Consider the following 72089-nt stretch of genomic DNA (forward strand, 5'->3'; position numbering starts at 1 on the left):
CAGTCTTCAGCAACACCTATAAAGAGAAGAAAGAACAGGTTAGCATTACGGTCTTCAGTGACAGCTCTTCACTTACCTGGTCCATCGGCTGTCACCAACGCCTCGCGCTGCATTCCGGAATCTGAAAGACAAAGGCTTACCTACTCTTCGTGCGCTCCGGAGGTCTTCACACTGCATTCCGGCATCTGAAAGACAAAAGCTTACCAACTCTTCGCACGCTCCGGAGGCCTTCGGCGCTGCATCCTGCATCTGAAAGACACAACAAGGTGCGTTTAAAGACATTGGGGAACTTTAATACTCACGTGCCATTACTCCTTTCCACATCTAACCCAGTGGGTATTCCGGCACCCTACAGCTGCCCCGAACATGTACCTGCAAAATAAAAAGACAGTTAGAGCGCATCGTGAAGCAGGCAACAAGCGCTTACTTACGTGCTTCCAGGCGCTTCTATTCATCACACGGGCTCCATCTTCAACTCACTTCAGCCCGCCATCCGCCATCGCCGGAACCCTGCAAAACAAGAGACATCATTACTAAAGACTTTAAAGACATTAGAATTACTCGAAACTTACCGTTCGTGCAGTAAACGACGGACAGCAGTCCTCTGAAGTCAAGAGGCCTGCTCCCCTTATCCAGTGAAGAAACTGGTTACAGCACCCTGCCTCGAGGCAGATGGAGAGCACGGCGTTCACTTACCTAAGGTGAGAGCGTTAACCTTTGGGGTTCTACAGGAGAAGAGAAAGGGAAGAAGAGAGAGACATTCAATAACCCAGTTCATTAATCCCACATTTTCTATCTGCAGACATCTTACCCTTCGAGCCAGACATACAGTGCACAGAGGTCCAGCCCAAAGAGCCAGCCGTGTGTTACACATCACCTTTGAAGATACGGTATACGCCCAGTCAAGACTGGCGCCTCTACGGGAATCAGGTGAGCGTTACAGTGGCATGACGTAAGCATTCAGCATAAGGCATGTTGAACCATAAACGATGAAAATCTCCATTTCTCACCCCTACAGGATCACAAACAGAAACTGAGGACACACGCACTGCGACCCCTGCTCCCCCATCTACCAAAAAGCCCAGGAGAGATGCCACAGGGGACACCGCCACCACCTCAAGGGGAACCGGGAGGAGTGTCCATCAGCAGAGGGACAAAGGCAGCAGGAGCACAAGTTCCACGCAGCCTGAGGCCATGCCTGCTGCCATCGTAGCACCCGTGGCAGTGTGTCCCTCTGCATGTGAAATGAGCATGGAGGGCAAGCACTCTGCTGCCACCAGTTCAACTGGTGAGGCAGCAGCCACTGCACCACCTTCGGACGAGGATGAAGCACTCAACATTGTGGATCGAAGCCACACCCTCAGCCCAACACGCTCCATTGAGGCAAGCCCAAGGTTGTCATCAGGGTCGGGTAGCCATGGAGCATCAGCCACCCACACCCTGGAAGGGGCATGGAGCCCCCAGGTGTCCTCACCTGATGCCAGTGGCATGGATCAAGGCACTGCAGTCATCCCACCAGCCCATAGCACGCAGCATGACCTTGCGTCCATCAGCCAGAGGCAGGCAGAGATCACTGGGCTGGTAGGGCAGCATGTGGCTGAGTCAGCCCGTCTGAGGGAGGACCTCAGTATGTTTGCAAGGCAGACAAGGAGGCATGCACGAACAGGATTTGCAATAAGATGGCCCAACTCAGGCAGGCCATGATCCGTATAGCGGAAGCGATTGAGCGCCGATGCCCACCCACAACACAGGATGAACTGGGCACCTCCTCCTCTGGGAGTTCATGGCAAACAAGCCCCCTGCGCTGCTCTCTGCGCAACCTGAGGCGCACCACATTCCAACCACCCAATGGCGGAGGAGGCACTGCGAATTAGGGCCAGCAAGGACTAGGTGGCACATGTGGAGAAGGACACGGACACACCATGAGGCTCACATGGGGGTGTTGTGGGGGGAGTGGGGTAAGGGTGTTTTTGGGAGTGTTGTGGGGGAGGGAGGTAAGGGTGTTTTTGGGAGTGTTGTGGAGGGAGGGGGTTAAGGGTGTTTTTGGGAGTGTTGTGGGGGAGGGGTTTTAGGCACAAACCTGTGCAGTTCCCTTAGGGACCCTTAGGGACCACTACAAAATATTTAAGACTACAGATGTTGGCAGTAAACCCACTTGGTAGCAGTCTGCACCACCCAGATTTACCTGGTAGCAGTGGCTGAGCAGTCACACTTCCCTCAAGAAGAGTTAGGCAGTATGCAAAGTATACACAATAGGCACTCAGATACAATAATACAAGCAAACACTGACCAGAGCTTTGGTATCAAAGTATATAATTATTTATTTAAAAACACACAGTTGAAACACTCCAGCACTCTTATTGTAAAATATTCTAAACACAATTACTATTGTAATATATACACCCCTTTTTCCTTATCAGATAAGTCACAGTAAAACACCACTTATTTTCATACAGAGGTGAGCGCTTAACTAGATTGCACTCCAATAAGTTTGTGAGAAAGGGATGGAAAAAGAAAGAATATGGAAAGGTACACTGTTAGCAAGGCAGAAAAGCAAAAGTCACTGGTGAGCCAAAGTCCAAAGGCTGGGCCCACTCTTAGAGAGAGCAGAGCACAAATGCGCCCAAGATCACACAGTTACACTAGGCGTAGAAAGTCTTGCAGAGGGTTCAAAAAGAGTTTAGAGAGGCTTTAGGAAAGTTTAGGCAGGGTGTCCCAGACTAACCCAGGTTCGAAAGCCGGGGGCTAAATCTACCCTATACAGTCGGTAGCAAGGGAAGCCTGGCGGGATACGGTACCTTAAGTGGGAAGGATCCTCCAGCGGTGGCAGTTGTTCCTGGTAGTGGGTGCAAGTTGCGTCTTCGTCCAGGGGAAGAGAAGATCTCAAATTGGAGGAAAGATGAAGGTCGTTGCACTACCAGGGAAGAAACCAGCCGCGGAGTTTTCCGGTTAAAGGTGGTACCTTTGTTTCGCGGTCGTGGTAAAACGTGGTATCCGGTTGCCGGGGTGCTTGGCACGGGCAAGGCGGCCACGAGGTACGTCAGGAAAGCGAAAAGACGGTAAAACTGGTTATCCCCACCAGTCAAAGGAAGAAAACTCTCCGGCGGGAGATCTCCTCTGTCGTTGGGAAAAGTGGTGAGGCAGTCCAGGAGGGCTCCACCAGTGGTGGTGTCGTGGCAGGTCGGCTCAGCTTCTCCCTCATCGGATTCTTAGGTCCTGTGGCGACTTCTGAAGTTCCCATCCCCAAAGCCCTGCTTTTATGCAGCAAACCCCCATTCACTCAGCCTAGCTGTCACTCAAACGTGCTAAGTGGTGAGCCGGCCGGCTCACCACTTGGGCCAATCAGGATGGAGTGCGACTTGAGTTACCTAGGCAACTCAGTCCAGGGTGCCTAAATTCCCCTCCACCCCTCCTAAGTACCCCAGAAAGAGTGGCACCACTTTGGAGGGCTTCTGTGGAGAAGCCTGCCAAAAAGTGGAGCAAAGGGCTCGACTTGGGTTGGAGTCACAGAAGAGAACACAAATGCCATTTTAGAATCAAGTTTTGGCAAAAAATACCAACCGGAGAATTAATATTAATTAAATAAACCGGCGGTATGTTCGAGGCTACCGTAAATTTAATAAATATAGTAGCCTAAAACAATGGGAAATCCCATAGGAAAATATTTGCGGTTGAATATAAAAAGTAGTATCCACTGCCACCAGCCAAAACTCGATCAGGGGGGACGGAGACGTGCCCCCTCGACTAACAGACCCCGGGGCAATTGAATTGCCCCAGCCAGTACGTCCACAATATGATGGTCTGTACTGGTTCTGTTCAGAATTTAAGACTAGTAAAGTCAATGGTGACTTTACATGCCCTGGGAGACAGTAGTCAGTCCCAGGTTATGGAGTCTATACTGGGGGGTCACTATGACACCCCTGTGTCACTGCACTGAGGGTGCTGTGTAACATACATCACAAAAACACATAAAGCCCTATGGAGTAAAAGACCCCATAGCCCATCAAACACATCTAGATTCAAAGAAATACACTCAAATCATGCCCAAGAGTGAGGGTAAAAGAGTCTCACTCTTGGCAGGAGAAAAAAATAAACCCCAAAAATCCAGCAAAGCTTCTGGGGGACTCACTAGGTTAGGAAATTCAGCCTAAACAGAGAATTCTCCCTAACACTCACCCCTCCAGACTAAGGGACAGGAGGATTTAATCCACTCCTGGATGAATCTCATACCTCTAGTTGATGATATACATCCTAGAGAGTCCATCAGCATTTTGATGGTGACACCCTGACCTGTGCTCAATGGTGAAATCAAACCCTTGCAGGCAGATTGACCATCTCAATAGTTTTGGATTTTCCCCCTTCGTTTGCATTAACCATCTCAAGGGTTGGTGGTCAGTCTGAATGACAAAAGTAGAACCATACAAGTATGGCCTAAACTTCTTCAGTGCCCACACAATAGCAAAGCATTCTCTTTCTATTGTTGCCCACCTTGTCTCAGGATCCTTCAGTTTACGGCTGATGAAGCAAATTGGGTGCTCCCTACCCTTCTCATCCAGTTGGCTTAGAACTGCACCTATCCCTACATTAGAAGCATCAGTTTGTACAATGAAAGTTTGGTGGTAGTCAGGAGCTCTCAATACTGGAGCTTGGCAAAGAGCTTTCTTCAGTTTTTCAAAGGCCTGATTGCACTCCTCATTCCATTTGAATTTTGGAGAGGAGATTACATTCAGTGGAGAAGCTATGGTCCCATAGTTCTCAATGAAATTCCTGTAGTACCCAGCGAGGCCTAGGAAGGCTCTCACTTGGGTTTGAGTAGTAGGTGTTGTCCAATTTTGCACAGCTTCAATCTTGCTGAGAAAAGGCCTTATTTCTCCACCTCCTACCTCATGCCCAAGGTAGACCACCTTACTTTGACCTATCTGGCATTTACTTGCCCTGATAGTCAAATTGGCCTGTCCAAGAGCCTGCAAAACATTTCCTAGGTGGTTCACATGATCCTCCCAGGAGTGTCTGAAGACTGCAATGTCATCCAAGTATGCCATGCAGAAGTCCTCCATCCCAGCTAGAACTTGGTTCACCATCCTTTGGAATGTAGCAGGTGCACTTTTTAATCCAAAAGGCATGACCTTAAACTGATACAAGCCAACTGGGGAGGAAAATGCAGTTTTCTCCTTGGCATGGTCTGTCAAGGCTGTTTGCCAATAGCCTGACGCAAGGTCAAATGTGCTGAGGTACTTGGCTGCACCAAGTTTATCCACCAACTCATCTGTCCTTGGTAAAGGGTGGACATGAGTCTTGGTGACTGCATTAAGAGCTCTATAGTCCACACAGAATCTCAAGTCTTTGGACCTTGCCTTTGGTACTAACACAACTGGGCTAGACCATGGACTAGTAGAGGGTTCTATTACCGCGAGATCAACCATCTTCTTGACCTCCCCCTTGATATAGGTTCTCACATTTTCTGACATTCGGTATCCTCTGCTTTTGACTGGCAGACAGTCACCAGTGAGTATCTCGCGCTGTCCCCAAGGGGTCAAGCCTGGTGAGAGTGAGAACAGGGAGGCAAACAGATTTGCACTCCTCTTGTTGCTCAGGTGTCAGATCTAAAGAGAGATTGACTCCTTCAATTTTTTCATCTAAAGGTACACCTCTGAGGAGATCAGGGAGAGACTCACTCTCTTCTTCCTCTGCTGCTGAAGCTAGAAGCAAGGCTCCTACTTCAGGTCTGGAGATGTACGCTTTCAGTCGGTTGGTGTGGAAGACTCTAGGAGCTTCCCTGGGTCTGCCCAGATCTACCAGATAGTTGACCTCTCCAAGTTTTCCCACAACTTTGAAGGGTCCCATCCATTTGTCTTGCAAGGCCCTCTGCCTTGTTGGGAGCATAATGAGAACTAGCTGAGTGAACTCAACCATGTTAGCCTTTTGATCATGCCAATGCTTGACCAAAGCTTGTCCAGCTTTCAGGTTATCACTAGCTTCTGCCATCATGTGTGACATTCTCCTTCGGAGACCTATCACATAGTCAGTCACTCTGACTGGCTTGAGGGGAGGAGCACCTTCCAACCCCTCCTTAATCAGGGCCAATGGACCTCTGACCGGATGGCTATAGAGAAGTTCAAAGGGAGAATAACCTACTCCCTCTTGAGGGACTTCTCTATAAGCAAAGAGAATGCATGGCAGTAGAAGGTCCCACTTTCTTTTCAGAGGTTCCTCTAAAACACCTATCATGCTCTTCATGGTTCTGTTAAATCTTTCTACCAGCCGATTGGTTTGGGGGTGGTAGGTGGTAGAGAACTTGTAAGTAACTCCACAGGTTTTCCACATGGCTTTCATGTAGTGGGACATAAAGTTTGACCCCCTGTCGGATATTACTTCCTTAGGAAACCCAACCCTGGTAAAAATACCAAGGAGGGCCTTAGCCACAGCCGGAGCTGTAACAGTTCTCATAGGAATTGCATCAGGGTATCTAGTAGCATGGTCTACTACAACAAGGATAAACCTGTTGCCTGAGGAGGTAGGGGGATCAAGGGGACCAACAATGTCAATCCCTACCCTCTCAAATGGGACTCCCACAACTGGGAGAGGCACTAAGGGTGCCACATTCTTGGCGCCAACCTTACCAGAAGTTTGGCAGGTATGGCAGCTCTTGCATAACTTATCTACTTCTGCTCCCATTTTTGGCCAATAGAAGTAGAGGGAGAGCCTTTCCTTGGTCTTCTTGAAGCACAAGTGACCAGCTAAAGGAATCTCGTGGGCTAAGTGCAAGAACTGTTGTCTGTTTTCTTGAGGCACTATAAGGCGTTTGTAGTCTCCAGGTTCAGACTCGGTTGGTTCACTGTAGAAGAGGCCATCTTCCCAGTGCAACCTATACTTCCCAGGCTCTTGCCCATCAGCCTGAGCAGCTGCCTGTTGGCGGAGACCCTCCAGAGTTGGACATTCTCTTTGTCCCTTATGGAAAGCTGCCCTGCTGGGTCCACCTTCTGCCAGTAAAGACTGCAGCTCAGGATGGTCCTCAGGGTCTAGATCTCCAATAAGTTCTTGGCCTCCCACTAGCTCTTCTTCAGAGTCTAGTTCAACCATACAGGGTTGTACCTCCCTCTCAGCCTCAGCTGGAGGTGAAGTTACAGGTGTAACTGTTGGAAGCACTGGAGTGCTTGCTGCTGACTTTTTCCTAGAAGTCTTGGGTTGCCCCTTTGCTCCTGATCTGGTAGTTACTGCAGTGAGTTGCTCCAGTGGTAAAGGAGTGATCTCTGTCCTCATCTCCTGAGATAACCCTTGCAGGGTTTTCTCTCTTGCAGGTTTTGTGAGCTCCTGTAACCTTTTACTAGGTGGTCTGGGGGTATGTGACACAACTGCAAGAGCTTTTAGGTCATTACCCAACAGAACCCTACCTGGCACTTCACATTGTACACTAACAGGTATTTTTACAGCCATGTCATTACACTGGATGAGAACTGGTAACTGGGGACACATCTGCACAGGCCCTCCAGCTAACTTGGTTAGGCATTTGGGTGCCTTAGCAACATCCTCTGCCTTGAAAAATGATTCATCCACCACAGTTATGCTGGCCCCAGTGTCTCTAATGGCAGGAGTCTCCTGACCATTTACCTGGACACTGTCTTTATAATACTCTTTAATATTATCTGGGATAGAATTATACACATCTAAATTATGTTGTTCCCACAACCCCAGAGAGACTAAAGAAACACTGGCTGAGACTCCAATGGGTTCATCAGCCAGCAGTAGAAAGTTTCCACTTGCCATGGGGACTTCCTCTTCTGGAGCGAAGGCTAAGGAGGCAGTTGGATCCCTGAAGGTTTACCCTTGCATCTGGGATCTCCTTTCACATGGTCAGTAGAGCCACAAACAAAGCATTTACCAAATGCCTTCTGGAATGGAGGCTTGTTCTGACCTCCCTCTGGTTTGGCACCAGAGGAGACACTATTCTGCTGTGGTTTCCCTGGTGGCTTACCCTTCTGGTTTTGTTTGGGGCCCTCTTTGGAATTTGCAGTATTAGAATTCTCTTTGGAGTCCTTTTTAGGCTGTTTCCCCTCATCCTTTTTCTGAGTTACCCCAGAATCCTTGTGAGTGGCCGTGTTGGCAACCCACAAGTCAGCAGCCTTAGCTAGCTTTCGGAAATCTAATTCCTTTGAATCAGCCAAGTGCTGTCTGAGCTCAGGAGAGCAGGCATCATAAGTTGACTCCAACATAAAAAGATTCTTCATACCTTCATAAGTGTTCACTTTCTAACCCTTAATCCATCCCTCTAAGTTTTTCAACCCTTCACTCACCCAGGTAGCCCAAGGGGTACCATCATGCTTTTTGAGGGTTCTAAACCTCTTAAAATACTGGGAAGGGGTCTTCCCAAACCTAGCTATCAGAGCTAGTTTCACACATTCATACTCTTTCCTATCCTCCTCCCCCAACTCCATTACCACATCAGTTGCAACAGGGGGGAGCCTAGAGAACAACCAGGTGAGTAAGTCATTTCCTGTGATGTTCTGGAGCCCATGATTATATTCAAACAGAGACAACCAATCCAACACATCCAACTTAGGCTCATACATACCAACCAATTCTTTAGGCATCCGGGGTCTTTTAGGACTGGAACTTCTAGAGGAGCCAGAGAGAGAAGCATTTTCGACAGATAATTTCTTCATTTCTAGCTCATGCTTGAGCTCCATTTGCCTTAGCCTTAGTTCTTGATTCATTTCCTAATGTCTCTGTTCGGCCAGAGTATTCAGTCTCTTGAACTCTAGTTCAAGTTTCATTTTCTCTAATTCGAGATATTGAGGACTTAGTGTGGGACTTGGCAAAGGCCCAGTAGGTACAGCAGGTAGAGCAGACAGAGGACTAGGGGGGACAGTCACAGCAGCCTCACCCTCCTCTTCTGACTCTTCCTCAAGATATCAACATTTTGATCAATATCAATTTCTATACTGTTATCTACATTTTCTGGCATGGTAGGTTCCTCAGACCCATCATCCAGACTTTGGTTAGCTAACAACCTTTCTATTAATTCCATTTTCTTGCCTTTAGTCAGGAGGTTCTTATGCTTACATAATACTCTTAAACAATCAGCAGTTTTTGTAGCAAGGGACTCTTGACAATAAGTTTCCATCGTTGACATGTTAGAAAGATTACTTTATCAGTGCTAAGCTTTGTGGTTAGTTGTACTAAGGTATCCTAAAGCACTCTAAAGTGTATACTCAATACAAATCCCACCGCTGTACACCAGTGTTAGGCAGAAACCTGTGCAGTTCCCTTAGGGACCACTGCAAAAGATTTAAGACTACAGGTCTTGGCAGTAAACCCACTTGGTAGCAGTCTGCACCACCCAGATTTACCTGGTAGCTGTGGCTGAGCAGTCAGACTTCCCTCAAGAAGAGTTAGGCAGTATGCAAAGTATACACAATAGGCACTCAGATACAATAATACAAGCAAACACTGACCAGAGCTTTGGTATCAAATTATAAATTATTTATTTAAAAACACACATTTGAAACACTCCAGCACTCTTATTGTAAAACATTCTAAACACAGTTACTATTGTAATATATACACCCCTTTTTCCTTATCAGATAAGTCACAGTAAAACACCACTTATTTTCATACAGAGGTGAGCGCTTAACTAGATTGCACTCCAATAAGTTTGGGGCGAAGGGAGGGAAAAAGACAGAATATGGAAAGGTACACCACTCTAAGATTCAGGAACACTGTTAGCAAGGCAGAAAAGCAAAAGTCACTGGTGAGCCAAAGTCCAAAGGCTGGGCCCACTCTTAGAGAGAGCAGAGCACAAATGCGCCCAAGATCACACAGTTACACTAGGCGTAGAAAGTCTTGCAGAGGGTTCAAAGAGAGTTTAGAGAGGCTTTAGGAAAGTTTAGCCAGGGTGTCCCAGACTAACCCAGGTTCGAAAGCCGGGAGCTACATCTACCCCGTACAGTCGGTAGCAAGGGAAGCCTGGCGGGACACGGTACCTTAAGTGGGAAGGATCCTCCAGCGGTGGCAGTTGTGCTTGGTAGTGGGTGCAAGTTGCGTCGTCGTCCAGGGGAAGAGAAGATCTCGAATTGGAGGAAAGATGAAGCTCGTTGCACTACCAGGGAAGAAACCAGCCGCAGAGTTTTCCGGTTAAAGGTGGTACCTTTGTTTCGCGGTCGTGGTAAAACGTGGTATCTGGTTGCCGGGGTGCTTGGCACGGGCAAGGCGGCCACGAGGTACGTCGGGAAAGCAAAAAGATGGTGAAACTGGTTATCCCCACCAGTCAAAGGAAGAAGACCAGCAGGGCGCCACCGGTGGTGGTGTCGTGGCAGGTCGCCTCAGCTTCTCCCTCGTCGGATTCTTAGGTCCTGCGGCGACTTCTGAAGTTCCCATCCCCAAAGCCCTGCTTTTATTTAGCAAACCCCCATTCACTCAGCCTAGCTGTCACTCAAACATGCTAAGTGGTGAGCCGGCCGGCTCACCACTTGGGCCAATCAGGATGTAGTGCGACTTGAGTTGCCTAGGCAACTCAGTCCAGGGTGCCTAAATTCCCCTCCACCCCTCCTAAGTACCCCAGACAGAGTGGCACCACTTTGGAGGGCTTCTGTGGAGAAGCCGCCAAAAAGTGGAACAAAGGGCTCGACTTGGATTGGAGTCACAGAAGAGAACACAAACGCCATTTTAGAATCAAGTTTTGGCAAAAAATACCAACCAGAGAATTAATATTAATTAAATAAACCGGCGGTATGTTCGAGGCTACCGTAAATAATTAAATAAAGATAGTAGCCTAAAACAATGGGAAATCCCATAGGAAAATATTTGCGGTTGAATATAAAAAGTAGTATCCACTGCCACCAGCCAAAACTTGATCAGGGGGGACGGAGACGTGCCCCCTCGACTAACAGACCCCGGGGCAATTGAATTGCCCCAGCCAGTACATCCACAATATGATGGTTTGTACTGGTTCTGTTCAGAATTTAAGACTAGTAAAGTCAATGGTGACTTTACATGCCCTGGGAGACAGTAGTCAGTCCCAGGGTATGGAGTCTATACTGGGGGGTCACTATGACACCCCTGTGTCACTGCACTGAGGGTGCTGTGTAACACACATCACAAAAACACATGAAGCCCTATGGAGTAAAAGACCCCATAGCCCATTAAACACATCTAGATTCGGAGAAACACATTCAAATCATGCCCAAGAGTGAGGGTAAAAGAGTCTCACTCTTGGCAGGAGAAAAAAATAAACCCCAAAAATCCAGCAAAGCTGCTGGGGGACTCACTAGGTTAGGAAATTCAGCCTAAACAGAGAATTCTCCCTAACAGGGGGTAAGGGTGTTTTTGGGAGTGTTGTGGGGGGAGGGGGGGTAGGGTCATTTGCACAGTTGGGGCCATGCACCTTTTGTTTGATTTTTGTTCACAATACACTGTTGAAAAGTTGAAACACAGGCTTACTCTTCATCATTTTGTATGTGTACTGTATTGGGGAGATGGTTCTTTGTGGGACTCACCACATGCATCAGGGCATAAATACCCATCTGCATCCATAATAGTTTTACCTCGGATCTCATGGAATCTAATACATCAGATGCTGACGCACATCGTGTCCCTCCTGGACATTGCCTCTTGCATGTCCTGGCGGGACATTTCAACCATCCTCATCACCGTCCACATCATCCTCATCTGGCGCTTGCATGTCAGGTGGCATAGGCACATTCTGTCTGATGCACTTTTTGTGCTGCATCACACATGCCATGGTTCTCTTCGGCACTCTGTCATGGCCGTACAGGAGAGCCTCACCCGGCAGGCTTAGGCACCAGAGCTGTGTGTTGGAGAGGCCGAATGCCTGCTCCGTCACGACGCAGGTACGGGTATTTGCAATATTGTTGTCCTCTTCCTGCTGTTTCTGTGGGTTCATACATAGGTTAGGTGGTACCTCTTCAGGGATGGCCGGCTTTGCCTGCATGGGGTGAAGAATGGGTACCTGTTACCGGCCACCTCTGCTGTGGCCTGTACGTGTCACACATATCTTCTTTGCATTGTGATTGTCACAACTGACAGCATGCATGCAGACGATCTGCGTGACTGCAATGTACAAGGCTGAGCTAGACCATGCAAGTCGACATGGCCGAAACATGCCTCCGACAGTAATGGAAATGTGCCGGGGAGGCCAAGTCTCAGGTGTCCTTGGGCCCAGGCAATTTTCGTACCGCTATGGCAGTGTACTGCCATTCCTACATCCATGTTTCTATGCTGTGAAGCATCACTTCAGTGGTGCTATGGGTTTGTGGTCAGATGCTATGGCTAGGGGTGATGCCTTTGCATGCATTCTAGGGCACATTGCGGTATTGATGTTGTGCTGACCAAATTCTGTATTACTGTCCTGACGGCATGTTGATGATTTGTGTATTATGTGGTGTGGCATGATGTGAAATGTGGGTGTGGATGGACATGTAATGTTTCAAATGTTGGATTGTATTCAATGTTGTGCAGCTTCACATTTCATGTGGGGTCTTCTCAAATACATTGTGGCATCCCCCAATGTGCATTGACGTACATCTGTATGACCATTTGTCCCACGCACGACAGACAACTCACAGTTGGTGTATCGTTCTCTCCCCCCCCAATCACACCGCCCTGTGCATGCCCTGCTAGTCACCAAGTTCCCACGATTGTTGGCCAGCTTGTCGCTCCATGTTGCTTGGTATGGTGGAGTTCTGCAGGACCATTGAATCATGGGTTGATCCGGAATGTCTAGCGCAACAATGTGTGATTCTCTTATTTGCGTCACATGCCATTCGGACAATGATTGAGTGAAATTATTTTCTGTTTTGGTGGACTACTTCATTGTGATGTGGGACCACCAATTACACATGGGTACAGTTGATGGCCCTGATGCTACTTGGGATGGTTGCAAGTGAATAGATGCCAAATTTGGTGTTTGCTATCTCCTGGGCAGTCCGTGGTAGGAATATGTGTTCATGTTCAAGCTTCAGGAGGGCATTCGTGTACCTGGTTCGGTGTGCATGGGAATACTGGTTGTGAGATGCTATGCATCTGCCACACAGTATGCTGCTACGAACCTGTGGCCAGGAATTGCAGTTCTGATGTCTATGAGGCTCACGCTGTCGTCATGTATCTTATCCACGATGCTGGTGATGGTATCCTGGTGCAGACAGTATGGGGTATGTATGTGCTCAGGTGTTTGGTGAAATGGACTGGCTTGGATCCTGGAAATTGGTGGCTGGCTATGTGGTATTACTGGGTGCCCTGGTTGTGCTTGCTGCGTCTGTCTTGCCCTCCTCCTACTCCTACTCCTCCTCCTCCTGCGTCTCCTCTGTGCTGCCTGTTGTTGGTGCCGCCGCACTGCAATCATGTCCTCCAGCCCATGTAATGCTGGCAGTATTTGAACCATTTTTGTGTGGGAAGGGGTGTGGGGAGGGGTGTGGTCTGCTCTTTTGTGCTGTAAGTCTCCATCGCCTCCACCTGTGCTGGATGTGTCCACCTGTGGCAGGTGGGAACACTGCTCAGGTCTCTTAACGGGTTGTTTGCGATGCTGGTATTAGTGCCATGCCGTTAAGGGGTTTTTGGGTCTTTCCCATGCCGCTATTGCCATGTCCGCATGGCTTGCGATGGCATGCTATTAGCGCCATGCCGCTAATACCAACCTGGGGGTCGCGCGCACAAGGACTTGCTGCTATTAGTGCCACCGTACTTACCGTTTGCGCTAATAGAGGCAAGTCCGGGTCGTAATTAGGTGTGGGATTTAGCGGTACCGGTAATCTCTTACCGTTATTCCCTTACCGCACAATGTGTAATGAGGCCCAATGTACGTTAACAACATTGAACATGTAACATGAACTACTTTTTTCTTTTAGATCACCACTTTAGTTTGTTCCAGTTCCTTACCACTCTTCTTATTTTCTCATTCACTCCCCACCTCTGAGCCCCCTTAAGCTACCTCTCTAAAGAATTCTGCTCAAACGGAAAAAGAATATTCTAAATTACTACTCCGAGACTACTAAATATATGAGACTCCTACATTTTTCTCTTTATTTCCACTTGTTCCCTGCACTGGTCGAGACAATGCTATGCAGCGCCCTCTTCTACCCCGCTTCGGAGCTAGGATCCCGTATTCCTCTTTATCCCTTTTTCCACAACAACCTAATGGCCATATAAAGGATAGATAAGAAAAAGCCTCACAGTTTCACTCACACAGGCCCTAAACCCAACTTCCAGTTTTCATCTTCCCACTATTTTTCGTCACCCTTGCCTGTTACACCCTTATTTCTTAATTTTGTCCCTCTCCCATGAGAATCTCGCAACCAGTACTCACCTGTTCCGCTGGGTGGTCTGAGAGCCACCGTTCATGGTCTATCCATAATCGGGTCCGCACCCCAACCAAGCCGTGACCCACCTCGGCGAGCAGTTAGTTGGGTATTTGCAAAGATGACGGGGCCCTTGGAACCTTTCGTTTTTGTGCGCACACTGGTCAACCGCAGAGGCACTGCTTTTGCTGGGGGCGTCCCGGATCACGCCGCATGTCACGGGGGCCTCGGCACATCTATCTCCATCACGTTGCGGTGGACACCAAATGTAAAGGCCCACTCCCCGTCTTACACATGCATATTCATAAAATATATTTCACACCCCAGTGGGGAATGAGACTAGGAGGACAGGTTGTAAGAATGAGTAAGTTTATGTAAAATTGGCATCCAGAGAACTCTGCTGCCGCGAGAGCGCTCTGGCAAGCAGTACAATTACAGAACGTTTTATAGAAAAACATTGTCATAGATGACGCAACTAACATAGGGTACTACAATAACGCAGGATTGGCTGAACAGCATGGATACTTATATGAAGATATGCGCTGCTTCTGCTGGATTGGTTCCCCAGATGGCGGGAAGGTGAGCATCACAGAGTCCAGCTGCATGTGTCCAGGAAGGGTGAGGACGTGGTGAGATAGAGTTGACACTAACTAAGCTGGCATGAGGAACTACCAGTAGACATACAATAAACAATGATCATTATTATACCTTTGAATAAATCTAAAAAACCTATAAATTGCATGCATGTCCCTATGTCATCTATCATTGGGACTTTTACGGGGTCCAAGTTGTGGTGGGCTTGTTCTCTGTGATAACCTGGGTTACTGGGTGGTTCTTAGCGCATCAAGGCAATTGGGGAGTTATAGTGACATGTGTTGGTTTTAGGACACAATGTACTGAGACAGAGGTCTGGGTTTATTGGGGGCACTGTGGAGTGGGCTGCACAGCAGGGTCACACTTCTTGTACATCAAGAGAATACTTTAGGAGGGCACAGGGTTACATTGGCAGTAATTTTCCAATAGCGAGGCCATGGGGGCAGGGGCAGGTTTGTGGAGATGGATGAGCTACAAGGCGAGGTCCGAGCCGGTTCACACTCAGGGCAGTGATCTCAGAGGAAGGGTGAGATGATACATTGCGGTGTTTGTTTCAATTATCCCTGGCGCATCTGTGAGAAAGGGAGTTGTGAAGCTTTCAGACAGGGAAGAAAAGGTGGGGGCCATGAGTGCGCTGTGTGCGGCGCTGCAGAGGGGAAAGAAGCCTTTTTGTACTATCGGAGTGAGTCCTACTCCAAAGATGGAGTTGAGGGCACACAAAATGGACGCAAAGTGTGTCCCACAATAACCCCACCTATGCTAATGTTTGCATAAGGGCAATGGAGACGTCACTCACTATTATGCGAGCAAGTGGTCCATAATGTGCAGAATGCGTGAGAGGGTCCCAAACGACCCCTCACTCCCACACAATATTCAGCTCTGACCTGTCCTGTAGTGGGAGCTGGTGCCAGGGTGCGTGGCATCTTGCCTTGCAACACAGCATCATGTTATTTGGGCTATCTTAGCAACCTTCATAGGTTTTTAGTGGATGGATGCCACGCAGGCCAAAGACTCATTTTATGCCATAACCTATTCCTTTAAAAAAGCACTAGAATGATCTATAAAGGGCATGTAAAGTGCCAGTTCTGGTTTAGATAAAGCCACTGACTTAGGGATGTTTACTACAAAGCCCTGTGTAGTTAATAACTTCATTGGAGTTGGGAACATACTACTGGTGTAATACAAATGTCTTATCCAGGGATGCCTTCAGTCACTCTATTAGCATTAGGCATTTCCTTCACTGAAGTCCTGCTAAAAACCAGCAATGGCATGCATTTGCTTGTGTATACGTATTGGGCATTTGCCAGGCACTTCTATTAAATGTCCAGGTACTTGCACCATTTTGCAGCTGCCACCATCAGTGGGTACCTAAGACCATAATGGCGGTGCTTGGCAAATGCCTTTTCCATACCTACATTAAAGCCGAAAACGGTTTTCGTTGCCAACGCTTGTTTTAAAATAGGGATGCAACTGCATTTTTGGTACCCACCACCAGCTGAATAATGAGTTGTAGACAAGTTTTAATAGATGCCACCATAAGCCATCTGGGTGACCCACAAAAAAATAAAGCAGAGCCTCGAGATTCACAACAGCACTTGTTCCGCTATCCATGTAAATCCAGTGAATACCCTGGTGCCGAGGTATGATTGCAGCCCATACACTGCTGCAAAGGGACACACTCGTGTTCCATCATTGAGGGTTCAAGTGGAATAGGATAGGATTGGTTGGCCAAACTCCATAAAACATCTGCACTTAAAGCGCAGGTAAGAGTATTATAAAAGATCTTGCTAAATGTCCATCGCTTGGAGGATTTTATACTCTGAACTGCTTTTCTTTTTCTTAATTTTCTTCTGTTTTCTTTACTTCTTTTCTCTTGTTTTATACAGTGATGATATATGTAATTTAATACATACTGCTATTTTACTGTTGTGAAAGACGAGTTCTTTGACTAAAACACAATAAATAAATTAAAAAAGCAAAGCCCCCAAGTGTCCCCTGTCCCCCCCAGATTTTATGGGTCTCCTATGCCCCTGCAGAGGATTTTGAAGCAGAATTTTGCCGGACTAAAGGGAAGACCTGTTTCGTGTTGGCCACATATTTTGGCTTTCAATCCTCAAGAATCATTCATCTTTTTCTTGCAGTGATGGGTGTGATTACTTTGGTGGATGACAAAGACCATATTGTGGCCCACAGAATAAGAGGCAGATATATACCTTGTTGTCCTGTGCTTCAAAGGTAAATTTTTTTTAACTATTGATGATACTTATCAAAACCTGCTAAATGTCTGAACAGAATGAGGACCATCTTAATTAGAGAGTATTTGAAGCCACTAACCTGCTCATGCTATACAGTAATGTCTGTATATGGTTAATTGGGCGATGGGGTTGGAGGCAAAGCTCATGTGCTAACATGGGAAGCAACCAAGACACAAGGGTGCAAAGAGGAATCGGAAATAGCAGCTTGCCCATGTTCATCACACAGGAGCGTGGTGGTGTGGGCAAAGCTGTAGTGGGGGTTGCTTTCACAGGGGAGGTATCACGAGGGGTGTCGCAGAGGTGCAAACAGGCTTAGTACAGGCAACAGTGATGACAGGTGGAAAGGGCAACCAAGGGAGGAGAATAGGGTGGACTGGGCATTGTAGAAATTAGGCCAAATTTGTGGAGAAGCAAGATAGTGCAGGGGTAGAAGTCATAGAAGGTGCCATGAGTTCTTCCTCAGGGCGATACAAGGGATGCCAAAAGATGTGACCCCTGCCAGCAACCTAGTGACGGATCAACTTCCGGGGTACCAGAAGTCCAGGGTGAATATCGGTTTCTAAACCATAAATCATCCCCACACCTCTACTACACCAGAAGGGATCCAAGCAGATTGGGATAACAAGCAAATTATAAACCTCCTTGTCCAATTTCGCTAACATGGATGGAACGGCAGACTTATCTCCGAAAGGCAGTGGATCATTGTTTAGTTGAAACACAGCGAAAATGTACTTATTACCCAATGATAAAAAGGGACTCTCCAGTCAAGGCTGTATCAAAAATATCAACTTTATTTATATCACAACAGATAGATCTAGCAACACTTCGAAATACAACCCACCCAGTAAAGGAATGCAGAGGACAAACAATTTCAAAGAAGGAAAAGGGATGCACTCTGGATGCTGAAATGAAGGTAGTTGGTATGGTTAATAACCACAACAGTTAAGGTTTACTTGGCTTCAGCACGATGGGTCTTAATATGGCAATATGGGCCTACTGGGAGGGACCAGGAGGGGCAGTACCACAATGTACCTTTGGCTGTAGATGTTTTCAGTGCTCGACAGAGTCAAGTCGTCTTCAGGGCGCTTTGCAGCTTCTGTGACAGAGTTCAAGAGTTCAAGACAGGAGTCAGCTGCGGGTATCAGGCGGCAAGGTGGTGCAGTGAGCAAAGCTGGATGAATGGCAGCAAGCTTGCCTACACAGTGGCTCAGGGTCACAAATCATTGTGTCAGTGCTGATCAGCTGTTCCTAAGCCTGTCGAGACATCTCAGATGTCTTTAAGCGATGGCGGCTTGACAAGGGTCAGCATTGCTGTTGGTTGCAGATTGAGAAACTCGACTGGCTCGAAAATGTCCTTTAAGGCAGACATTGGTAGATGCTCGTTGAGGCACCTGTCCCAGCTTCTTCAATGGGCTCGTGTCTTTCTTTAAGGTAGATGGCTCAAAGCTGAGGAGTGTGTTGCAGGCAGCTACCTTGTCCTTGGTTGTACATTCAAAGACCTTCTGGCACTGCCTACCTAGCTGTGTGCTGACTGGATACTGGTTCTGGAGCAGGTGGCGCGTCCTCTGAGTTCTGGATCTCCCTCTGTTCCCTGGGAGAGGTTTAGGGGAGGGATCTTGCTTCCCTCTTTAGACATCCTGGCCTTCCTTCACTGGTGGAAGATGTAAGGCAGAGTGTACCTTCAGCGAGGGTCCAAGGTTGAGTTCCTCTTTGTTACTTCTGGTGAAGTTGACAGATGATCTGCCAAAAGAGGGTATCAGTCTCCTTTTAAAGTAAAGTGGGCCACAGCGATTGGTTTAGGCTAAAAACTAATCCTGGGATCCTTACCAACAATCTCCTGTATGCATGAGGTCATACTGAGAGTGCTTTGCAACCAGGAAACTTAAAGGGCTGAAAACAAGTCCCATCTATCTTCCTGTCTGTTGTTGATCAAAGAGTCTCTCTGGTTAATGGGTCTATCTGTGATACCTGATTAAAACAGCAGGTCTCCCTTGAAGTTGGGGCGAGACAGACTCTGTGGCTCCTTCAAACCACATTCTCGTACCTTATGAATGAGGTCCACCTACTGGGGTGGCCTACTGTAAACACCATCTCCAAACAGGACAGTTCACTCTCCTTGATACGGAAGGCAGGAGCTGGCTTCAGGTTGACAGTTACATATGAAAGGCTGTTGGATTTCCTGTCTCCTTTGTTAAGCTCTGCAGCCAGGCAGCATGTGGGCCTGTTTAAAGTGCACTCTATTAGTATGGTCATCACTGCTACCAGCTGCAAGGCCTAACAAAAGAGCAGGGCGGATCAATGGAGCCTTTGTAATTAATCAGGCTGGCCATTGCAGGGGGAAGGTTGGCCCGTCCCCTTCCTGGAGATGACATGGTTAACTCCTGGCTGTTACATATCAACTAAATTTGACAGGGCGGGCTGTGCCTGTAGGCTGTGTCCACCCTGAGTACATGGGTCTATGCCCTTGTCATGGTGTGAGGATAGGTAAATGGGTGTGGATTAGCCCCATTTATGGGCTACCATCATTCCATTTATTTACAAATTTCAAAAAGCGCAGGCGAGTGCATGCCCACCACGCGGATGGTCGAATTCCTTACAGACCCCTTCGTTTCTCACTGGTGCTTCAACTGGGATGCCAACTCCCTGTGATTCTTTTCTACAATGACTTGGAAGAGACACATATTGTTACGTACAAGGCGCAAATGCAGCTAGTGACTGCATTGTTCATAATAGATCCCATGTAGGAGCATAAGAAGAGGGAGAAGCTCAGCAGTGTTCATTGTATTTTGCTGGCACCTAAAAGTCCCTCTTTTTTAATACAGTGCAAAATGCTGCGTGCTTCTCACCTTTATCAGTTTTATTGTGTACTTATCTGAGTAGTGTTTTGATTTTTATCAAACCTCTCACAATACATTCAAACAATAAAGCCATCTTCAATCACATTGATGCAATTTGTTGCACCTGTCTCATAACTTAAAGTTTCATATGCTTCCAATAAAATGAGGCTGTGAAGATTCAGTAAATGCCCTCTCTCCTTTAAATTCTAAACCAAAACAAATTATTTCATAATTCATTATCATTGCTATCAAATTGTCTAAAAATAGTTCATCTTTATTCTAAAATCAGCACATTCAATATATAAACGTCAACATTCTCAATCTAGTGGGATTATTGCAGAAAAGGTATCACCTTTCCCCTCTGGGAATACTAATCAATGCCCTTGTTCTTTCCAGGAAATCCAAGCTGTTAAAACAAAAGATCATAAAAAGGCATGCTTGTCTCTATGGACATCTTTTGGTGTACTTGAAAATGTAATAATGAAGTGGAAAAACGTTTACATATTCTATCAAACTGATCTTTCCACTTAAAATTCAAATATTTCACCTCTAGCACAGAGATATTCATTTTTTACCTGTAACATCTTGGCATCAAAAGTACTACCAGGCTCAATTGCATAACCAATATTCATTAGGAATTGCTTACATTCATCTAAAGACCTTTTACCCAAGGTGTCTCGAACTGCCTCAAGTTACATTCTCAATAAGTAGAGTATAATGCCCATTATTGTGTTTTGTATATTAAATGATTGTTTCCTCATAAATGTTCTTGTATATCAAAATAAATTAATTTCTGATAGTATAGCTTTGACTGGCAATGAACTATGCAGGTTTTACATTGATTTCTGTATTTTCCACTCCATTATTTGTAACCATTTAAGTATTGGCGTGTTGCACAATTTAATTCCATATGGAAGCACAGAAGTACTTTAAGAAAATAAGCCATGTCGTAGACAATCACCTGCATATTGTTCATCAAAACATCTTAAACTAGATACAAATGGAGCAATATATTTTTGGGACACTTTGTTAATACACTGTTCTGACAAGGAAATAGTTAGTAAAACCCAAGACAGCAACATTCTTTTACAGCAGGCGTGTGATCCAAATACCAAGTACATTTCTTAGACACTCATTTGGATGTTAAACATGTTAATTATATTTTATTCTTATTTATTTTCAGATCATTTGCTTTTTCATAGGTTAGCAACGTTAATAAAGTCTGTTGCCATCCTGTTTATGCAAGTTGTATATTTGGTGGTACATTTCTTGTTTCAAATCCAGCACCCATACCAGTGTCCTCACACTTCCAGTCTAATTGTTCCAGTAATAAACCCTGGTTCAAACGCCAGGCTATCTATTAAGCCGACATTTCGATCTATTGACGATGTCAAAAGCAGCTGTTAAATCGATAAATTTGGCTTACAGGGGAGAATTACACTTTTGATGGGTATGTATTTGAAGTCGGTTTATTTTCATACCAGGGTTGGGCGGTCCCTGCCGTCTCGGGAACACACATTGGAATTGTGAAAGAAGTTTATTATCTTCGGTCCATGTCTGAAATTCTTTTAACAGCTGCAAATATTTTGCTTATTACGTCCAACAAGGGTATCAGCTGATAATTACGAGGCTCTTGTATTTTTCCTTTTTAGATAATGGAACGACAAAGGATTTTCACTCTATTGTTGGTAATTTTTATGTAACTCGTACCTCCTCAAACAAGGCAGTAAGACTACATGCCCATTGTGATGGCTGAGATCTTAGTATTATGTTTGAGCACATGATTCTCGTAATGATTTTGTCATAATAAACTGTGTCCATCGAAATCTGTCCTGTTCCATTATGTATCTTTTCTTAGAGTATATATTTATTATGAAGATTTAGTTCAATAAATTGTGCCCAACCTTTCTTACAAGACCATCTGATTGTGCAATTGCTTGTGCATGCAAGGTGTTAGTAATCATTTCACAGAATTGACTGGTGACATTTTAAGCAATGATACATAACTGTGCCAGCCATTACTCATTGAGAACACTTGTCTGGCACCATTTCATCAATTATTTATATCTTGAGATATCTTCTTATTATGCACTTTAATTTCTTCCAAGTTTAAGTCTATTCTTTGGGAGATAACCATTTCCTCCGTACCTGCTTGCTTTTGTTGTGCAATTGTATTATTAAACCTAACTCAAGTTCTTCCTTTGGCAATAGGAGCACTATCCACTATGATTAACCACATCTGATAATTCCATTCGAAAATGTTCTCTGGAAAATTTACAAGATCAGTTAATCTACCAACAATCGGCTTCTTATTATTAACGCCAGCACATGCATTTGATATAAATGATTGCCTTAGTCAAATGTTTCCAATTGACCTTGCAAGTCTCACATCATCTGTTGCAATTTCTACCCCTTTTACTTTTAGAAGAAGCATGGTCACTTACTTGATTTGCTACAATCTCTAGCCTATGTATTAAAAAATGTGAGTCGATGTAAAATGTCATCTATTAGTTATTATTTATTCTTTTGAAACCAAATGTGGTTTGCAGTAATATTTAACCCCACGTTCATAGGATTTCTATCCACATTTGGCATCAAATGTAAATTGACGTAAATCCTTGTACAACATCTGGAGTGTACTTTCAATAAGTGAAATACGATCCCCATTAAAAGTGGCATTAAATAAGTCTGGACAAGTTGAATTTAAGTCACCTGTGCGAATAATATTACCCGCTGAATGATTAGCATTCCAAGCAGCAATCAAGGTTGACACTTTATTCATGATTAATGTTAATTCATTCTCAGTTGGTGGATTCCATCCATTAATAAACTACCAGTGTGACATTTTCTGAAATCTCTCAAGTTGTAACATAATTCCCTGGACATTATGTGATGTTAAGTTCAGTACCCATTCCTCAATCATACAATTGTTCTGTATTGCATTAAGGAGACCTCTGCTAGGGCAACCATGCAGAACTTTCCATGCCATTCATAAATATGATGTACAACCATCCAAACAGGGAACTTCCAGTAACCATAGCTCTTGAAGCAAGATGCCATCACATTGTGCAAGTGTTTCACAAAAACAAGCCTCTGTCATGAAGAAAGTTTTAGTTACTTAGCTGTAACTAAATTTCTCCTGCATTGGTATTTTTTATAGATTCACATGCTTGAATATTCCCCGTCGTCAGACTGGGATTCCTCAGTGATTAAAATAATTAATATACCTCCATAGTTACATAGAGAATGCATGCAAATACCCCATTATGGCCTATGAGCCATTCCATTGTGTAGTCCCTCCACCACACTTTGGTCCTTTACGGCCCCAACCAATGAGGTGGCAGGGCCTAAGCTATGCCCCAGTCAACCATCTTCAGATTTTGAACCATAGGAAAAACAGTATGATGGGTGCTGAGCGTAGGAGCAGCCTCTCAGAGGAGGCGGGTGGGCGCATGTGAATCTATGAAAGATACCAATCCTGGAGAAATACAGTTACAGGTAAGTAATTAAGACTTCTCCAGCATTGGATCTTTCATAGAGTCAGATGCTTGAATAGAATACCATATATATATACCATTACCATACAACAACACATACTCAGGGAAAAGTGGGAAAAGGGGTCTGGTCCTACCTTATGCAAAGAGGTGGCAGAGCACTGCCTGTCCAACTGCAGATTCTTTGTTGGTATCCTCTGCCAGGCAGTGGTGTTTAGCGAACGTGTGCATAGCAGCTCTGCATATGTCCTTCAAGGCTACCCCTGTGTGAAATGCTACTGAAGCCCTCTGGTGAAGTGTGCCGAAGGCGGCTTGTTGAAGGGGTCGCCCTTCGCTTGATGACAGTGGGTGATACATAGAGAGAACCAACATGCCAGACCTTGTTTGGAGATATGCTGACCTTTTGTGCGACCAGAAATGGCTATGAACAGTCTGTTTGAGGAATAGCACTCCTTAGTCCTCTGTAAGTAGAATTTCAAAACTCTAGCCACATCTACAGAATGCAATGTTCTTTCTGCCTCAGAGGTATGGTTCTGAAAGAAAGACGGCAGGACAATACTCTCTGTGAGTGTCATTTCCGATAAGACCTTGGGAAGGAATTTAGGATGTGTTCTCAAAATGACAAGGGTCCTTCTGAAACAAAGTAAAAGGAGGTTCTGAAGACAAAGCTTGCAACTCACTGATCCTCCTGGCCGATGTAAAAGCTATCAAAAAGGCTGTTTTCCAAGATAAGAATTTCATGTCACATCTGTTAATGGGTTCGTAAGGGGGTTCCATGAGAGCCGTTAGTACAGTGTTTAGACTCCAGGTTGAGACTGGTGAGGACATAGGAGGGTCCCTTCAGGAAGACCTTGACAGCCGGAAGAGAGAGCAATGACTGTGTTTCTGGAGTCGTGGTATATGCTGATATGGCCGATAGATGAAGTTTGATAGAGGATAGTGAGAGCCCTGCCTTAGCCAAATGCAATAAGTAAGGTAGTACCTGCTCTACTGAAGCTGTAAGTGGGTTAATTGTAGATGTCTCACACCACTTACAGAAGCGAGTCCATTTCCGGACATAGGTGATTCTCATAGAGGGGGCTCTTGAGGCCCTGATTATGCCCCAGCAGTCTGCAGGGAGATTCAGATTCATAAGTTTACTCTGCTCAGGAACCAAGCCTTGAGGGAGAGGTTTCCTGGGTCGTGGTGAAGGACTTTGTGGTTCTGTTGCGTCAATAGATATTGATGCGCTTTGAGGCGAATTGGGTGCCATCGGGATAGTTGCTGTAGAGTCGGGTACCAGATCTGTCGCGCCCAGTCTGGCGCTATTAGGATCATAGAGCAATTCTGTTCCTTCATTCTGCGTAGAATTCTCGCTATAAGTGGAATGGGGGGAAAGACATACAGGAATTTCCCTATCCAGTCCACCGAGAAAGCATCTCCTGCTGACTGATGTTCAGGATACCTTGAGGCGAATTCTTGGCATTTTTTGTTGGCTCTGGTGGCAAAGAGGTCGATCTGTGGATGGCCCCATATGGAGAAAATCTGCTGGACTTCCTTTTCGTCTAGCTCCCATTCGTGAGATGACGTGTACTCCCTGCTCAGTTTGTCCGCTAGGACATTGTCCACTCCCGGGAGTTGTTCTGACCTGATTTGGACTCTGTGGTGTAAGGCCCATGCCCATAGCAGTTGAGCTTCTTGTGACAAGACCTCTGATTTCGTGCCCCCTTGTTTGTTTGTGTAGTGTATGGAGGTTGTATTGTCTGTCTGGACGGTCAGTACCTGTCCAGCTACTACTGAAAGGAAGGCTTTCAGAGCCCACTGTATCGCCCAGAGCTCTAAAACATTGATGTGGAGATGTGATTCCTGGTCTGACCAAGTCCCTTTGGGTTGGAGGTCTGCTAGGTGAGCTCCCCAGCCCGAAAGGGACGCCTCTGTCCTTAAGAGCAGGGTAGATGCTGGTGTCTGGAATGGCATTCCTTGTAGCAGGTTCCGCAGAGTATTCCACCACCGAAGTGCCTTGTGTACTGTCGTCGGTATCTGGACTACATCCTCCCATGAACCTATAGCTTGCTTCCATTGGTGGTCCAGGGCCTCTTGGACTGGTCTCATGCGAAGTCTGCAATTTGGTATGAGAAATATACATGAGGACATCATGCCCAGGAGGGATTTGAAAGAGCGTACCGTGGTTGTCTACTTTTTCTAGGAACCATGAGGTCAAGCGGAGGATAGCTGTTACTCTGTCCGCCGATGGTCTTACCCTGAGAATGCTGGTGTCGAACTCGGCCCCCAGGAAGAGAACTGTCTTGCTGGGTATTGGGCAGGATTTTATATTGTCTGTCGTAAAACCAAACCCTTTTAGGAGTTTTATAGTTTTCAAAACTGCCAAGCGAGCGTCACTGGAGGAGCTCGCCCTTATGAACAAGTCGTCCAAATATGGAAAGACTTCTGTTCCCATCCTTCTGAGTTTTTCTGCTACGGGCGCCAGACATTTGGTAAACACTCTCTGTGCTGACTTTAGCCCGAATGGGAGAACCCGGAATTGGAAATGCAGGTCTCCTACAGTAAACCTGAGGAACTGGCTGTGGACAGGATGAATTGGAATGTGGAAATAAGCGTCCTCCAAGTCCAAAGTGGCTAGGAAGTTGTTCTGCTTAGCCACGGTAGGACGCCCTGCAGGGATATCATTTTGAATTTGATGCATTTGATGTATTTGTGGAGAGCTCTCAAATCTAATATGGGTCTCCAATGGCCGTTTTTCTTCTTGATCAGAAAGAATCAGGAGTAGAAACCTTTTCCCTTCTGAGGGTAAGGAACTGGTTCTATTGCTGCTTTGTGCAGTAAATGTTTTACTTCGGACATGACGTGCCATGGCATATGCACTTTGCGAGGGGTGCGAGCAAGGGATGGAGGTTGGTCTAGGAATTCTACGGTGTGACCCTCGCAGACCACCTGTAACACCCACTTGTCCGATGTTATCGAATGCCAGCGTTGAAAAAAATGGCTTACTCTTCCCCCCACAGGTTTGTGACGTTGAGGGGGAAGACCCGATCTGTCAATTTTGTTTGTTCTAGGCTTTACCTTGGGCAGAGCCGCACCTTCCTCTCTGGGAGTACTTGTTGGAGGATTGGTATCTGTTGCTCTGGAATGTGTTTCCTTGCATCTTCTGACCATAGGAAGAATGATTATATCCTCTGTATTTCGACGATGAGCCTCGAAAAGGGCGAAAAGATCTACAGTCTCTATCTTTATCCTATAAGGAACTGATGGCTCAAGCTGTGTCCGTGTCCGTCTTTATTCCTTTTAGGTGGTCATCGATCTTCTTACCAAATAACTATTGCCCATTGAAGGGCATGTCCAATATTTGATGAAGGTGGTGATGAAGGGTTGGCTAACTTCTTTCTAGCCGCTACAGTGACAACAGAGTCTGACTTAGTATGACCCCTTAGAGAAAGCGGTGCTGAGTCTGGTGCCTTGTATTTCTTCTCAGGTCTTGAAACCAGAGCAGGTGTGGATAATGGAATGGCCAGTATCTTTGACCCAGACTCCCATATGGTGTCGAGAAGAGGAATGGTGGTAACTGTTCTTCTGCGCTTGTCCCTGTGCTCATAAAGCACTGACCTCATCTCTTCCAATGTAAATGTGAACAATTCTGCAGCTTTTCCGATAATAGTATCAAACGATACTAAATCATCCGGTGGTGAAGAGTCTTTCTTTCTGGGCTTCTCAACGATATATAATCATCCCATTCGCTAGGAGCATCAGGCTCCTGTGTGATCTCCCCTTCCTCAGAGCAGAGAAATCCCTGAACGGGTCCTCTTTCCAATCCGACACTGACACAGACGATGGCACCATAGTTGGATCTCGAACCAGAGATCGAGGTCTATCTGACGATGCTGGAGATGGGACCCTTGTCGGTGAAGCACTGAGTGTTCTGCTCCTGGATCTGCGTGGATGCTCAGGAGACTGTGCTCTTTTCTGTCGTCTACTCCTGGAAGGGGAGTGTCTTGGTGTACTATGTCGAGGTGAGATGTCCTTCTGGGGGGGTTCTCGACTCCTTCGGCACAGGTGACCTATTCTTTTCTTCTTGACGTCTGTTGAATTCCTCGATGATCCTTCACATCGATTCCATGAGTGCAGGGTCATAAGGATTGGCAACAACCTCAGTAGACGGTTGCCAGGTAGGACTGTGTTCCTTGGGGGTGAGAAAGGGTTGCTCACCAACAAATTCCGTGTCCGAGAACTCCTCTTGAAGAATGATGTCAGGGAGTTCTGTCATCTCTTTTAAAGGAGATAATTGTGCTCCAACTGGCTCAGGAGCTTCTGAAACAGGAGTTGGTGCTCCCACAGGCTTGGGGAGATTGCTCACATTGGATGGCCTATCCGTGACATCCGCGAGGGGCATTTTGGGCCCTATTTCTTCTGTAGACGAAGAAGTATGTGGTGTCGTCGACTGTGATTTCGTCGACTTTGGCTTCGTGGATGACGGCTTCGTCGACAGTGGTTTCGTGAACAAAGACTTTGAAGATGGTTGATGACCCTTATCCGTCGACGAGAGCTTCGTGGATGAGAGCTTCCTTCGTCGATGACTGTTTCAGAGATGTTGACTCCAACGACAAGGATTTGGTCGTGGACGATGAGGCTTGGAGTGTCGTCGATGAGGGTTTTGTCGACGGCTTGCTCGTCGGTGGATCTCTATCTTTACTGCCGCTCATAGACGGCTTCTCTCTTTTTCTTCAGGATGTCGTATCTTGTGGCCTCCAGAGCCCAAGGGAGGCATGGAAGAAGTGGTTTCCAGCTTTCTCTTACTCTTTTGAGTGGGTGGGAGAGGAACTCCTTTCCACTGAAGAGGCCCTTCTCTTAGAAATTTGTCTCTCAGATGGTTTAGTAGACAGTATAGGAGCTGTTTTGGCAGACTCCTCGTCAGAGGACAGACCTTTGGCTTCTAGATGTAACAGAAGTCTTCTGTGTCTGTTTTGCAGGGGTTTGGTGCAAAAATACCTGCAAATGTCACATGTATTGATTTCATAAGGGTATAGGCAGTAGATGTAGTGGTCATGGGAGTCCTTCATGTACACCAGTTAGTCTCTGAACAAGGAAGGCTTCTTGGCAGCCTGAAGTTCAGCCATGCTGAGGAGAAATTCACTCGATGAATTTGGGCAAGAAAAAAGATTCTCGGTGCCCAAAAGTTCACAATATAGCCCCTAAACAGGGGAAAAAATAGAATATATTTTAAGAATATATACTACACAAAAAAGGAGAAACATATTTGAAAGCTCAGAGAGCTGGAGGATTCCCTCTGTCTGTTAGACTGCAGTGTAAAGTCTGAAGATGGCTGACTAGGGTGGAGTTTAGGCCCTGCCACCTCATTGGTTGGGGCGATAAAGGACCAAAGTGAGGTGGAGGGACTACACAATGGAATGGCTCATAGGCCATAATGGGGTATTTGCATGAATTCTCTATGTAACTATGGAGGTATATTAAAAAAATGTAATAATTATTTAAATCACAAAGGATTCCCAGTCTGACGACAGGGAATATTCAAGCATCTGAATCTATGAAAGATCCAATGCTGGAGAAATTTTGTATCCTCACAAATTCCATGAAGACAAGCAAAACCCATTAAAAAAGTCATTAAGGTTGTTAATTTAGGTTTGACAGAAGGACCATTGAGAGCCAAGCTCATTGCTCTTAACCAGTTGTAGAAGTGTATTCTTAAGTACAGGAGACATTTTATTGAATGCTGCTGTCAATTTGAGCCTAAAAGCTCACTGCTTCTCTGTTCTTCTGTCACGCCTCCTCCCTGCCACACCATTGTCAGACAACCTCCCAAACTCACATCCGCCACCCCTAGCCCTGCACGCTTCATCCGGCGTGTTCCCAATGATTCTCACCGCACTCAGCAACTGAATTACCAGGGACAGCTACAACCTTTCTTGCACTGGAATCTGCCATGGCGCTTCTCTCCGGGACGGCGCCCATCCACGGGTGCCCGGAGACTACGATCTAACGCATGGAGTGCTTCCGATCAGGTGACCAAACACCGGCATCAGGCGGCCAATCGCCAGCAGACTCCCCGTGCAGCGTCGAGGGTCACGTGACGCCGCTCCGCGTTTCCCTCGTGACTGCATCACGTGATCTCTTCAACGCAGTCAAAAGGACAGGGGAAACGCGGAACAAACGCTTCACAGCTGCTTTTCGGAGTGCTGCACGGCATTTTTGGATCTCGCTAAGGATTTTGATTTCTTCGACCACGGAACGTTGTACGGATTGCTTTTGGTTTCTTCCTACAGCTCAGGCGAACTTTGATCTTCAGGCATCACGACCTTTGGCTTTGCACAAACTTTTTGAACTTTGGATATTGGACTTTGGCAATTGTTTTCTTGGCTTTCGACCCTGGACTGTTAACGGATTGTTTACGGATCATCCACTTGCTACCTGACCTACAGGTGTTCTCCATCAAGAGTGCCCACAAGGACCCTTCTGTTTCCCCTACCCCTTTTGAGGCATCCTGACCAGCACATTTGGGTAAGCCCCTTTAGCTTCTTCCATCATATTGTATTGTGATCATTGTGACTGTCTGCCCTAATCATTCATTGCCTTACAGTGGTCAGGGGGTCCTTCTGGTGTTCCTGGTTCCAGCTTGACGGCACTCCACACCTGTGGCCTCAAGAACTGCATTGGTAGTGATTTTCTTCTTACCAGTGTGGTACTTGGGGACGGAGGTATCTTCATCTACACGACCATCAAGACCACAACAGACTGTGAAGCCTTTTGGTCGTCCAGATGGATACTTCTGCCGGGGACCCAGTGACCGCTTTAATGCAAGCAGTCGCAGCCCTTAGGACTGATATGGCCACATCTACCACCGCGATTCACCATAGATTGGACGCCTTACAGAGCATCCAACATCCTTTTCCCGCTGATGCCGAATTCGGGGACGCTGCCCCTCAGAACCCTGTTCCTCCCGCAGCTCCTCCGGCTCCCCCTCTGCCCCCTCCTGTGGTACTCCCTAGCCCCATTCCCCTGGCAGCCCCCGAAAGGTTCCATGGAGACCCTAGGAAATATCGCACTTTCTTAAATCAGTGCAAGCTCCATTTCTTGTGCCGTCCCTTGGCATTTCCTGATTCCGTTACTAAGGCAGCTTTTCTACTCTTGCATCTGTCAGGAGTGGCAGCCACATGGGTGAACCCTTTGTTAGAGAGCGACCATCCTGCCCTATACAATTTCGACCTCTTGGTTAATGAAATGGCAAAAGTCTTTGACGCCAGATATAGGGGGCAATCCCAGGATTTGGAGCTTTTGGACCTCACTCAGGGCAGAAAAACGATAACCCACTTTAACCAGCTGTCTGCGGAGACATTTTAGCCTGAAAACAAAAAGGCAGTTGTATTCTATAGGGGTCTGCGTAGCGCCATGAAAGATGCCCTCTCAGTCGTGCCATCCCTTCCTGCTATCTATTCCGACCTAGTTGATCTGGCCCGACAGGTGGATGCCCGAAGGACTGAGCAGCAGGTTTTTCCAGTCATCACCCTTCCCCCTCAACCGAGCAAACCCCAGAACCCATGCAAGTAGGCGGGATCCGTAGCCCCATTACCCATACTGAACGGGAACGTAGACGTGCTGACAATGCTTGATTCTACTGCGGCATCAGCGGCCACTACGTAAAAGAATGTCCTCGCTGACCCAAGAACAAAAATCCGGGTTTTCAGAAGGCTCGCCCTTGAGAACGGCGGTACGGGCGAGCATTCCACTAACCCCCTATGATATCGCTTTTGGTCCCATTAAACCAGTGGTGGTCCAGGCTATGCTGATCCCAGCCCGGGAACGCATGCATTCGGTTCACATTGTTATCGATTCAGGTGCAACTGGTTGTTTTATTGACATCACATTGGCTCAGCAACTCAACCTACCATTGATCACCAAAGAGCATCCTGAACCAGTACAGGCTGTGGACGGTACTTCCCTCGCTTCCGGCCCCATCAAGCAACAGACTGCTCCTCTGTAAGTCGTAATCCAAGGTACCCACAAAGAAACATTAACCTTTGATCTGATCACTGCCCCTCAGTTCGGGATCATCCTCGGTATACCGTGGCTGAAACAACACAACCCTCTGATCAACTGGAGTACTGGACAAGTGTTCTTCGAATCTGAGGTCTGTCAGCATTTTTGCCTGGTGGAGTCGGAGTCTTTGTCCAGTCCTGCAAGCGTTCAAGGAGCCGTGGCTTCTCTAACCTTGGAAGACGGTGGCCCCACAACCACTGCCACTTTATCACATCCTTGGTTTCGCGAATTTCTACCGGTGATTTATCGCTGGTTTCTCCTCCATTGTTGCCCCGTTAACTGCACTAACTAGCCCTCTGGTCCATTATCACTGGACACCGGAACATCAAATGGCGTTTGATACCTTGAAGGCGAGGTTCACCACTGCTCCTGTTCTTCAACATCCCGATCCGGAACGCCCTTTTGTTTTGGAAGCAGACGCTTCATCGTTTGCATTAGGTGCGGTTCTCTCACAATCCTGCCCTACCACGGGTCAACTGCACCCTGTGGCCTTCCATTCGCGGAAGTTCACTTCATCCGAAGTGCACTATACCGTGACGGAGAAGGAACTATTGGCCATTAAGGATGCTATGCAGATATGGTGGCATCATCTTCTAGGGGCTAAGCACCAAACCCCCGTTTATTGAGACCACAAGAACCTACAGGATCTGGCTTCCCTGAAATGCATGAATAGCTGCCTAGTAAGCTGGCATCTGTTTTTTACTGCATACGATTTTGTAATCAAGCATCGACCAGGGGTGGTTCATGGTAAAGCAGATGCTCTATCCCGCTCCCCAGGGGGGGAATCCCTTCCTTTGTTCCCGGATACCTTGCTAGAAGAAGGCCATGTTATCTGTGCCTGCACATCCTCACTGTCCATGCTAACCACCATACGCCACTGGGTTGTTCACAATCATCATGCAGTCAGTGAATGGGACCTTATAGTTCAGGACGGTTTGCCGTTTATACATGGGAAACTATTCTTGCCCACAAGTGACACGCGCACCCAGGCTCCGAACTGGTCTCATGACGCTGCGATCAATGGTAATCCGGGACAATGCCGTGCTCTGGATCTGTCGAAATGGTGGTGTTGGTGGCCATCGATGAGACGGGATGTAGAGAGTTACGTGAATACCTGCTCAGTTTGTGCCCAATGTAAGTCCCGCAGGGGTCACCCTCTAGGTCTGCTTCAGCCACTACCCATACCCCCGAAGCCATGGCACACGGTTTCGATGGACCTGATTACGGACTTACCCCACGTACAGGGGTACGACACCATTTGGGTGGTGGTGGACTCTTATACCAAGATGGGCCAGTTCGTGCCCTGCACGGGGGTTCCCACGGCACCAGCACTGGCCCGGTTGTTTTTCAAATCCATCTTCTGTCTCTTTGGCTTGCCACAGGTCATAGTATCTGACCGGGGTACCCAGTTCACTTCTCGTTTTTTTGGCAGGCTTTGACCAAATTGCTGGGCATTGATGTGCATTTCTCTTCCGCTTACCACCCAGAGAGTGATGGTCAGACGGAAAGGGTGAACCAATCCCTAGAACAGTACCTACGATGCCTTACCCTCCAGTATCAGGACACATGGCTAAATCTCCTGCACATGGCGGAATTCGCCTATAACAACGCTCTACATTCTTCGACTGGCTTCTCCCCTTTCTATTCCCTTTATGGCCAGCATCCTCGTACCCTTCCTCTCCTGGATTTCACACCTACGGCAACCCCTGCTGCCAATGCTTGTGCCCGCGATCTAGTCGCTGTTCACGCCCAAACCCTTGTCCATTTGCGGGAGTCTCAAGTCTCCATGAAGAAAGCGGCCGACAAGAAACGGTTGGTTGCTCCGGAGTATCGGGTGGGGGATCGGGTGTGGTTGTCTTCCCGGCATTTACATATTCCTGGTTCCCGTAATCTGCTCCCTCACTTTGTCGGTCCTTACCGGATCTCCAAAATCATTAACCCGGTGGCCTTTCGCCTCCCCGTTCCCGCCTCATGGCGGATCCACCCAGTGTTTTACTCTTCCTGGCTCAAACCCTGCCCTGCTCCTACCCGCATCATTACCCCACCTGCTCCTGTTTCGGTGTCGTCCCCTGACGTGTTTGAGGTCAGTGCCATCTTGGGTTCCCGTCTCTGTAGGGGTCGGTTACAGTACCTGGTGGACTGGCTCGGGTATGGTCCTGAGGATCGCTCTTGGGTTTCCTCTTGGGATGTGCAGGCTCCGCTTTTGGTTGCTCGTTTTCATCGGGACCATCCTTCCAGCCCACGGGGTCTTGGGCCATTGGGGGGGACTCTGTCACGCCTCCTCCCTGCCACACCATTGTCAGACAGCCTCCCAAACTCACATCCGCCACCCCTAACCCTGCACGCTTCATCCGGCGTGTTCCCCATGATTCTCACCGCACTCAGCAACTGAATTACCAGGGACGGCTACGACCTTTCTTGCACTGGAATCTGCCATGGCACTTCTCTCCGGGACGGCGCCCGTCCACGGGCGCCCGGAGACTAAGATCTAACGCATGGAGTGCTTCCGATCAGGTGACCAAACACCGGCATCAGGCGGCCAATCGCCGGCAGACTCCCCGTGCAGCGTCGAGGGTCACGTGACGCAGCTCAGCATTTCCCTCGTGACTGCATCACCTGATCTCTTCAACGCAGTCAAAAGGACAGGGGAAACGCGGAACAAACGCTTCACAGCTGCTTTTCGGAGTGCTACACAGCGTTTTTGGATCTCGCTAAGGATTTTGATTTCTTCGACCACGGAACGTTCTACGGATTGCTTTTGGTTTCTTCCTACAGCTCAGGCGAACTTTGATCTTCAGGCATCACGACCTTTGGCTTTGCACAAACTTTTTGAACTTTGGATATTGGACTTTGGCAATTATTTTCTTGGCTTTTGACCCTGGACTGTTAACTGATTGTTTACGGATCATCCACTTTCTACCTGACCTACAGGTGTTCTCCATATAGAGTGCCCACAAGGACCCTTCTGTTTCCCCTACCCCTTTTGAGGCATCCTGACCAGCACATTTGGGTAAGCCCCTTTAGCTTCTTCCATCATATTGTATTGTGATCATTGTGACTGTCTGCCCTAATCATTCATTGCCTTACAGTGGTCAGGGGGTCCTTCCGGTGTTCCTGGTTCCAGCTTGATGGCACTCCACACCTGTGGCCTCAAGAATTGCATTGGTGGTGATTTTCTTCTTACCAGTGTGGTACTTGGGGACAGAGGTATCTTCATCTACACGACCATCAAGACCACAACATCTTCCTGACCAGGGGCACGCCCCTTATACTTTTTAGCAGCCCAAAGAGGTAAACCATCAAACCAGATAATGTGCAAATTGTTCACAATATCTAGTATTATTTTGCTTATATTTTGAGTTCTCAGATGTAATATTGCAGATGACAAGATTTTGTACTTGGGAAATTCAACTTGCTAGATATCCTCTTATGTTAAAACTCTAAACGTAGTTATTTCATGAAGCACTTAAAGGTCCAGTTTTCTAGCCCAAAGGCAGCGTCTTCATCAAGCCTTATTTTTAGTGACAAAACTGTAAAGCTAACAGTGTCATGGCCACTGGGCAAGAACCACAGACTCCACAACATAAAGGGTGCAGTTGGACACAGTCATGGCGCCTTTGGCGCCAGGTTCATGAATAAGTGTGCCCTGCACACTTTTATTTTGGTGCAAATGCTGGTTTCCCCCTGCAGGGCCTCCACTTGCATCCAGGTCGGGCGTGACCTTAGGAGAGAGTCGAGCTGCACGTGCAGCATCCTCTAGGAGTGGCAGGGTGGGGCCACGAGTCAGAACTAATGGGCGTGGCTGGAGCGTGCCCCGCCCGAATGCAAGCGCTTTGCGTTAATCTGCTTATGGCAGTGTAATGCTCACCGCTGCTTGAAGCGCATCCTTACCTGATACCAGCAGCAACCGCAGTGGGAGCGCATCCTTACCTAATTCCAGCAGCAACCGCAGTCGGAGCGCATCTTTACCTGATTCCAGCAGCAACCGCAGTCGGAGCGCCTCTATACCTGATTCCAGCAGCAACCACAGTCGGAGCGCATCCTTACCTGATTCCAACAGCAACCGGCATCGGAGGGCATCCTTACCTGATTCCGGCTACCAGCCACAGTACTTACCTGGAAGTCCGCTTATGGCCAGCATCATTGTGGATCCAGGCATCCTTCATTCGCTGCCACATCTCCGGAAGTCAGCACTTCAGTCTGACATCGACAGACAGTTCCTGCAAGAGAAAAAGACATTATAAAAGGATACGGACAATAATCAAGGAAAGACATTATAAAAGGATACGGACAATAATCAAGGAAAGACATTATTAAAAAGGATACTTACCATTGGAGTGGTCCAGTCACAGCCGGTCTGGGCTGCCACGCACATGGACCAGTGAAGGAACTCGGTCCATCTAAAGCGTCCCTGCAGTGAGAAGCGGACAGAGAGCTCACCATCATCATTAAACAGGTGCGACTATATGGGTTGGCGCATGCTCACCACATTCTGGGAAGAAGGGTTTGAGGGAAACAGCAGTCATATCACAGCATTCTCCCGACCTCTCATATCCTCGCTGGGGCAGTGCCAACAACCAGCGCAATCCACAACACACGAGCAGGGGAAGAAGCCTGACAAAGTGAAGCCATTTCCAGGGAGGGCTGCAACCATGCCCCAAAGTCCCCGCAGAGACCATGTGAGCGTAACAGAACGTGAAGCCTCTCCGAATCTCTGCCTGGGCGTTATGGAAACCTCGGAAACAGACGAGTTGGCCCAGCTACTGGGGGAATTATGGGCAGAAGTCCATGCCTCCAGACTAGAAACCAATGCTTCAAGAAGGGACCTTATTGTAGCTAGAGAACAAACTGACGACTTTGCAAGACAAATGCTTCAGACCCACGCTGGTCAGGTTCCATTACCTGGGCTTGCCCATCCTCCCATGCCGCAGCCATCACCACCAGTTCAAGTGTTTCTTCCAGGTGCAGTGCCACTGACCCCCCCCAAACACTTTACCGGCGACCCCTATAAGTACGCTATATTCATGAACCAATGTCAACTCCATTTTTTCTGCCGGCCTGGGGCTTTTCCTAACGATAGCGCAAAAGTCACCTTTGTTCTCTCATATTTAGGAGGCAGCGCAGCAGACTGGTCGATACCATTAGTAAACCAGGATGACCCACTACTACGAGACTTTGGGGAATTTCAGCGGGAGATGGAAACATTGTTTGCTAGGCATACTCAAGGACAAGCTCTGGACAATGAACTATTGTCACTCAGGCAGGGAAACCAAGACCTGCTGACCTACATCGCTACCTTTAATCGTCTCATAGCACAGACAAACTGGCCAGAAGAAAAGAGGACCACACTCTTTTATCGAGGGTTGTGTGGGGAACTTAAGGATGTTCTAGCCCAAGTGGTCAATTCCCCTGAGGGTTGTGCGGAATACATCAACCTGACTGTGCAGCTTGACCATAGGTTGCAGAATCGAAAAATGGTTCGCACAAGAACTGAAGGGAGGTCGGTCTATATGCGACCCCGGGAAAACCAAACCAAAACCCACAAACAAACTGAACCAATGCAGATTGGGGGATTATGGAGTCCTATCACCAAAGCAGAAAGAGAGAAAAGAAGACAGCAACAGCTCTGTTTAAACTGCGGGAGAGCAGGACATTTCCTCTGGGAAAACCCTGTAAACCCCCCCGCCAAGAAGATTGGTGCGACGGACAATGGCAATGATGAAAAGGAACAAAATCCGGAAAATTCAAACGCCCGACAAGCATAGGGGTCCACTTGTCGAGCGAAAAGAAAGAATCTGCACAGATCTCACATCTGGTCATCCCAGTACTTTTGGTCAACCACCAACAACCATCAAAGGTACATGCCTTGGAGGGATATATTAATAGCGGAGCGGTGGGAAATTATATTGATCAAGATCTGGCTGCACGAATGGGCCTTCCTCTCCGGCAAAAGCTAAAATCGGAAAACATCACAGCAGTGGATGGTTCTCTGTTATCATCCGGCCGAGTGATGCAACATACCAAAAAAGTCATGCTGATGTGTCAGGATGGTCATCAAGAAAACATCTCCTTCAATCTCATTTGGAGCTCCTCAGTTCCAGATGATATTAGGAATGCTTTGGCTAGAAACCCACAACCCTAGGATCAACTGGCGAAAACGAGTTCTGACCTTCCCTCAAGAATGTGCTAACATCTGCTACAACAAAAATGTGAAGAGCCTGGAACCCAAGGCAAAATCCATTCTGGGACTCTCTGGTTCCCTACCCCTTGAATATCTGGATTACCAGGATGTCTTCCAGAAGGAGCAAGCGAACACCCTGCCTCCACACAGACCTTAAGACTGCCAAATCGATCTGGTGTCCGGAGCCCAAATTCCCTGCAGTCGAATTTACGCTCTAACGGAGCAAGAAAACCAGAATCTAAAATTTTACCTGGATCAGTACCTAGCTAACGGCTTTATCCACCCGTCTAAGTCCCCTGCCTCCTAGGCTCTCTTTTTCATACCAAAGAAAGAGGGCGACTGAAGAACTTGTATAGATTATAGAGTGCTTAACCAAATCACGGTAAAGAACAGATACCCCAGGCCACTTATTCTGGAGCTTCTAGATCAGGTTAAGAACGCTCAAATATACACAAAACTGGACCTACGAGGAGCCTATCACCTTGTGAGAGTTAAAAAGGGGTACGAGTGGAAGACAGAATTCCGAACCAAATATGGGCTTTTCGAGTTTTCGAGTACCAGGTCATGCCTTTCGGGTTATGTTAATGCCCCGGTGGCATTTAAATTCTTTATAAACAATGTGCTTCATGAATTATTGGACGTTTGCGCACTTGTCTACATAGATGACATTCTGATTTACTCGGCTTCCAAGGAGGACCATGTAAGAGCAGTTGTGGAAAAACTTTGACAGCATCGGCTGTTTGCCAAATTAGAAAAGCGTTTCTTCCATGTTACAGAAGTTGAATTCTTGGGCTTCATGCTCACACGAGGGGTACACATGGACACACGCAAGGTGGATGCTATCCTTCAATGGCCTTCGCCAACTTCCACAAAAGGAGTACATAGTGTGCTCGGATTCGCCCTTTTTTATCATCGGTTTATTCCAAGGTTTTCGAAGATAGTTCATCCAATTACCTCCCTTCTGAGAAAAAATAAGAAATTCTTCTGGTCTCCTGAAGCGGAGAACGCCTTCCAGGAGCTGAAATTTGCTTCCACCACAGCACCAGTTCTTCGACACCCTCGACCAGACCTGCCATACGTGGTCGAAACAGATGCCTCCAATGTAGCCATGGGAGCGCTATTATCGCAAAAGGACCCCGACACAGGACAATTACATCCCATAGCATTTTGGTCCCATATGTTTTCTGCACTAGAGTTGAACTATGCAATCACTGACAAAGAACTGCTAGCGATTAAGGAAGCCTTCAAAAGATGGAGACACTATCTTCTGGGGGTAAGACACATGGTCACAGTCATCACGGATCACCGCAATCTACAATACTTGAAGACTGCTAAGGCCCAATCCTCACTCCAGCTTCGCTGGGCTCTCTTCTTTGCGGAATATGATTTTATCATCACTTACAGACCAGGAGTACGCAATGGGAAAGCAGATGCTCTGTCACGCATGAGTGAGGAGAAAGACGCTTTCACCACGTCTGAGCCTGTGGCCATCATTCCTGAAGAACGAATCTAAAACCAAATCGTTGCAACCACCTGTTTGGATGACTTGAAAACCGATATCCAATCTCAGATGAACCAAGCAACACAACATGAGTGGCTAGCTAGAGGAGACCAATACACCATCGAAAATGATATACCTTATTTTCAAGGGAGACTATATATTCAGTACAAGAAATTACAAGACCAGATAATAGCAAACTATAATGATTCATTAGTGGAAGGACACCCAGGGATTGCCAAGACTCGAGCTAAAATACAAAAGGGCTATTGGTGGCCAACCTGGAGAAAAGACATTGCCCAATTAATTGCAACCTGTGGTGTCTGCGTGCAACACAAATCTCAGAAGTTAAGTTCAGCAGAGTTACTACGTCCTCTGACTGTACCACCAGCACCATGGCACACGCTGTCTATGGACTTTATCACCGATCTTGCTCCCTGCAACGGATTTAACACTATCCTGGTTATTGTGGACTTATTCTCCAAGATGACCCATGTTATTCCATTGAAGGGACTTCCCACTGCTTCCGCCCTTGCCACAGTGTTTTTGGAACAGATTGTCAAGCTACACGGATTCCCATCGGTATTGGTCTCAGATCGCGGAACACAATTTGTCTCAGCACTCTGGAGGAGGTGCTGCAAAATAGCCAAAATTGACCTCCGGTTATCCACTAGTCATCATCCCCAAACTGATGGCCAAACCGAATGGACCAACCAGACCTTGGAGCAATACCTGAGTGTATGTTACAATAAACTGAGGAGTCCTGGAAAAACAAACAATAATTCCATAAACCCGCCGCCACCGTTGTTTCCATACCGGGTGATCTCGAGTCCTGCAGGCGGAGGTGCCATTCCCGCCAGGTGTGACCTGGCGGGTTTAACACCCCCCGCCTGCAGGCGGACGTGGAAACACCCGCACCATCACGAGATGGTGCCGGTGTTGCCACTTTCCCATTCCCATGGGAATGGGGATTTACCGAATTCCGCCTCCAGAAGGTCACCGGGGTCGTAATACCCCGGTAATTCCGGGAATCACAGAGGCGGAATGGTAATACGAGTCCGGCGGTAACCTGCTGGAATTTCAGGCATGGTTACCATCGGACTCGTAATGAGGCCCAATGATTTATGTGGCCGGGCAGTCTGTTATGTTTGTCAAACATTGTATTTATGTGTTGTATTATGCATTATATGTGTGCACTGTACAGTTATTTATATTATGGAAGTAGAAAAATGCATTTTTTATTGAGTTAGAAAAATTGGCATCAAGCCAGAAATTAAAGTGATCAATTATGGAGAAAATAAGATATAAATATGGATAAAAGTGCCTTAATTCTTGTATTTGCCAAAAATAGACCAGCTGAGCTGTTTAAATAACCTCACACAACAAAATTTCACAAGCTTTGTTAGAAACGAAGAGTAGATAAGACTTGACAAATAATTGAAGAAAAAAAAAGAAACATGAAAATGGTGTTTTCTTTTGCAGCTAACTGTGTAGCCAAAGATCTGTACTTTTGCCAACATAGGCCTTCCGAGTTTAACAAATACAGATCAGGAAAACTGCAACACATGAGAAATGTGGAAACTAAAACATATTCTTTTGAAAGGAAGAAAAATGATGTGCGTAGTTTGGCAGAGTGCCAAGATAGCTACAGAAGCTGTTTTTGAATTATAAATGCTTGACTGATTATGTGGTGAAATAATGATTGAAGTCTCATATTATTTGAACACTTTTTTGCATGAACTGTGTTTCATTGTGAAGGCAGTGTTTTGGTCACGTTAGCTAGCTGACAATGAATGCTTTCTGATGGGTGCATTTTTGAGACCTGCCCATGAGGTATTTGGTTTTATGTGTGACAATAGCAGTGTAAATAAGAAGAGAAGGAGACATGTTATTCTTTTAAATAAAATGGATTTTTATGTTGTGCCATGACCGGGAGTTAAGAATAAGGGAAATATGGCCATGCAATTATAAGGGTGAAGGGCAAAATATATGTAAATCTATACATTTGCACCAAATAAATGTGCACAGTAGACAGGTGTCAAAAAAGGCAGCGATGCTCCCAGTGCTATATATATTATGTCTGAGGATTTTGAAGACATTTGGAGACAAAAGTGAAAAAGATTTGTCCAGAATCACACAAGTTGAGAGGAGTCTAGCTGAGATTCAAAATGTGTTTTTGTGTGCAAAAGATGGCACAAAGCAGACCAATGTGCTAGTGGACAGTGGTTGGACCAGGCACAGTAAATAGGTTACGGGAAATGACAGAAATAAATGAGAAAAAAACATTATTTGACAGACATTTTTTAGCTAACTTGACAAATTTGCAAAAATATTAAATGCAGTTTAAAAGAAGCTGTAAGGCATTGAAGGAAGCGCTAGCAAGCTGTACCTGCATATACAGGCATCCAGGAAGATGCACTGACATGAGAAAGAACACACACACACCCACGCGCACATGCAGACACATTTACAAAGTTCACATGATTTTATGGAAGTGTAAGTAATCTGTGCACCATGGACAATGCAATTAAGAATGCACACGCACACATGCAAGCACACACCCACGAATGCACAGAATGTTTTTTTGTTTTACAGTTAAAATGATAGCTGGTCCTTTTTGGAAAACTAGGAAGGGCAGAGATTTCAGTATTTATATTTAGAAATACTGAGATTATTGCAATATGCAAGCGAGAATGAAGACCAGCAATTATATTTTACTGCAGTTGTAAGCAAACACTGTTTAAAGTAGATAGGAAAGCAGTTTGGGAAAACGTAGGAGTGGTGTTGAGATCGCATGAGAGGAATGCAGCAGTATCACACATTCTGGGTGGCCTTGAGGAAAGGTCTCCCAAAGTTAATATTGGCTAATGATAAAGAAAGTTGGGAATGTGGCACTCAGTGAGTGCATTGTGGGTGAATAATTAAGTGTTAAGCAGGCTTTTGTAAAACAACAGCTTGCAGCCATGAAGATGTGAAAGAGCACACGGTGAACACAGGCATAGAGCCTTGTCTGTGGACAGGTTGATTTAAAATAAAGACTAGAATGACAAGCGTGACATTAGTTGGGGACAAAAATATGTAAGATCAAGATGGGGAGAATCTTTTGAGAGAAACAGGGTGCTAGTACATATAATCCCTAGGGGAGAGGTGTTCTTAGACAGACAAAGCAGTAAGATGGACTGATTTAGGCCTACCTATATCTTGGGCGTCAGAATTATTGACGCGCCTAATTCGACCTTAAAATAGCAGTCCCACGGTCAGAGGGGGGGACTTGCCATTGTATGTGACCATGTTAAGGCCATTGCTAAGTATAAGGCTATGCAGGACTATTGTCCCTGCCATGAGTAGGCAAATGATGGGTGACGAATGTGAGCTTTTTGGATTTTCAAATGTTTTGTTAAAGAAAGGAGAAGAGGTCAGGTCCATAGCAATAAGCAAGCATGCCGCAGGTGAATAACCAAAGGTAGTTTGATCAAGGTAATAATGGATTAGTACCACGGGGTAGGCAAGGCGCCCGAGGTAGAGGCTTTCAGAATAATCAGGGAAATTCCCAGAGTAACCCAGGTGGGTTTCAAAGCATGCAGAAGAATAATCAAAACATGCAGGAGGGGCAAATTAGGAGGCCTCTTGTAGGTTGGACATGCAGTATGTCAGAGCACCTGGCACACATATGTAGAAGCCAAGGATTCATGCAGAAATGTGCAATTCTCGAGAGGGGGGACAGCACGCCCCCTAGTGTATAGCTCACAAATCAAGGAAGGGGCTTTTCCCAGGATTAGACAGTATACCAGACATGTGCACTGGGAGTGTAGCAGGCAGAGCAGCTTAGGAAAGGTGCAAAACAGATTTACTGCAGAGGGCAAGTACAGTGAGCCCACATGCAGGCTCAGCAATATGCAAACACAGAATAATTAGTGACACACAGGAGTAAAGGTGTTATTATAAAAGGGAGAAATGCTTTTATAAAAACAGAGGAATGCATGCATCCACAGTAGGATAGCTTCATATGGTGACTTGATGCATTCAGAATTGTTAGTGGCACTAGGCATCAAGGAGTGCCGAAAAATAATATGACAAAGAGAGAACAAATTTTGTTCTAATGATAGACATTGGGACTGTATGTCCATGCAGCAAAGAAAGAAAGGTGGTGAATGAATATTACAAGATTGAGGGTGTTTATTGAAGAATATACATTTAGTACATTTAGGTTTTTGCCTAGTGAGGAATTGGCAGTCTCTGGAGGAGAGTGTGTTGTGACACATTTTTGTAACAGGCACTTATCAACGTTTTGAGGAAAGGAGTGGATAATACAAGCCTAAGCATGATTATGTTGTTTAGGTGATTAAAGAAAAGCATGTTTTGGTTTGGGAATGCACCATTTGAATATGGGTGCGTACATAGTGGCATGTACAGGACAAAAGGCCCAATGAGAGGTTCTGTTAGAAACCAAAGTTTTTTTTATTGTTGTATCAAAAGTGCAGTAATATAGATAACTGTGTGACCTAGTGGAAAAGTGGTGAGAGTATTTGATGAATTAGTCACAGACCACGCATATTGATGAACAAAGAGGGGGCAACAGATGACCTCCATGAAATGAAATTAGAAACAGCCATCGTGTAAGGAAACATGGGAAACGATCAAGGAGTGAATAATAAAAAATGGATCATGGAGGACAGTAATGGTTCTCATAAAAAGGTCTAGGTTAATTAACGTCACAAATGTCGATATATCTAGATTGAGATTATTGAAGTGTAAAGTGGTGCTTTCTTTAGGAACATCACACATTAAAAAGAAAAGAAAATAAACAGTTTAGTATATATATATATATATATATATATATATATATATATATATATATATATATATATGGCCATAATGTAGCAGCATTCAGTATAAATTAAAGAAGATTGGAGAAAGTGTCAAAAACATTAGGTGGATTTTTGGCCTTTTGGTGTGGGTCCAGAAAAGGAGAAGATAAAAATGTATTATTTATTTGAAACAGTATAGGAGTAAAGAGCTCAGTTTAAAAAATGGATGGCATCTGGATTAAATAAATAAAAAATGAATGAATGAAGAAAGGATTGGATGAGTGAATCAATGGACAGAACAATTAAACCCAGCATAAAATAAGCAGAAAATCTGAAGTTGAAAAACAAACAACATCAATGAAGGTTAAACGCCAAAATTGAAAAAGTTGTGCAGTGCAATAAAAAAGAATTATGGAGTAATGGAGAACAAAAAGGGGTATGGTTGACCAAAATTGGGTTAACCAGACAAGGACAATTTTGTACAGAGCCAATTCAAGAAAAAAATACAAGGATAAGTAAAATACAATTTTTTGAGTTACTGTAACAATGTTGACTTATATTACAGATGAAAATCATGGACCTTGCGTGAACATAGGGGAAATGTCTGCATGGCCTTGATAGGGAAAGACAAAGTATAGTATAACACAGGTAAGTGTTAGTGAATAGGGAGAAGAGAAAAGAAAGAAGAGGTAAGTATTGGTTCACACCACAGGTTGTGGACATACTATTGATGATTATTAAGAGTAAGAGGACCCAGGTGAGTAACAGAAAAAGAGGCAGATAGAGATACAGTGTCTTTGATTATGTAGCCACTTTTTTCCCAAGATGTAAATAGGTGTGAATAGAGTAGCATATAAAGGTAAGCATGGCCACCTCAGACGAATGCAGAAAATAAAAGACGCTGAATGGAAGGTGGGTAACCTATTGGTAGGACGCCAAAAGGGGTAGACTTGGCGAGTGTATAAAAATGTTTAGAATAGGCAAACAATGTAGTTTCATGATAAAATGGGAAGGCACATAGTAAAAATTGGTGTCATAGTCTAGAAAAACAGGGGTAGACTAGATATGTGTAGTGGGTAAGGAGGAGATAATGTGCAGCGAAACATTTTATTTTGTCTCAACAGGATGAAAAAGAAAGCACAGAAGAAAATTACCACGGCCCAACGCGATCGGAAGGAAGATGGCAAAGGAAAGGTGAAGCACATTCAGCAAAGCAGAATGAAGCATTTACAGCATAGCAGGAAGCACATAGAGGAGAGCAGAGAACAAGACTAAGTATCAGCCTTAGAATCATACAGGGTTAATGAGAAGTATAATTATTTTGTGCACCAACAAGTTAGTGAAAGCCTAAAAGTTAAATGGGCTGGAAAAAAGATAGAAACGAATCTTTAAAAAAATGTTTTGTTATCAGCAAGGAGAAAGAATTTAGGTTAGGAAGAAACTTGACCTCCTTGCTAGTCCCCAATTGACTTTTGTCTCTATTTTCGATTTTCACGAGAAAACAGGGATCCCTGCTAAAAAGATGTCCTCTTCTGCTACGGATGCGCCCAGGAGATGGAGAAGAAGACGACATGCCTTTTTGAGATGTTGTTTTTGTTTATCATGTATTATTTTAAGTGTCTCTACATTTGAGAATGTCGATGTAGGGGAAAAATAAGTGTGTTCCCTGAAGGTATATACAATTTTATAAATGAAAGAAACAAGCCCAGAAAACATAAGGGCAGAAAGGCAGATGTATTTATTGCCTAAAAAATAGAAGCAACTGAGTATGTTTATTGTAAACAAAACAGGTCCCAGCAAGCAGACCGCAATTAGTAAAGTAAACATGAAAATGTACAAAAAAGGGAGAGAATTGGTAGCTTTGGTATACAAAGACCCAAAATGTCTGATGAAGCTTTTTCTAGGATATAGGGATGTTCAAAAGTGCTGTCTAAATGAAGTTTTCTTTCGAAAGCAGGAGCATTTTGACAGAACATTTAAGGGGGTTTTTAAGGGGTTGGGTTGAAAGGAAAAAGTGTGATGATAGAGATCATACTTATTTTTCAAAGGAAACTCATTCAGCTTTCTATTACAGGTGGACAAAGAGGGACCTGTATGCCTCAGGAGAATTGGCAGCATCCGACCATATGAGCAGAGAGAAATCACAGAGGAACTCGACCACATGCCCAATTATAAATCATCCTTGTTCAAAAGATTTTCTGCAAAAGACTCCGCCATCCTTGTGTTCCCTAGCTAAATGCCCCCTCTTGCTGACGTTTAAACTGACTTTTCAATGGAAATATGAACTACGAGTGCTCTGTGGAAAAAAGAGTCACAAAAATGTGACAGGATTGGCCCTTGAATTAAAGGGCCCAAGGACTTGCTCCAAGGCAGCCCAAAAAAGGACAAATTAATCAGGACACAGACGGTCTGTGGATGCCAAACTGAGATGAGTCAGGTGGAAGATGTACCAGTGAAAAGAAAAAACTGAACTTTGAAAAAATTGAAAATCGGCATAGGGAAGAGAATGGGAGCAAGAAAAAATGTCTTGGGGTGGGAGTGACGGGAAAAGAATGTGGAGTATGAGTCACATGTGAACACTGTATGATGAACAGGCTGGTGGGTTACCTCAAGGAGTGACTGGGCCTCATTCCGAGTATGGCGGTAAGGGATAGCGGCCACCGGTAACGAGACCGGTGGCGGTAATCCCTTACCGCCATACTCCGAGTTCCCTCTGCGCCCTCGCCCTTAACGCCTGCTTTGAGCAGGTGTTAAAGTCGAGGGCGCAAAGGGGCCTCTGAGCCAATAACGGTGACCGTAATGAACGGTCACCGTTATTTGCATCTTCCCCATTCTCATTGAGCCCTATGGGGGCTCATTTGGGAATGGGGAAGAGCCTTGGTGAATGGGGAATTACCGCCCCGCCAACCTTGGAATGGGGCGGTGATTCCGCCATCCACCAAGGCGCTGCCGGTCCGGGTATGGCGTCAACCAAGGCGTTAATAGCGCCATTGGTTAGCGCCGTACTCGGAATGAGGCCCACTGTCTCTTAAAAATCTCATAGTGGCGGTAAAATTATCTGAGGCATATAGTTAGTTTAAAGTAAATTGAGCAATGGAGGTGGGGCTCACATACAAGTAAATAAAAGTAGTTTTTAGGAACACATACGTGTTGAGACTACGAGAGTATAATGTGTTAGTACTGACATTGTAGAAAGTTAGATTACCTATCAGGTTGAAGTAAATTGTCTTATAGAAAAGGTTGAGCAGGTCAGAGATGTGTAGGTACATTGAAAACTGAGGAGGGTGGACATGGGTGTAGGGATATGTACTGAGTAGATGACTAAATACAATTCAGAGGGGGAGTGTACAGGAGCTGGTTATACCCCCCCTCAAACTGAGTGTAGTGGTGATAGATCCCATCCAATCAATGACTTTAAATGTTGTAAAAACAGATATATAGTGCTTTGCAGAAAAGCAATTTGAAGGACGATCTATTTTATGGGGTCAGAATGTCTAGAATATCTTGTGTGATAGAAAGTATGTTAAGTAGTACTTGCTTATCATAAATTACTAAAAAACTAGATTTGAACAAGAGCAGGTATCAAATTCTGACCAGAAATAGGGTAATCCACCATTTGTGATAAGTCAGGCATGGTCATGCAATTTCTAAAATGATGGCTTTTATGCTAAATCATGATGACATCATTGGAGAACTTTTTAATAAAAGTTCATCTAGATTCCACTGATGCAGGATTAGCAGAGTAAAACCTGTTTAGACTAGTTCTGAGTGGCAGATAGGCCAACCAATCACAAGCAGGAAGAGGGGTTGTACATTGATCAAGCCATTATAGGCCAACGCATCACAGGCAGGAAAGGGGTTGTACTTTGATCAGGCCATCTCCTCACCTTCCTAGAGTGTATTTATGGAAGGAAAAGCTCAGAATTGTTAGGAGAGTTCCAGAGATATCTTTGGTGCTGTATGATGTTTCCTGCCTGCTGGAAGAAAATAAACCTGATGTCTTAGAAAATCCTGCTTTAGTTTCCCGATGCCAGGGTGCCAAGACCCACCGAAGGTGTTGGGACCTTCTGTACACATCGCTAAGACCTTTACCTCCTTTTTCCTCTGGCATAGTAGTCCCGAGCCACCAATTTGATCCTTCATCAGTAGTTAACTCAGCATTGACTTTATGTCATGATGCCTGCCCCTGGACTTCAGGATCAAGTCCATCTGCTCAGGAAACAGGCATCCATGCACCCACTGGGATTACCACCATCCCAGTTAGGAGCTATATGGGTGCAGTCCTGGCCATAGGCGCCAGGCTCATATTGTCAAACTTACCTCATGCAGACCATGCTGCAAGGAACTTAAGCATAGGCCATCGTGAGGCCTGGAAGGGATTACTTTTCTTTAGGGACTATTTTTTGCTTGGGTGTGCTTTTGGGACTTCTTACCTGGGACTACTTTGAAGGCTATTTAAACCACGCCTGATGAACAGCACACGCTTCGCGTTATTCTGCCTTCTGCAGCGTAACGCTCACCGTGCCTGCAAGCCAAACATCCTGTCTTCAGCCACACCCGCCTCGACCTCGCAAGGAAAAGTTAGAACAAGGACATTACCTTTTTATCATCAGCAGTTCTCAGAGCTGCCGCACCATCAAATCGAGAAAGAGACTCTAAATTCAAACGCGTCGCTTCGCCAGCTGCAGCGCCGTGCCATACTCACCAGTCTTCACAGCATCTCCGCGACCCGGCGAAGTCTCCATCGCCTCGTCGCCAAAATCCTGGCATCTGAAAAGACAAAACAAATAACAAGGTGAGCCAATAGCCAACAAGGACAATCTTCTTTCACCGTAAGATACTTATTTGAGTTCATCGCCCAAGGCATTCTTCTTCTGCACACCATTTCTTCTTACGCCGCACCTGTAGGGAGACAAAAGGTTGTCAGTTCAATATATTTGGATCATTATTTTTCACCGGACAGTTTGGGAAATACAGACTCATAGCAAAGCTCTTCTGCTTCCAATGAGGTGATCATCCTTCGGGTCAAGCTGCAAGAAAAAAGGGAGAAAAGAGGGGCAAGAGTGAATAACAGACATTTTGAACTCTAAAGAACTACTTACCTCGGAGTCATCAGTTGTCTGGAACTCGCCCAACTCCTTCAGACCAGTGAAGTCACTGGTTTTCTACGCGCCCCTGTCCCCCACACAGGATGGAGAGCTCATCTTTTCAAACAATAAGGTGAGACTAGAGAAAGGGAATACAGGAGGTGTTCAGTGGGGAACAATTGAGAGCGTGCATCCTCTCGCCCACAGGTGGCTAAATCCCTTTTTCCTACCTTTAGGAGATTATTCCTACGGGTCAAGCAGACGAAACTAGGAGGGCCAGTCCAGTCAGCCATCACCACACTACGAGTCACGCTGGTGGAGTCCGTGGCAGTCCAGTTCCGTTCGACGCCCCTGTGGGGTCCAGGTGAGCGTAACAGTTTACTTCTTTTCTTGTAGCCAAGTTCTGAATGTCATCCTCTTTAGGCAATATATGTGAAACCACTCAATCTTTCCTTTTTCTTCCAATGAGGGTAAAACCTGCAAGTGACAAGGGATTGTCCTCCATTTCTAACATTGTTACGTTGCCAGCCCACTTATTATGATTTCTTTATTTTTGCTAGGGTCTGTCCTTTGTTGTACCTTAGTATTTTTTTGGCTTGTTGGGCTTCTTTACATTGCCTTTTTTTAAGTGTCCTTACCTTGTTTAGGGCATTTCTTGTATATTTGATTTGATTGTTTGATTGAGGTTTTTTATAGAGTGATCGTTTAACAGGCCAAGCAATACTGATTTGCTTCTGGGCATTGGGAAACAGATTGACTTTTCCTTTCCTTTTATTTTGGGAAAGGCAATTTTGTGCACCGTTAAGCTGTATCCGAGAGTTGTCATGCGCCCCTTCTTCTGGCATCAGCGGACCAGATCTTGGCAACTCTGAGGTGGAATAACCAGGTTACTCACCATAGTGACCACCTTACTCCTAGTCCATAGGCCCCTTTCCTCCATACTTAAGGGACATCTCTCCGTCCTGTGGGACTGGACCAGAGCACTTTGTAAAAATCATCCAAAAATGTTTCCAAAAATGTGTCCTTCCTCTCTTTCTTGCGCGGGGCCCAGCATGTGGCCGTAACCCCGCCCACCTTGGCTCCGCCCCGTGCATCGCCCATCAATCCTTTTCTATCGCCAGGTCAGAGACCTATTAGCAATAACATTGGAACCTTATTAGAGGGGACGGCGGGCGGGTGTATGGAGGAAAGGGGACTATGGACTAGAAGTAAGGTGGTCACTACGGTGAGTAACCTGGTTATACGCCTATGTCCCGTCCTCTTTCCTCCATACTTATGGGAAATTCCCAAGCACTCCTAACAGGAACTACAGGTGGATGGAAATACCCCTTACTGAAAAAGGTCCTTCAGCACAGCCTGGCCAAACTGAGCATCAGCTCTTGAGCTCATGTCAAGACAAGAATGCTTACAAAAATCAGATGGGGAGGCCCAAGTAGCTGCCCTACCGATGGGCTCCAAGGGGACATATTTCTGAAAAGCAACCATGGCTGCCTTGCCCTCACCAGGTGTGCATGAATACCCTTAGGAGGTTTCAGCCCTTGGACGGTGAAAGACTCCGTGATGCAGGCAGCGATCCACCGAGAAATAGTCGCCTTAGACGCCTGCTTAACATGAGAGTTACCGAAGGTCACAAAAAGTTGAGAAGAACTCCTAAGCACGGAAGTCCTGTCAAGGTAGATCTTAAGAGCCCTTCTGACATCAAGACAGTGCAGAACCCTTTCAGCCTCTGCGGCAGGGTTCGGAAAAAAGACCGGTAGGGAGATCGACTGATTCAGATGGAATTCAGTTACCACCTTCGGTAGGAAGGCCGGGTTTGTATGTAGGACTACCTTGTCCTTGTGAAAGACCAAGAATGGATGCTCCACTGACAAGGCCTAGAGCTCACTCACTCTCCTCGCTGACGTAACGGCAACCAGAAAGGAAACTTTCCATGATAGGTACTTTAGGTCCACCGTGGCCATTGGTTCAAAAGGTTTATGGCACAGTGCCATCAGGACTACATTTAGGTCCCATGGCGGGAGCGGACTACGAACCGGAGGGTAGAGGAGTGTCAAGCCTGCAGAATGCCTCTTAACCACTGGGTTACTCAGAGAATAAGAGCATTGTTCCGTAGAAAGATAAGCGGAAACCTCTGAAAGGTAAGTTCGGCATGACAGAACGTGAACACCCGACTCTGCTAGGGAGGACACGGAGGACAGCACTGTGTCAATCGTAGCAACCCTTGGATCCAAATGCTTCTCTAAACACCAATGACAGAACCTGAGCCATTTACTCCTGTATTGGGATCTGGTCGAGGGATTCCTGGCTGCCTGGATAATACGCATGTTATCCGAAGACAAGTTAAGATGCTCTAAAGACTTGAACTCAGGCACCATGCCGCCAAGCTGAGCGATTGTGGGGAAGGGTGCCACATCTGCTGTTCCCCTTGATGGAGAAGATCGGGGGTCACTGGTAATCTGATCGGCTGATACACCGACAGGTGTTGAAGTTCTGAGAACCAAAACCTGGCCGGCCACCACAGAGCTATGAGTAGAAGGGAACAGTTTACCGAGTTCTTCAGCTTCCAAATTGCCCAATGAACTAGAGGCAGAGGCGGGAAATCGTAAGCTCTCATGCTGTGCCATGGAATCTCGAGAGCGTCCCCCAGAGAGGAGGCTCCCAGCCCCCCTCTGGAGGCATACTGAGGAAGCTTCTTGTTTACCGCCGTAGCGAAGAGGTCCACCTCCGGTGTGCCCCAATGCAGGAAAATCCATGAGAGGACCTCCGCCTTCAACTCCCACTCGTAGCTGACCACTGTCCGCCGGCTGAGGGCATCCGCTGTCACATTCAGCTGGCCCGGGATGTGTACTGCAAGCAGCCAGACACCATGAAGCGCGGCCCACTCCCATATCTGGATGGACAGGTCCACGAGGGGGGGAGACTTTGTTCCCCCTTGCTTGTTGATGTAATACATTGACACAACATATGCTGCACCTAACGTTTCCGGACAAGTGTGAAATCTTGTGAGATTTCGGGTGGGCATCTTTAAGACAGGCAGAAGAAGGACATTGGGACATATGCACATAGGCATTGCCATTGCAAGGTCAGGCATGTAACATTAAAGATGGTAAATCCGTAATCCTGCAAATTTGAGGCTGGCAGCAAATTGTGAAGCAATTATAGAGATATCCGCAATAAAAGAGTAACGACACATGATGTGTGCTGTACATTAATCGGCAGTAGGAACCAACAGTGTTTAGTGGTGCCCAATGAAGCTTAATTAGCACATTAAAATAAAAATGAACATAACTGGGCTGCACTATTTTTAATGAGCCCAGGAGAGCCAAATGTCAAGTGGGCTGACTGGAAAGACAGCTTCATGAGGTACCTTCATGGGGTGTAAGGAAGCAGTTTCGCTGTGGACCGCAAAGACTCTCTACTGTGCCATTGTCTGGGATAGGAAGGTCAGACAGTATTTAAAAAACTGCCAGATTTTCCTGACTATGAAGCGGAGGAGTTGAACATATTTGAACAAAGCCTGTTGAAATTGGATAAACATTTTCAGGCCGATTCATGGAATCAATGTGCGCCGAAAATGGCAGCGCAAGCGTGAAAATCGTAGCGCAAGTGTGAAAATCGCAGCGCAAGCATGCCAAAGCCGCGCACATCGATTCATGGAAGTCAGTGCGCATGTAAATCCTGGGATGTGCGCTAAAATCGTGGGTGGCACACGTGGGCACACATGTCATCAAACGGCGTGCGCTACGTGCACAGCAAAAGCGCACATAGCGCAGCGCACACAACAAAAGTGCTCGGAACACGGGGCGTAATGCGGAATGGGGAACAACGTGTGAAAATGTGGGTGTTACGGGGGAAGCGCAGGAGGAAAATGCAAGCAACGCCCACACGCGCGCCTACAACACGTATTCATGGAATCGAACAGGGGAAATGCGTGCGCCACAAAAGACGCGCTAATCTGGAAACACGTACACCAGCAGGAAGCAGGCATACGCGGCCCCGCGCAGCATAAAAGTGGCGCAAACAACAAACAAGCTCAGACGCTACGATGAATATACCGTTCCTTGCAGCAGTGGTCGTGGGACACTGCAGGAAGAGGATAGCCAGGCCCCGCATTTTTTCGCCCAGGACCAGCCTTTTTGGGATGCCTGATGACCAGGTGTATGGGAGGTACAGGTTTCCACCACACATAATACTCGACCTGGTGAGTGAGTGGGAGGATGACCTCACACCACCCACCCTGTGCTCCCAAGCACTGAGCCCCTTGGAAAAGGTGCTCAATGTACTGCACTTCTTGGCTACTGGGTCATTTCAGCGGACAAGTGCCATAGTGGGTGGGGTGTCACAGGCCATGCAGTCACGCTGCCTACACCAGGTGTTGGCCATCATGACTGCACGCCCCTCAGTCCGCAGGCACATATACATGCCCAGAACATCTGCAGAAAGGCAGGCTGCCATCCAGGACTATTACGGGGTCGCACACTTCCCCAAAGTGCTATTTGCCATTGATTGCATCCATGTGGCTCTACGTCCTCCCAGGGCAACTGAGCACATCTATAGAAACCGCAAGCCCTGGCATTCCATCAACATGCAGGTAGTATGTGATACCAAGGGAATCATCACCTCAGTATATGCCAACTATCCAGGCTCCACCCATGATAGTTTCATTTTCAGAATGTCACCCCTAAACCGGGAACTAGAAGCTGGGCGGCATGGCGATACATGGCTGATTGGTGAGTATAAATGCCTCTGCACATGCATGCATGTCAGATACTGAGTAATGTGACAACCCCACTAATGATACCCATCATCACCTCCCCAGGTGACAGTGCCTGTCCTCTGAGCACCCATATGATGACGCCAATTCGGAACCCCACCACACCACCTGAGGTAAGATACAACACAGCCCATATTGCATCCCGGGGCATAGTGGAGCGCACATTCGGAGTGCTCAAGTCACGCTTTCGCTCCCTTGACCGTTGTGGTGGGCAGCTGCTATATGCGCCCCCAGTAGTGTGCAGGATCATAGTGTTAGCATGTGTCCTGCACAACATTGCAACCCGCCGGGGCCTGCGGGTGGACCTGGTGGTGCCCCCACATCCCCAACCACATGCACGGCCTCTGTGCATGGGAGGTGAAAGGGCACGTGGTGAGGCAGCCTGTACCCAGCTGGTGGCTAATTACTTCACCTAAAATCCTACCCCTTTGGAGTGCACACAGCCCTGGCACATACCAGCTGACAATCAATGATGATGACATAAGGGACAGTCAACTGTCACAACCATACCAGCCTGAGATCGGTCATCTGGAAGTGTTACATTGTGTGCATCCCTACCTACTTAAAGACAACCAATGCTGTGTGCCAAAAGACACACATTCATGCAGCATGAATGACTACCCCCTTGCAAAATACCACATGCAAATAGTGCAATGTCACCCAACTCCTCCCCATCTCCGCTACCCAACACACCATGGCATGCAATGTGAAAGCAACCAAATGAATGCACAACACATGACACAAGTGTCAGAAAGTGCACTGTCCCAAATGTAAACGGGCCACAGAAAAGATGCTCCCAGTAATCAATAAGAAACAGCACACATGAACAAATACTTACCAGCAACACAAAACAGCAACACAGGATGAAACAGTGGCAACATATGACAGTCCAAAATCTAAGTAGTCTCACTTGACTAAGCCAGCACATCCACCCCTTCCAACTGCAGAGTGTTGCTGTCAGGCACATGTGTCAGTGTACTGCATACAACATGAACTGCATCTGCAAATGAGACGGCCTTGTGAAGACATGAAGAAGGTACATGTGTATAAGTAGAAAGACATGAATGCACAAGCACATATCAATACACCATGCAGTGTACAATCCAACAACTATCCCCACTAGGGATGCACACACAGTTTTGACTACAGACTGCCCACACATCTCATGGGAGCCCAATGTCACCGTGTAAGTTACTGTCACTTGGTCACACCCTTTGCAAGCCCATGGAAAGGGGAAGCAGGAGGGGTGTGTGTGTCAGGAACCCAAGCATCTAACCCAAAGACAGGACAAGCCTGCATGTGCCCAGCAGGAATACACAGTGGAGGAACATGAGCAAATGTTGGGGAGTGTGACCCTGCATCCTTAACCGCCAAAGGCGGAGTTACCAACACTGACATCCCCATAGAGGGGTCTACCCCCGGTGCAGGTGGGTTGGACAGAACAGCATCCCTGCCAGAAACACTCACCTGCGACAGCACATATGTCTCACTGTCCGATTCAGCACCTGAATCATATAGGTCTGCGGAGGTGTACCCAGAGACACCCGTGGACAGTATGGTCTGCAGGAGGATTGGGTTTTCACCCACCACCACCCCACGTCCTCCACTGGTGCCCGGTTGTGGCTGAGATTCCCCCTGGGTCTGCACCATCTCCTCCACCTCAACAGCATCAAGTGCCTCATCACCTGCAAAAACATGAAAGACAACAAATGGAAACAGGCATGAGCACCATAGCGCACACAGGTGTCCAGACATTTGGTCGACCGAAAACTGGTCGAAAGACATTTGGTCGACGCAATTTCGTCGAAAACCAAATGGTCGAATTTTTTTTTCTCATTATATATTTATTTTTCGGGTTTTCATTTTTCGACCAAATGTCTGGTAACCGCGCACACATAGGCCTGACAAGCCAAAGATCCAGTACATGAATTACACATGTCCCACATGACTATAACCCTGGCATGCATGCACTGTCAATGAGTTGGAAGGGGAGGCAAAAAGCAGACACTGAGGACTCCAAGATGGAAAAGCAACACATTTGCTGCATGCTGGATAGCACTCGCATCACACATTAGCCTGTGAGTGGCATGTCCAATACACATACATGACACATGCCAGCACACAGATGGCACGGAGCATAGCCATGGTACATTTGACAAATACAGCCATATATCACTGAATGTGTACTGTCACTCATCCATGTGAGATGGACATGATGAGATGAACAATGCAAAATAGTGTGACAAAATACGCATCTGCCACACATTGCAACACATCCAGTGTCCAATTATCCAGTGATGGCAGGCAGATGGATACATCAATGGTTGGTCACTTCAACATGACAGGAGACAACAGTCATGTCCCACATTCATGCAGGGCCCAAAAATGAATGTGAGCAGGCCATTACTCAATCATCCTGAATGGTGAAATCATTCCCATAACAAGGTAATAAATGTGGGCCACTGTGGGGTGTAATCTATGACAGAAGCATGTCACATATGTGGCATTAGGGCAGAAAATTGCGTTGTAAAAATGGGAGAATTGGAACAATCAGGCTGAATGAACAGTGAACATTTTAAACAATGTTGTTGCAAGATGACAGTTCAATTGCAAGGCCGGTGAATGGTTGGAGGAAGCACATGGGTGACCTATGCCACTCATGTGTACACACCCTCACCTGGCACTCAGTCAGAACACATCACCCAAGCAACATACACATGGATTACACACACATGCATGGGCACTCACCGGACTATGCTTCATAATCTGGTAGGACTCCCACACCTTGGATCTGTTCCTCTGTGACGAAGGTTCCAGCAACGGACTCATGTTCAGTGAGTTGGTCGTCCTCTGGTGGAGACCCACCGCCAGTCACCAGAGTAGAGGCATGATTGAAAGCCAGCTTGTTCTTTGCTCTGCGTTTAAGGTCATTCCACCGCTTGTAGCAATCATCAGCTGTGCTCCTCACAAATCCAAAGGCACTAATGTGGTCCGCGATGGTCTGCCAGTGGGCCCTACGTTGAGCAGGCGTAGTCTTGCAGCCTGCAGTCCGCACCATTTTGCAGCTATGTGCCAACACATAGGCCACAAGTGCATCAAGTTCGGCATCATTGAATCTAGGCTTCCTTGACATGCCGGAGTGTGTAGCCTTGTCTAGGGCTCCAGCCTGTAGTGCAAGAGCACCCTGTTTCTTCTTGTAAGGTGGTGCGAATCCTGAGTGGCTTACGCTGCTCTGGTCAGTAGGGGCAGAAGCGTAGGTGGACTAGGGACTTGAAGACTGTAAAGGTACAATGACCAAAGGTCTTGGTGCAGGCATTGGCTGCAGAGTGATGTTGGCAGGGCCAACGTCGGTGTGATGGACCTGGACCGACACTGTCCCGGCTGGGAGACTCGGAGCTGGGGTGGATTGAGCTGCAGCTGCCCCTTCAGCCTCCTCACCCTGGCTACTTGGGGCAGCAGATGAAATTGCTGCCCCAGATCCACGTGGCCTGGTGACAGCAACTTTCACCGCCACACGTGGCTTAGACTTGGTGACCTGGAAGTCAGCCTGGCAGTCATCCTGTGCCGGTTCAGTTGACAAAATGGTCCGGTTTAACAGGGCTGAGCTGGGATGGTGTCAGCTACATTTCCCACAACCATTGGGGAGGGGGCATAGATGGCCCTGATTGGTCCTCCACACACTGGTCTCTAGGGGCGCCCTGCAAACCCTGGCCACGTCCCCTACTGCACCCACCACACCCACCTCTTTGAGCTCGGCCACCTTTGCCTCCCTTACTGCTTGGTCGCCTCCCAACCATGGCACTGATGTTGTTGTGCTAATGGGAGTTGCAGTAAACAATTGTCCTGGGCAATTGGGGTGAAAGGGGTAGGGTACTAGATGGAATTTGTACCCTAGTGCTCTAGCAAGGCTGTCTGTGACCCCTGGGGGAAGATGATGCATTACGCAATGCACAGGCACCCCAAAAACAAAAGTACACGTGCACGCAACCCCTGATAGACCACGTGCGTGGAAAAATGAACCTGCACTACACTGTGGCACCCAGAAACACAAAAATAAGCATACGCATGTTACACGCAGCCTACAATGACTTCTGAAGGGGTACGCGACACACGGGGGCAACCACAGTTGGAAAATACTTCACCGTCTGCCTTGAAAAAGAATGTGAAAAAGATGCGCGTGTGCGCGTTGGCAACACCCCCACCAAAAGAAGAAAAGAACGCAGTCTGAGGAAACGGGGAGTACGAACTGGAAACGTTGTGAAGTAATCGCGTGTGAACCGACAAGAAGTACAAGAATCACCAGCTCGCTCTCCACAAAAAGCACATACAAGAAAATAGCCATCATACTCGTACCTTTAAAGCCAGCCCACACGTGCAACGTCACTTACGTGCTTACGTGCTAAGGCCCTTTCCTCCAATAGCACAGTGATGTGCAGTGTTCTCACGTGCTGATTCACAATGCACCCGTGTTGTGGGGAACACCCGTGCGCGTCACGTCACAGACGCACTTACGCGCTAAGGGCCTTTCCTCGAATTTCACGCTGATGTGCAGTTTTTTCACGTGCCAAATCACTCCGTATCAAGCCGGCCACGCAACATTACACGGAAGACCACGCTCCTGCAGAGAAGGCCATTTTCCTGCTCCCAGAGCCCGAGCACGCTCCCACCTGCCATCTGCTGCTGCCTGCCTGCTGCCCACATGCCCTGCTATTTGCTGCCTGCACGTTAGCCATCTGCAGGGGTGCAGTTGCTGTGACCCCCCCCTGCTGGAACAGAAGACTCCGACTGGGATACCATCGCTCCACAGCCCAGCCCCAGGACCCAGTTGCCCACCCACACCTGCCTCTGGGGTTGCCATGTCAGACACAACACCATCTGGCACCACTGGCAACCCCCAGCCAGAAAGGCTTCAGTGCCAGGGAAGTTGGTGTCCGGGTGGAGCAAGTCCTGGGACAGTATGATGCCCTCTTTGGAAGTTTGTGCGCCGACAATGAAGGACGGAAGAGGATCTGGATGGACATTGTGACTGCCATCAATGAGGAAGTGGTGGCAGTCCACGAGATCAAACATGTCCGGAAGTGCTGGGAGGACTTCAGGTCCAGGACCCTCAACAAGGCCCGGCGCCTCTTGAAGGCAGCGGATGCCAAGGGGTGCCGGGTCCACCTGACCGACAACCAGATGAGGGTCCTGGAACGCATACGCCCAGCGCTCCATGTCCAGGTCCTTGAGGGGCAGACCCGTCTGGAGTCGAGCGTTAAGTGTACATGCATACTGATTGGACGCTGTGCGTGTTGTGTTGTGCCAGGAGTGTGCAGGTTGCACATATGTCTTTGTAGGGACATGTATGGCTGCATATTAACAGGGACGTGAACCAGCCACATGTGATTCCTATCAAGTGTGAGACACATCAATGGTGTATGTGTTGGTAAGCATGCTGTGCAAATGTATGTGTGGGTGCACACATGTAATGAATTATGAGTATGTACTGTGGCATGGTTGTGGTGTCACACATGGATGCTGGTTCATGCTGCATGTATCTGCACTATGCACATGTGCATGTGGGTGTATTTGACAAGTGTGCAACTGTGATGCAACATGGATGCATGTGACACTGACATGTAGAAGGCTGAATGCGAGATGTGACATGGATGGTGATCTCATCACTGCGACAGTTGGTGGAGATGTACACATGCATGTAAGTCTGGTGGCGTGTGTGCATGTGTTGTGCACTCCCCGTGTTTCATGTGACGTCAGGCTCACCTTCGGCTGCTCGTGCTGTTGTTTGTGTATGGATGATGCTGCCTGGTGCAATATTCCTGTTGATTTGCTCATGTGTGTGAGTTAAAATGACATGTGTGTTGGGGAGTGCGATGCCATGTCTGTAGTTTTACACTGCCACTCATGTGCAACTGTCATGTGTGTATCAGTCCATTGTACAGTGCCCTGATGCCTGTGTTATATCTCTCCCTGTCTGCAGCGTCAACTGATGAAGAGGGCAGAGAGGGTGCTGTGGAGCAAAGCGGCAGGGATCGCACCACGAGCTGGAGACGCACAGCCTGGTTCCCCTCCCACGTTATCATCTCGTCGCGGAGTGAGGATTCTGGTGCTGTGTCTCAGGTCGCAGCTGCCGAGGGTAGGTCCAAGAGGTGGAGGTCAGAGGTGGACTCCTCGGCAGCAGAAGGGGCAGCTGAGACCCCACAGGGTCCAATGGAGGAAGATAACATGGAGTCATCCAGGTTGGTGGGGGGTTTGGTGGAGGAGGAGGCCGTGGAAGGGACACACACAGGGTCTGGAGGTGCAGGGACAGGAGGCAGCACAGGCCGCCGCGGAGGTGCCTGTGTGTAATCCTGTCGCCGATCCTGTGACTGCATCATCCTGCACCAGCAGGGATGCCTACGTCCAGACCCGTTTTCAGGGAGGGGATGAGCACACAACAACTGGCCTTCCTCTCCCTGCGGACGTGGCAATCCGGGACCAGGTTGAGTCTAACTGGCTGGGATGGCGTTGCATCAACGGGGAATGCACGTGAATACACTGCACGTCATCTCGGATGCCTCGTTGACCACGTTGACCTACTGGGACGGGTCACCAGGGCTAGATTCCTCCGTATGCTGGACCTTATTGCGACACCCTCCTCACCTGAACCCCCTATGCGCCAGTCGTCCTCCATGCCATCTTTCCACCCATGTATCACCTGGGTACCCTGTGGAGCTGCCTCTGACCCAGCGGCCAGGCTGGTGGAGGACACATCGCTGCCACAGTCGGGAGTCGGACATCCAGCAGGGGTGGCCACCACAACAACTGCACCCCAGCCGGAGGAGGACGTGCAGGCAGCAAGAGCCAGGGCACAGGCACAGCAGCAGCAGCAACAAGGTGGGAGTGATGATGGCTTGGTGCCATCAACATCCGAGGGGCAGGCATCGGCCACAGGGCTGGAGGACCCAGGATCGGGAATGTCTTCCGTGTGGCAGCGGTTGGGCCAGGCCATAGATGCCCAGCGGCGGCGGGCGGAAGAGGCACGGCTCACAATGGTCAGGGCGGAGAACTCCATGCGGAGGACGCTGAGGCAGGCCGAGTGCCACGAGGCAATTCGCAGGGAGTTGGAGTTGAACATGGCATTGTCCCTGCGAACCCTCGGGGCCATGGAAGAGGACTGCCTCCCAGACAGAGCAGGAGTTCGATGATGCCCTGGCCCGGGAAATCGGAAAGTGAGCCGTCGGACTAGCCCTCCGCCATTGTATATAGTTTTTAGTGTTAGGTTTCATTTTCGTTTTGCTTTGTTTTGGGGTGATTGGACTATGCCCCACACTTTTGTTTATAGTTATTTCTTAGGTAGTTTGTTTGATGGGTTTCATTTCTTTTGTTGGGCTCATGGACCCTTTTGAACATTCATTGTACATAGTTGAACATTGGATTTGTGGGAACTTATTTTTTACAATTCATCATGGATCAATGGATTTTACATTTTACGTTTCCTTTGGGTTTGCTTTGGTGGACGCAGAGTTTGGACGAATATTCTTTTGGATTTATTTGGATTGGTTCTACATTTGATTTGAGTATGTTTTGGACATGCATTTCATTTCATCTTTGACATTTTTTTATGCTTTCTTTTTATTACATTCTTTTTGTTCATAATACATTTTCATATTTTAGTTCCATGTGTGGTATTCGCTCATTGGGTTCATGCATGTCAAAATTTGGAATTCCGAGAAATAAAGTTGGTACCCTTTAGTGTGCTCCTTGGGAAGAATTACTCAATCACTTGGTTATGTTAATTCCAATTTGTTTATTCAGTATAGGTTCTGGATACTCCATACACTTAAAGTTTCAATAAACAAACTTTGTCTCCCAAATTGTCTCCCAACACGTGTTTCCCCATGACTTTAGCCACGGTTCCTCAGGGGAGATTCTAAAGTGAAAAAAGAACCCAAGTTCATACATTCTATGTATATAAACAGAGACTTAAGTGCATTAAACCTCTAGTTTCATAACCACTTCTATCTGAGAAGAGGACATACACTCACCCTTGTCATGTTTCTCATAATTCTGATTCAGTATTGATTGATATTCAATTTTCTCTCTCATCGGCTCTCTATTTGTCTTCCTTTTGTTCTTTTTCCCTTTTTTTTCCTTTTTTTCTTTTTTTCCCTATAAGAAAAATGCACAAAGCTCATATGCTTTGGTTCACATTCTAATACTGGCTATTAATGTGTTATATTTCTGAACAGCAAAGCAGTCTTTGCTGTCCTATACAGTGTGCTGTGTCCTTCCTAGCCTATATAGAATGGCATTTTAGTATTGATCCATTATTACTAGTATAAATTCTGCATTTGCATTGGTATTCAGTTTGATTGAATTTATGCACCCTCTATAAGGTAGCCCTTTACATTTCTAGAAAAAATTATTTTAAATTGCTATAGAGTTTACCTTGTGTGTAGATTCTTGTGGATTCAAAGATGTTCCTTTCTCTCGGTACGATTGCCTCTGTGCATCCGTGGTTCCAAGATGCATCTTACCTCAATTCTGCTTCTGTTTATATATCGCGGAGCACGTTGCGTGATGACGTCATCGCGTAATGTGCCGCGATGACGTCATACGCGTCAAAAAACGTGCGGTGGCCATCTTGGATTTGTTTTTTGTGAAAAAAAAAATTGTGTTTCTATGTTGTAGCCTTCATTTTTGTACAAATAATTTTCAGGTTGCATTGCTATTTTGCAAAAGAATGGATTTATTTTCAAAGAACCCCTAAGCTAACACTAATGTCTTCTTTAATTTAATTGTGTCTCTAAATGTTGTTGTATCTATGCGTATGTGATGGCATCAACACGTTGGATCCAGCTTTCCATTTACTATATTTCAGTGTATGTGGTATAGAGTATATAGGCTCTATGTATAAATGAACAACAAGTTACTTATACATGCTTTCAGTGGTAGACAGAGAGGTACTTAGGATGATGCACATATACAATCAATAGTGTTTTTATAACCAGTTTGCCATATCTGGATCTGTGTTTAGACCAGTTTGGCATGTATCCATTATACAAATCCATTTTGACTCCATTCTCCTTAATATAAGTTCTCTGTCTCCTCCTCTTTCAGGTTGCTCGATTTTTTCCAGTCCAATGATTTTGATGTCCTTGATGTCTGATTGTTGGTGTTCTTTTGCAAAGTGTAGGGCCATTGGGTACCTTGCATCCCCGTTCTTGATTGCTCTAAGATGTTCCAATATCCGTATTCTAATTTCTCTTATCGTGCTCCCGATGTATTTCTTGTTGCAAATGCATTGTATAGCATAGATTACATATTGACTTCTGCAGTTTATAAATTGTTTGATGTCGATCATTTTTCCAGTGGGTAATTTAATTTGTTTGATTCCATTTATCATGTGTGAACAAATTGAACATTTGCTGCATTTGTAGGATCCTGTTGGTGCCGGCACTTTCAAAAAACTACTCAAGGAGTCCTTTACTGGGTTCCTTAGATGACTCGGACTTAATTTCTTTTTCAGAGTTGGAGCTTTTCTAAATACCATTAATGGTTTTTCTTCAATAATGGTGCTGAGTGTATCATCTGTGAATAGAATGTTCCAATGTTGACTTTTGGTTTGTGTCATGAGATAGGCATGTCAGTGTGGGGTGCATTGTGTTAGGGAGAATTCTCTGTTTAGGCTGAATTTCCTAACCTAGTGAGTCCCCCAGCAGCTTTGCTGGATTTCTGGAGTTTGTTTTTTCCATCCTGCCAAGAGTGGGACTCTTTTCCTCCCACTCTTGGACATGAATGTGTGTAATTCCTTTGAATGTCAATGTGTTCTATGGGCTATGGGGTCTTTTACTCCATAGGGTCTCATGTGTTTTTCTATGTGTGTTACACCGCACCCTACGTGCCGTAACACTGGGGCGTCCTAGCGGACCTCCACCATAGACTCCATACCCGGGGACTGACTACTGTCTCCCCGGGCATGTAAAGTCACCATTGGCTTTACTAGACCTAAATTTACTAACAGAACTAGTACCAACCATCTTACTATAGACGTACTAGTAGGGGTAATTTGATTACTCCTGGGTCTGTTACTCGAGGGGGGACTGTCCCGTCCCCCCTCGTCGAGTTTTGGCTGGTGGCAGTGGAAACTACTTGTTATGTTCGACCCCGGACATAACCCTATGGGATTCGTCCCATTGTTGAAGATTGATACTTTTCCTCGTTAATCTCTAACGTACCACCGGTCTACTTATCTTAAATAAGTTTATCGGATGGTATTTTCTGCCAGAACTTGGTTTTTAAAATGCCGTCTGTGTTCGTCTCTGTGACTCCTAAACCAAAGGTTGAGCCCTATGTTCCACTTTTGGCGGGCCTCTGTACAGAGACCCTCCAAAGTGGTGCCATTCTGTCTGGGTTACCACAGGGGTGTGGGAGGGGGTTCAGGCACCCTGGACCGAGTTGCCTTGCCAACTCCGGTCGCACTCTGGAGTGATTGGCCCAAGTGGTGAGCCTCCCCGCTCACCACTTAGCGAGTGCTGATTGACAGCCAGGCTGAATGAATGGGGGTTTTCTGCATAAAAGCAGGGCTTTTGGGACTGGATCTTCAGAAGTCGCCACAGGACCTAAGAATCCGACGAGGGTAACGCTGAGCCGAACTGCACGACGACACCTCCGGTGGAGCCCTGCGGAACCGACTCACCACTTGCCGACGACAGAGGAGATCTCCCTGCCAGAGAGTCTCTTCCCCTGACTGGTGGGAACAACCAGTCCCCTTTGCTTTTTCTTCGCCTCAGGACGCGGTGGTTGAATTGCCCGTGCAGAGCACCCTGGCAACCGGATAGCCACTTCCCCTGTACCGCGACCAAAAGGTGGTGCCTTGTGACGGAGCACTCCGCGGCTGGTCTCTTCCCTGGTGGTGCACCAGACTTCATTTTTCTTCGACGACGAGATCATCTCTACTCTTGGCAAAGACCCATCGTGCATCCACCACTAGGAACAACTGCCCCCGCCGGAGCTGTCTCTCCACAACAAGGTACTGTGTCCGCCTGGCTTCCCTTTCGATGGGTTCGAGTGAGGTGTCTTAATCCTCGCCTTTCCATTGGGTCGCCTCCAAGCTTTTTCTCACGTATTGTTCTGAACTGGTTCAATCTGCCGATAACAATTTGCTACAAAGACTCGGACGCATTTCCACTAGAGACTTTTTGGAACATATCGCCTTGCCTCTCTCCGAGTGGGCCTGGCCTCTGAACTTTATGATCTATTGTGGTTCTTGCCTTCGTGCCTTGCATTTTATCCGTGAAGTATTGAACTGTGTTGATTTCATAACCTGCCTATTTTCCTCTCCCGTCTTAACTAATATTAGAGTGCCATCTAGGTTGAGGTATACACCTCTGTCTGAAAATAAGTGACACCGGTAGAACCTAGACTTGTCGAAATATTGTTAGGGGGATTGATCGTTTTCTTCTGCGTAGAATAATTGTAATTGAAGTGTTTGCCGTGATAGTGCCATAGTGTTTTCTATAGATGTTCCGTTATAAATAAATACCTTAATATCTTTACACTGAAGCCTTGTTGCGTGTTTGCTTGTCTTACTGGGAAGAATTGTCCTATATTGTATACTCCACATACTGCTCAACTCTTCTTGAGAGAGGTCTGACTGCTCAGCCACAGCTACCAAGTGAATCTGTGTGGTACAGACTGCTACCAAGTGGGTTCACCGCCAAACACCTGTAGTCCTAAATCTTTTGCAGTGGTCTCAGAGGGAACTGCACAGGTTTCCGCCTAACAGTGGTGTACAGCGGTGGGATTTGTATCGAGTATACAGTTTAGAGTACTTTTCGACGCTTTAGGATAACTAACCACAAAGCTTAGCACTAAAAAGCAACTTTCAAAAACATGTCTACGATGGAAACTTACAGTCAAGAATCCTTGTCAGGTGAAAATACTGAGAGTTTGCGAGCTCTCTGTAGGCAAGAGAATCTTTCCGTAAGAGGCAAGAAGTTAGAACTAATAGAGAGATTGCTGGCGAACCAAAGTCTGGGTACTGGTTCAGAGGAACCAATTTCTCCAGCAAATGTAGATAACAATGATGGTGTTGATCTGAATCGTAATTCTGATGATAGCGATGAAGAGGCTGACGAGGACGGAGAGGCTAACGAAACTGTCTCCCCTGCTCCTCTACCTGCCTTACCAGCTGTACCTACGGGGCCCATACCAGGTCCCACAAGTAACCCTGCTTATTTTGAACTTGAAAAAATGAAGGTCGAATTAGAATACAAACGGTTCTTGGCTCAATCTGAACGAAACCAAGAGCTCGAGTTCAGACGGATGAATGCCCAGGCTGAGCAGAAGCAAGCTGAGTTAAGACTCAGGGAAATAGAACTTAATCACGAGTTAGAAATGAAAAAGCTGTCTATGGAAAATGCTTCTCTCTCCTCTGGTTCCTCTAGGAGCTCCAGTCCCAAAAGACCCCGGATGCCGAAGGAATTAGTGGGTATGTATGAACCGAGATTGGATGTGTTGGATTGGTTAAAACTGTTTGAGTACAATCATGGGCTCCAGGACATCACCGGGAATGCTTTACTTCCCTGGTTGTTCTCTAGGCTCCCTCCTGTTGTGACTGATGTGGTAATGGAGTTGGGGGAGGCGGATAAGACGTATTACGAAAGTGTGAAATTAGCTTTGATAGCTAGATTCGGGAAGACCCCTTCCCAGTATCTTAAGAGGTTTAGAACCCTCAAAAAGCATGATGGTACCCCTTGGGCTACCTGGGTGAGTGAAGGGTTGAAAAACTTAGAGGGATGGATTAAGGGTTACAAAGTGAACACTTATGAGGGTATGAAGAATCTTTTTATGTTGGAGTCGATTTATGATGCTTGTTCTCCTGAGCTCAGACAGCACTTGGCTGATTCGAAGGAATTGGATTCCCGGATGCTAGCTAAGGCCGCTGACTTGTGGGTTGCCAACAGGGCTAATCATAAGGATTCTGGGGCAACTCAGAAAAAGGATGAGGGAAAACAGCCTAAAAAAGACTCAAAAGAGAATTCGAATAACTCAAATTCCAAAGAGGGCCCCAAACAAAACCAGAACGGTAAGCCACCGGGAAACCACAGCAGAATAGTGTGTCTTCTGGTGCCAAACCGGAAGGAGGTCAGAACAAACCACCATTCAAAAAAGCGTTCGGTAAATACTTTGTTTGTGGCTCGACTGACCACGTGAAAGGAGATCCCAGATGTAAGGGTAAACCTTCAGGGGTCCAGCTTGTCTCCTTAGCCTTCGCTCCAGAGGAGGAAGTCCAAATGGCAAGTGGAAACTTTCTACTGCTAGCTGACGAACCCATTGGAGTCTCAGCCAGCGTTTCTTTAGTATCTCTGGGGTTGTGGCAACAACAGAATTTAGATGTCTATAATTCTATCCCCGATAATACTAAAGAGTATTATAAGGACAGTGTCCAGGTGAATGGCCAGGAGACTCCTGCCATTAGGGACACTGGAGCCAGCATAACTGTGGTGGATAAATCGTTTTTTCAGGCTGAGGATGTTGCTAAGGCACCCAAACGCCTCACCAAGTTAGCTGGAGGGCCTGTGCAGATGCTTCCCCAATTACCAGTTCTCATCCAGTGTAACGACATGACTGTAAAGATACCTGTCAGCATACAGAGTGAGGTACCAGGACGCGTACTGTTGGGTAACGATTTGAAAACTCTCGGAGTTGTATCGCATACTCCCAGACCTCCTAGTAAACGGTTAAGGGAGCTAACCAGATCCGCAAGAGAGAGGACCATGCGCGGTACTCCCCAGGAGATGATGAAGACAGAAATCACTCCTGCTCCACTAGAATTGTCGGCAGCTGTCTCCAAGAAATCAGAAGCGAAAGGGAAACCTAAGACTTCTATCCCGAAACCAGCAGCCAGCATTTCAGTGCAGCCAACACGGACTTCCCGCGGTTGTCCAAAAGTACACCCGTAACTCCACCCCCAGCTGAGGCTGAGAGGGAGGTACAACCCTGTGTGGTAGAATTAGACTCTGAGGAAGAGCTAATGGAAGGTCAGGAACTCATTGGAGATCTGGATCCTGTTGACAATCCTGAGCTGCAGTCTTTACTGGCAGAAGGTGGACCCAGCAGGGCAGACTTCAGTAAAGGACAGAGAGAATGTCCAACTCTGGAAGGTCTTCGCCACCAGGCAGAAGCTCAGGCTGAAGGGCAAGAGCCTGAGAAATACAGGTTGCACTGGGAAGATGGCCTCTTCTACAGTGAACCGACCGAGTCTGCACCTGGAGACTACAAACGACTTGTAGTACCCCAAGAGAACAGACCACAGTTCTTGCAGTTAGCCCACAAGATTCCTTTGGCTGGTCACTTGAGTTTCAAGAAGACTAAGGAAAGGCTCTCTCTCTACTTCTATTGGCCAAAGATGGGGGCCGAAGTAGAAAAACACTGCAGGAGCTGCCACACCTGCCAGACCTCTGGTAAGGTTGGCTCCAAGAATGTGGCACCTTTAGTGCCTCTCCCAGTTGTGGGAGTCCCATTTGAGAGAGAAGGGATTGACATTGTTGGTCCCCTTGATCCTCCAACCTCCTCAGGCAACAGGTTTATACTTGTTGTAGTAGATCATGCTACTAGGTATCCTGCGGCAATTCCTATGAGGACTGTTACAGCTCCGGCTGTGGCTAAGGCCCTCCTTGGTATTTTTACTAGGGTCGGATTTCCTAAGGAAGTAATCTCTGACAGGGGGTCAAACTTTATGTCCCACTACATGAAAGCCATGTGGAAAACCTGTGGAGTTACTTACAAGTTCTCAACAGCTTACCACCCCCAAACCAATGGGTTGGTAGAACAGTTCAATCGAACCATGAAGAGCATGATAGGTGCTTTAGAAGAACCCCTTAAGCGTAAGTGGGACCTTCTACTGCCATGCCTTCTCTTTGCTTATAGAGAAGTCCCTCAGGAGGGAGTAGGTTACTCTCCCTTCGAGCTTCTCTATGGTCATCCTGTCAGAGGTCCATTGGCCCTGATTAAGGAGGGGTTGGAGAGTGCTCCTTCCCCCAAGCCAGTCAGAGTGACTGACTACGTGATAGGTCTCCAGAGGAGAATGTCGCACATGATGACGGAAGCAAGCGATAACTTGAAAGCTGGACAAGCATTGGTCAAGCACTGGCACGATCAAAAGGCTAACATGGTTGAGTTCGCTCAAGACCAGCTCATTCTCGTTATGATCCCAACAAGGCAGAGGGCCTTGCAAGATAAATGGATGGGACCCTTCAGAGTCGTGGGTAAACTCAGAGAGGTTAACTATCTGGTGGACTTGGGCAATCCCAAGGAGGCTCCGACAGTCTTCCACACCAACCGCCTTAAAGCGTATGTCTCACGACCTGATGTAGGAGCATTGCTTCTAGCATCATCCGAGGAAGAAGAACAGAGTGAAGCTCTTCCGGATCTCCTCAGAGGCTTACCTTTAGACGAACAAGTTGAAGGAGTAAATCTCTCCTCCAATCCTACACCCGAGCAGCAAGAAGAGTGCAAATCCATGTTGAATCAGTTTGCCTCTCTGTTCTCGCTTTCGCCAGGCTTGACCCCTTGGGGCCAGCATGACATACTCACTGGTGACTGTCTGCCAGCCAAAAGCAGAGGATACAGAATGTCAAAAAACGTACGAACCCACATCAAAGGTGATGTCAGCAAGATGCTTGATCTCGGGGTAATGGAGCCCTCTACTAGTCCATGGTCTAGCCCAGTTGTGTTAGTACCAAAGGCCGGATCTAAAGAGCTTAGATTCTGCGTGGATTATAGAGCTCTTAATGCAGTCACCACGACTGATGCCCACCCTTTGCCAAGAACAGATGAGTTGGTGGATAAACTTGGTGCTGCCAAGTTCCTCAGCACATTTGACTTGACGTCAGGCTATTGGCAAATAGCCCTGACAAACCATGCCAAGGAGAAAACTGCATTTTCTACCCCCATTGGCTTATACCAGTTTAAGGTAATGCCTTTCGGATTGAATAATGCACCTGCTACGTTTCAACGGATGGTAAACCAGGTTCTGAATGGGATGGAGGACTTCTGCATGGCATACTTGGATGACATTGCAGTGTTCAGCAATTCCTGGGAAGAACATGTAACCCACCTAAGAGATGTTTTGCAGGCTCTTGGATGAGCCAATCTGACCATAAATGCGAGTAAATGCCAAATTGGACAGAGTAAGGTAGTCTATCTTGGACATGAGGTAGGAGTTGGAGAAATAAGGCCTTTGCTCAGTAAGATCGAAGCTGTGCAAAATTGGACAACACCTACTACTCAAACCCAAGTGAGAGCCTTCCTAGGCCTCACTGGGTACTACAGGAATTTCATAGAGAACTATGGGACCATAGCTTCTCCACTGAATGTCATCTCCTCGCCCAAATTTCCTAAAAAGGTTAAATGGAACGAGGAGTGCAATCAGGCTTTTGAAAACCTGAAAAAGGCTCTTTGCCAAGCCCCAGTACTCAGAGCTCCTGATTACCGCCAACACTTCATTGTGCAGACAGATGCTTCCAATGTAGGGATAGGTGCCGTACTCAGTCAACTGGATGGGAAAGGTAGGGAGCACCCCGTTTGCTTCATCAGCCGCAAGCTGAAGGATCCTGAAACAAGGTGGGCAACAATCGAAAGAGAGTGCTTTGCTATCGTGTGGGCTCTGAAGACGTTTAGGCCGTACTTGTATGGTTCTACTTTTGTCATTCAGACTGACCACCAACCCTTGAGATGGTTAATGCAAGTGAAAGGGGAAAACCCAAAACTATTGAGATGGTCGAGCTGCCTGCAAGGGTTTTCATTTCACCATTGAGCACAGGTCAGGGTGTCACCACCAAAATGCTGATGGTCTCTCTAGGATGTATGTCATCGACTAGAGGTATGAGATTTATCCAGGAGTGGATTAAATCCTCCTGTCCCTTAGTCTGGGGGGGGTGAGTGTTAGGGAGAATTCTCTGTTTAGGCTGAATTTCCTAACCTAGTGAGTCCCCCAGCGGCTTTGCTGGATTTCTGGTGTTTGTTTTTTCCATCCTGCCAAGAGTGGGACTCTCTTCCTCCCACTCTTGGACATGAATGTGTGTAATTCCTTTGAATGTCAATGTGTTCTATGGGCTATGGGGTCTTTTACTCCATAGGGTCTCATATGTTTTTCTATGTGTGTTACACCGCACCCTACGTGCCGTAACACTGGAGCGTCCTAGCGGACCTCAACCATAGACTCCATACCCGGGGACTGACTACTGTCTCCCCGGGCATGTAAAGTCACCATTGGCTTTACTAGACCTAAATTTACTAACAGAACTAGTACCAACCATCTTATTATGGACGTACTAGTAGGGGTAATTCGATTACTCCTGGGTCTGTTACTCGAGGGGGCACTGTCCCGTTCCCCCTCATCGAGTTTTGGCTGGTGCCAGTGGAAACTACTTGTTATGTTCGACCCCGGACATAACCCTATGGGATTCGTCCCATTGTTGGAGATTGATACTTTTCCTCGTTAATCTCTAACGTACCACCGGTCTACTTATCTAAAATAATTTTATCGGATGGTATTTTCTGCCAGAACTCGGTTTTTAAAATGGCGTCTGTGTTCGTCTCTGTGACTCCTAAACCAAAGGTTGAGCCCTTTGTTCCACTTTTGGCGGGCCTCTGTACAGAAACCCTTGAAAGAGGTGCCATTCTGTCTGGGTTACCACAGGGGTGTGGGAGGGGGTTTAGGCACCCTGGACCGAGTTGCCTTGCTAACTCCGGTCGCACTCTGGAGTGATTGGCCCAAGTGGTGAGCCTCCCGGCTCACCACTTAGCGAGTGTTGATTGACAGCTAGGCTGAATGAATGGGGGTTTTCTGCATAAAATCAGGGCTTTTGGGACTAGATCTTCAGAAGTCGCCACAGGACCTAAGAATCCGACGAGGGTAATGCTGAGCCGACCTGCACGACGACACCTCCGGTGGAGCCCTGCGGAACCGACTCACCACTTGCCAACGACAGAGGAGATCTCCCTGCCAGAGAGTCTCTTCCCCTGACTGGTGGGAACAACCAGTCCCCTTTGCTTTTTCTTCGCCTCAGGACGCGGTGGTCGAATTGCCCGTGCAGAGCACCCTGGCAACCGGATAGCCACTTCCCCTGTACTGCGACCAAAAGGTGGTGCCTTGTGACGGAGCACTCCACGGCTGGTCTCTTCCCTGCTGGTGCACCGGACTTCATTTTTCTTCGACGACG

This window comes from Ambystoma mexicanum, chromosome 3q, assembly GCF_040938575.1.
Source record: "Ambystoma mexicanum isolate Mex_15411 chromosome 3q, UKY_AmexF1_1, whole genome shotgun sequence".
Classification (NCBI taxonomy): Eukaryota; Metazoa; Chordata; class Amphibia; order Caudata; family Ambystomatidae; genus Ambystoma; species Ambystoma mexicanum.